The 71,169-nt window shown below is 45.6% G+C and overlaps 4 protein-coding genes across 5 annotated transcripts; 2 read left to right on the top strand and 2 right to left on the bottom strand.

The window, feature by feature from the left end:
* Window positions 1-16,931: 16,931 nt before the first annotated feature.
* LOC123444356 (ubiquitin-like-specific protease 1D) lies at window positions 16,932-28,544 on the top strand. 2 transcript variants are annotated; one of them, XM_045121047.1, is made up of 14 exons: window positions 16,932-17,404; window positions 18,406-18,466; window positions 23,261-23,334; window positions 23,436-23,710; window positions 24,551-24,614; window positions 25,093-25,163; window positions 25,278-25,307; window positions 25,382-25,477; window positions 26,049-26,136; window positions 27,058-27,152; window positions 27,345-27,467; window positions 27,650-27,761; window positions 27,939-28,078; window positions 28,159-28,544. In XM_045121047.1, exons 1-14 carry the CDS (start codon window positions 17,078-17,080, stop codon window positions 28,265-28,267), a joined length of 1,665 nt encoding a protein of 554 aa, XP_044976982.1. In that variant the 5' UTR covers window positions 16,932-17,077; the 3' UTR covers window positions 28,268-28,544. The 2 variants fall into 2 exon arrangements, with proteins under 2 accessions (XP_044976982.1, XP_044976981.1); XM_045121046.1 differs by having other exon boundaries at window positions 16,934-17,404; window positions 27,971-28,078.
* Window positions 28,545-29,805: 1,261 nt separating this feature from the next.
* On the bottom strand, window positions 29,806-37,760 carry LOC123444354 (protein NUCLEAR FUSION DEFECTIVE 6, mitochondrial). The gene is made up of 3 exons (XM_045121045.1): window positions 37,525-37,760; window positions 37,316-37,437; window positions 29,806-30,039 (listed from the first exon to the last, which is right to left on the bottom strand). Exons 1-3 carry the CDS (start codon window positions 37,686-37,688, stop codon window positions 30,020-30,022), a joined length of 306 nt encoding a protein of 101 aa, XP_044976980.1. The 5' UTR covers window positions 37,689-37,760; the 3' UTR covers window positions 29,806-30,019.
* On the top strand, window positions 30,046-33,035 carry LOC123444353. The gene is made up of 2 exons (XM_045121044.1): window positions 30,046-32,348; window positions 32,675-33,035. The coding sequence occupies exons 1-2, from the start codon at window positions 31,262-31,264 to the stop codon at window positions 32,716-32,718; spliced, it is 1,131 nt and encodes a 376-aa protein (XP_044976979.1). The 5' UTR covers window positions 30,046-31,261; the 3' UTR covers window positions 32,719-33,035.
* A 2,567-nt stretch (window positions 37,761-40,327) lies between the features above and the next one.
* Window positions 40,328-42,433, bottom strand: LOC123440232. The gene is made up of 5 exons (XM_045116801.1): window positions 42,285-42,433; window positions 41,191-41,846; window positions 40,777-40,871; window positions 40,646-40,705; window positions 40,328-40,546 (listed from the first exon to the last, which is right to left on the bottom strand). Exons 2-5 carry the CDS (start codon window positions 41,354-41,356, stop codon window positions 40,457-40,459), a joined length of 411 nt encoding a protein of 136 aa, XP_044972736.1. The 5' UTR covers window positions 41,357-41,846; window positions 42,285-42,433; the 3' UTR covers window positions 40,328-40,456.
* Between the last annotated feature and the right edge of the window lie 28,736 nt (window positions 42,434-71,169).

Here is a 71,169-nt window from a genome sequence, read left to right as displayed (position 1 = left end):
TGTGTTAGTAGGAGCAGTTTTGCCCTTCTTGGGGTTCCCATAGTCCACCTTGTTCTTGTTCACCTTCTGAGTCCCCTCACCCTCTTTGACAAAGATGTCCATGAGGGTGAGAGATCATTTGTTCTTGTTCTTCCTTTTACCTTTTGACTTGGAGGTAAGTCCAAGTCCTTCCTTTCCTACAACACCCTTTTGAGTGCTCAAGAGATCGTTCAGACTCTTCTCACCTTGTCTGCATGCCACAAGGCCCTTCTCAAGTTTCTCCTTTAACTTGACATTTTCCTCCATAAGACGAACATGCTCACAACAAGGGTTAGTTGCACAAGTATTATCAATTAACACAAAGGGAGGACAAGTAGAGATCTCCTTGGTAAGCTTTGCTTGGAGTTGATCATGAGACTCTTTCAGAGAGAAATGAACACCTTTCAAGGCTTTGTGGGCCTTGTCAAGTATGTCAAACTCTTCTTTGAGTCTGTCACGGCCAACTTCAAGAGCATACTTTTCAGATTTAAGCATGCGAGTAAGAACAACATCATGATCTAGTTTCTTTTGCATTTTAGCGCGGTCATCGTTATATGACTCCTCAAGAGCCAAACGAAGAGTGCACTCTTCTTCTAGAGTACTAGATAATTGAGCAATTTCATCGGCATAGTCACGGCTATGTCCCTGTAGCTCGGTGATAGTCTCCTCATGAGACTTAATGAGGTCGGTGGCCTCACCCAGTTGTTCCAAGAGAGCAACAAAGTGCTTCTTGGGTTCTCCCTTAATAGTGCATAGAAACTTATCAAGATCATGCTCATTAAGCTCTCCAACATCGCTACCTTCTACACAATTTAACAATGAAGGAGCAGAAGCAATGTTGGTCTTAATGATGGGAGTTACCTGATTGGTACCTTTTTTCATGAGGCACTTGGTGATGTGGTTCTCGTTGGGGGCGTTGAAGAGAGACACCTTCTGGGAAGGGGTAGTGGCGATAGCAACAGTTGCCGTTGCCACTGTATCATCCTCATCGCCATCATCATCAGAAGGATACTCCTCCAGAGCCACCATCCCTTTTGGGTGAGGTTTCTTCACAAAGTTGTTCTTGATTGGAAATGATTTGGTTTTGTCTTTGCGAATTAGCTTGCCTCCGTTGTCTTCCCTCTTCTCATAGGGACATTCTGCCACGAAGTGACTCACGTTGCCACAGTTATAACATGTCCTCACTCGTTGTTTGGGTTTGAATCCACTCGAGTTGTTCTTGTTGAAGGTGGGTCTTGAGTTCCTTTTATTTCCCCAGAATTGCCTTGATGCAAGAGCCATGTGCTCATGATAAGCATACCTTGTGTCTTCAGGGCAGCTCTCCTCTTCCTCCTCTTCTTCTTCTTCTTCAAGCATTGCTCTTGCTTTCAACGCAAGGTTGGGTGAAGTTGTTTTTGATCGGACACGAGCAAGTACATTGTCGGTTGTTTCGTTCATGATTGACATTGCAATGAACTCATCCAACACTTCACTGGAAGACAAGGAGTGGAAGTCTGGCCGCTGACGAATGACAGATGACATGGCTTTGTTGAAAGGCATGATGGCTTTGAGAAACTTGCGCTTGACCCATGTATCATCCACATCCTTACTCCCATGATCCTTTAGTGCCACAGCTATAGCAGTCATCCTCCGATAGAGATCACGAGGGTCCTCGTCTTCCTTCATCACAAACTCATCGGCCTTATAAAGTATCACTCCATAGTTGGATCGTTGAATACTTGAGCTTCCCTTGTACAGTACCATAATATGCTCCCAATAATCCTTGGCCAATGTGAAGGGACGCAAGTGGGGAAGATCTTCAGGTGGTACAGCAGACTGGAGAATAAACAACGCAGAGTGATTATATTGATTGTCTGCATCTTCTCTTGGAGTGAGGTTGCTTGGGTCATGGGGATAATATCCTTGCTCGATAATTCTCCACAAGTTTGTTGAGCTGTGATTCAAATGAGACTTAATAGAAAATACCCAGTTAGCAAAGTCACCTTTCACAAGTTTAGGAGGAGGACCAACAGGACTAAGACGAGGTGCGAGAACGGGTCCTCCATATGTCATGGGAGGTGGAACCGAAGCATATGTTCCAGTCCCATCCTTTTCGTGAGGTGAAGCAGGTTGCATACCTTTAGCCGCTTCCTTAGAGGAGTTGGCCTCCGAATCGGAAATGGTGGGTTTAACCACTAAAGCCGGTTCGGGTGAACTTTTAAGACCATCAATTAATTCTTTAAGCATGGTTTTGACTTCGCTCGTCAAGGACGTCTCGAGGGCGGCCATAGCCGTATTCAAGTTGTCCCTTGTGACCGAAGTCAAGTCCATGTCCTCGGGTTGCCCACGGTTAACTTCCTCTCCGCCTTCCATACTCTTCGGGTGGTTAAACCCATAATAAAGAGACGTGGCTCTGATACCAATTGAAAGGATCGATAAGGTTGGCTAGAGGGGGGGTGAATAGACAACGACCACTTCTTAATTAATCTTAACAAGTTAAGGTAAACACTATACGGGTTCACAAATGATATGACAAAAGAGGTGAACCCTATAGAAGATAACAACTAGAGCTATTAAGACAAGTAAGATATAGTCACAAGCATGAGGAAATACAAAGTAAAGGTTAGAGATAACCATGAGTGGAACCGATGGAGACGAGGATGTGTTACCGAAGTTCCTTCCCTTTGACAGGAAGTACGTCTCCGTTGGAGCGGTGTGGAGGCACAATGCTCCCCAAAAAGCCACTAAGGCCACCGTATTCTCCTCACGCCCTCGCACGATGCAAGGTACCGTGATTCCACTATAGGTGCCCTTGAAGGCGGCGACCGAACCTTTACAAACAAGGTTGGGGCAACTCCACACAAAGCTTGGAGGCTCCCAACTAAACCACGAAGCTTCACCACAATGGAATATGGCTTCGAGGTGACCTCAACCGTCTAGGATGCTCAAACACCCAAGAGTAACAAGATCCGCAAGGGATTGGTGCGGGAACCAACTTTTCTCTTGGTGGAAGTGTGGATCTAGGCCTTCTCAACCAATCCCTAAAGAATCAACAAGTTTGATTGGCTAGGGAGAGAGATCGGGCACTTTAGAGCTTGTGGAGCAACAATGGAGCTTAGAGAGGTAAGAGATAGGGTTCCTCAGCTAGAAGAACCCTTTATATAGTGGGGGGAAAATCAGACCGTTTCCCACTCTCCGCCCAAGAACCAGCGGTACTACCTCTGTGCCGGAGCGGTACTACCGCTGGGCCTCCAGCGGTACTACCGCTGACACCAGCGGTACTACCGCTGGGCCTCCAGCGGTACTACCGCTGACACCAGCGGTACTACCGCCGGCCCCTTGGTAGTGCACAAGCACTACTACCGCCGGGAAAGTCTTCGCAAAAGGGTCCGTCCACAAACTACCGCTAGGTAGGTGGAACAAAACACCTGGAGCGGTACTACCGCTGACCAGGGGCGGTACTACCGCTGGCCAGCGGTACTACCGCTGGAACCAGCGGTACTACCGCTGGGGACCATTTTGCAGAGATAAACGAGACGAATAGGCGAGGGCCGCTCCAAACGATAAGGAAAGGGAGAATGTGAAATGTGCGTGTGTAAAGATAGATTCCACCCAAACCTTTCCACTACGGATCCCCTCTTGATAGTACGGCTTTCCTATGACTCAAATAAAGAGAATCGTAGAGAGCGTCGTGCTCCCGTTCCAGAAGAGAGGCGACGTGTCGTCTTGTGCCGTTGACGAGTGTTACCTGAAACTTTGACACACACGGTTAGTCCTGTACGGTACTGTCATCAATCACCAAAATTACTTAGGCATAAACTATGCCCCAACAGAACTGGTGTGGTGCAGGTAAAGCTGCAATAGTTCATGAACTTCGCGATTTCGCAAAGAAATTTACCCCTACCCTACTATGCAATGTAGAAACTCAAGTTGAGGGTGATAAGGTAGCATTTTTGGCTAGCTCTATTGGTTTTGATAAGGCTTGTGCAGTTGATAGTAATGGTAGAATTGGTCTCTTTTGGAACAACTCTATAAAAGTATAAATTTTGGGTTATTTTGTTTATCACTTGGATGTTTCTGTAGAGGAGCACGGCCAAGATCTGTGGTGGCTAACTTGTGTGTATGGGGAAGCTCAGACACACTTGCGCCACCTAACATGGACAATCCTAAAAAACATCACGCTTTGAGCAGTCTGCCTTGGTTATGTATAGAGGATTTCAATGAAGTCCTACGCCCAGAAGAACACTGTGACAGCCTGAGACCGACGTTCCAGAAGATTCCCCTTCTATTCCGTTTTCGTCGTGTGACTTATTTTATTTGTCGCATCATCATCGCATCATGCGCATCATCAGCATTGCATCGGCATCCTATTGCCGCCAGTTTTTCAAAACATGCATCTGTTGTTAGTTGCCGGTTCTCGTCGTTGTCCGTTCTGAGCCCGACCACACTCGCACGCGCCCGCGGCATCATCAAACCTTGTTTTTAAAAGTGTGTATAAAACTTTCTCTGATTGGGTTGGAACATGTCGTGCGATCTTAATGTAATATAGGTAGGCCGGCTGCCAAATTTCGTCACAATCGAAGTCGTGTGGTACCCGAACGGTCGACCGTAGCGGCACCGTATTCGGTCTATCGTCGGACGTCTTTCGGTGTTTTAATCTCGTTGCCAGGCCGCCCGTTTTCCCTCTCGTCTCCAGATAACTACTCTACACGGCCACTTAACCATCCCCACGTTCGAGATTGTCCGATTCCGACCACGCGGTTGGATCCGGGACGAAATTCTGCTAAACCTAGCCCCCTTTGTCTATAAATAGACCCCCATGCTTAGTTTTAGACAGCCACCCAACTCCTCCTCGGGATCCGCGCCCGAGACCCTAACCCTAGCGCAGCCACCTCTCTCCTCCCCAACCTCCAGCCGCCGCGGGCCCGCCCAGGCCCATCTGGAGCCCGCCTGGGCCCGAACCAGCGCCGCCGCCTGCGCAAGCCCGATCTCCCTGCCCGGCGCTCGCTCCTCCCACGCCTCCAGCCAACAGCACCCGCAGGAGCCGGCTCAGCCTCTCGTCGCCGCTCGCCCACCGGAACCCACCGGAGCCGCTGCCGCCGGTGGCCCCGCTCGCCTGCCAGAGCCATGCCCGCCGCCAGGAGCTCGCTGCCTCTACCGCCTTGCCTCTCCGCCGCCAGGGGCCGACCGCCATGGGATTCGTCACCATGCCGCCTCCGGGCTCGCCGCCGCCGGGAATGAGCCCTTCCAGGCCGGATCCGGTGACCCCCCCCTCCTCAAATTCGGCGTCCCAATCGCCTTCGTACCTTCGCCGGAGTCCCTTCGTCGGGTCTCTGCCGCCGCCGCCAGGTGCTCCTGCAAGGAGAGCGACGAGGCCAACGCTCGGCCTCTCCCGCGTTGACCGCCCCGAGGCCCACCTCTCGCGCCAGCCCAGCTCCCCGACCGCGGCCCAGGTCCCGAGCCAGGTCAAGCCACCTCGCCCTCGGCCTCTCCCGCTTCGGCCCAGGCCTCGGCCTCCTCCCTCCAGGCCGGCCCAAGGTGAGCCACCCTCGGCCCTCTATTTTTTTCGCCTAGGCGCGTCTTAGCTAAATTGCGCCCTCAGGATTCGGCCCGCGCAGGTTTTTATAATTCATGTGATTTAATTCTTTTTCAGAGAATAGGCTATATTTCAAACGTCCGTAGTTTTTAATCTGCATGTCAGATCGGAGCGACTTGTATATGGATCTTGTGTAGATTTTTGTTTAGATTACGAATTTGTAACTTGCATGCATGTTTGACGTAGTTTGACCCTCCGAATGCCTAGTTTTGTGTGTTGTCTCAATAGGATAATTGCCCGTATTTATTTTCCGTGCGTGTCCGGATTGCTCAAACTCCATAGTTAAAATGTTCATGTTTTAGGAACCCTTTTGCCATGTATTTTAGAGTAGTCGTTGGTATTTTTGCATGTAGGATTCCGTAGCTAGTTTGTTATACCGTGTTTAGGACATATTCCCGCATATACGTGTGTCGTTGTTTTCATTTTGCAATCCCTCGTGTTATATATGTTTTCGGGGTAGAAAAATCCATGGAATTTAACTGTGTATTTAGTTTTAGCTTTTGAGCAAGTTAGTTCGCGTGATATTTTGCCGTGATGCCCCCTTCTTTATTTTGTGAGATTTATTCCGTGCTTGATATGATTAAGTTGTCAACTAGAGAGTTGCTCTTGGATGTTTAGTCTAGCCCCTGATAATTTTGGTTGCAATAGAAATCCATGTTTAGGTGTGGTTTGCTTGCTCTCAACTTGCTAGGAAATAGTGCTGATTTGGAGATGCTGAAATATTTCTAAGTCTGAAATCTGTTATATTTTGTTGATGTCTTTGCATGAGTTTATCTTGTGATATGTAGCTCTTTTGAGGTTGGTGCAATGGACTTAGTTATAGACTTTAGGATTCTCTAGCATGCTATCAATTTTCATGCCATTTGGAGTCCTGTAGATTATGGTTTTGCTGTTGTCAATATGCCTTCAGATCAAAAACTGCAGTTTCATAAACTGTTATTTTCACTAAGTCTAAAATTGTGTGTGAGAAGCCATTTTGTGACTTCTTTTCCTAGTGATCCATGCTTCCATGCTAGTTGTTGTTAGTTGTATGTTGTAGTGCTTCTTGCCCTCTATCGTGTCATGTCTTGGTTGAGTATATTGGAGTTGAGTAGCTCGTAGTTGTGGGGTGTAGAAAATGCTATGTGGTTGTTTTGGTCAAATTGTAGTGATTTCTTGTTTGGCTCGTAGTTGTTGAACCATTGCTCCGTTTTCGTCGTGTCCTATATGAAACTTGCTTAGAATCTCGTTTAGTTTTATATTACCTTGCTGGTTCTGTGTTTTGAATGTTGTGGATGCCATTTGCACACATATTGCATTCATGCCATCATATCTTGCGATGCTCGTATCTTTTGATCCGTAGCTCCGTTGGAGATGTTCTCTATGTGTAAATTGCTTGTAACGACGCGTAGAATCACGTGAACTTATTTGTTTTGCTGTTTAACAAACATTTAAACATGTTAGTTCAGATCTGGATAGAATTATAAATTAACATGTGAGGTCGCCTCAGAGGTGCTATATGTCATTTCCGACCTCATTTAAAATGCCTAGATAGGTAGTTTAATTACGCTTCACCTCTTGCCATGTTTAATGACATTTAATATTGCCGAGTACCTAATCGAGATAGAACTAAATAATTAAACATGGAGTTTCGTCAATATGCAACTCGTTGCATATTGAACTTCACTTAATGTGTAGTGTTTGATTGTGTGAATCACCGTGCCATGTCTTGCATATTCACCTGTTCATGCATCATATGTGGATTGCATCTTGTTGTGCATCGTGTGGTGAATATCGTGTGTTGATGCTTGTTTCCGGTTTCCTTCGTCTCGATAGAGTTCCGCAAGCGTGTCGGATTGTGAGGACCCGTTCGACTACATCGGTTCGTCTGCTTCACGGAGTCGTTCTTCTTCCAAGCGGGATCTCAGGCAAGATGACCATTTCCCCAGATACCATTACTATCATTGCCATGCTAGTATTATCATTTCTGTCGCTATGTCTCGTTGCCTACCACCTGTTAAATATCAGCCTCCCAACATTGCCATGAAAACCTTTAACCTGTTCACCACCTAGCAAACCACTGATTGGCTATGTTACTGCTTGCTTTACCATGTGTTAGCGTTGCTAGTTGCAGGTGTAGTTGCTTCCATGTGATAACATGGGTCCCTTGTCATATCACCATATTAATTGCTATTTAATTTAATGCACATATATACTTGGTAAAAGGTGGAAGGCTCGGCTTTCTAGCCTGGTGTTTTGTTCCACCTTTGCCCCCTTAGTTTCGGCTACCGGTGTTATGTTCCATAATTGAGCGATCCTAACATGATCGGGGTTGTTATGGGGACCCCCTTGATAATTCGTTTTAGATTAAAGCTGGTCTCGCAAGGCCCAACATTGGTACTACATTTGCCCAACATGATAATTTTGTTAATACTAAAAGCATAGGGCGTCATGAACCTGAGGAGTAATTTTACATAATACAGGGAGAGCCAGTGATGATGGTCCTGGTCCAAAATAGAGCAGCTTACTAACGCTACCCGGGGCAACTCGGCGTGTGGCGTGGTAACCATCGCTCATCCGTCGTGTCCTGAGAACGAGATACGCGGATCCTATCGGGATTGTCGACACGTCGAGCGACCTTGCTGGATTAGTTTTACCTTTGACGAATGTCTTGTGCATCGGAATTCCGGTGATGCTTTGGGTAATCTCAGAGTTGAGGTTTTTCACTAAGAAATCCGACGAGATCGCGAGTTTCGTGATCGAGGATTTCTATGCGGCTTGTGGTAATTTGTGATGGATTAGTTGGAGCACCCCTGCAGGGTTAAATCTTTCGGAAAGTCGTGCCCGCGGTTATGTGGCAACGTGGAAACTTTGTTTAACACTGGTTCTAGATAACTTGAAGTTAACTTAACTAAAATATGCCAACTGAGTGCGTAACCATGACTGTCTCTTTCGTGAGTTCCTTCTCCGATAGAGGACACGGTGGGATTATGTTTGACGTAAGTAAGTGTTCAGGATCATTCATTTGATCATCAGTAGTTCACGTCTGTTATGCGTAGATCTTCCCCCTCTTTATTCTTGTACTCGTAAGTTAGCCACCTCACATATGCTTAGCCGCTTGCTGCAGCCTCACCACTTAACCATGCCTCACCTATTAAGCTTTGCTAGTCTTGATACCTTTGGAAATGAGATTGCTGAGTCCCCTGTGGCTCACAGATTACTACAACACCAGTTGCAGGTACAGGTAAAGGTTATTTGACGCGAGCGCGTTGATTGTTCATTTGGAGTTGCTTCTTCTTCTTCTTCTTCGATCTAGGATGGGTTCCAGGCCGGCAACCTGGGATAGCAAGGATGGACATCGTTCTTCTTTTCTCACTTGTTTTCGTCCGTAGACGGACCCTGCTCTTCTTCGTGATAATTATGTATTGTACGGATGTGACTCTGATGTAGCTTGTGGCGAGTGTAAGCCAATTCTATATATCTCTTCTTTTTAGTACATGTACTTGTAACGATATCCATTCTTGCGAAACGACAAGATGCGCTTCTATCCCTGACGAGGCCCTCGCGCCAAATTAAGGATAGGGTCGCATCTTGGGCGTTTCAAACACGAGGGAGTGGGGCAGCACAGCAATGCTCAAATTCAAGCGTTTAGAGACATCGCTAATGTTTGTAGGTTGCTAGACATTGGCTACAAAGGCCGGTTCTGGACGTTTGAAAAGAAGGTGGCCGGCGGAAGCTACACGAGATGTAGGCTTGACAGGGCACTGGTTAGTGCGGATTGGTTAACAACGTTCCATCAACATCATTATCACACCTAACGGCTGCTACTTTGGATCACACCCCTTTGCTGCTGGACTTTGGAACCCACCAAAGGCCAAAATTTAAACGCACTTTTAATTATGAGCTTACGTGGGAGACACATGAGGGGCTCAAGGATCTAATCATGGAGGGATGGGACCCTGGCGCGCCTTGTGTTTCGGTGGCAGAGATGAGAACAAAACTTCAGAATATGTGTGTAAATCTGAGCAACTAGGGTAATAATACCTTCGGAAGTGTTCGAAAGGAGATTAAGATTTTGAAGCAGATGTTGGATGAACTTCGTAGTGATCCATTGAGGATGGGGCCGTCTCACGTTGAACCAAAAATCAATGAGAAGTTAGTGGAGATGTATCATCGCGAGGAGATCATGTGGCGGCAAAGGGCCCGAGTGGAATGGCTAACATCTGGGGATAAAAACACAAAATTCTTCCATCTCCGTGCTAGCCTCAGGAGAAAAAAGAACATGATCAAAGCCCTCCATAATTCACTCGAGGTTGAGATAAATGATCCGGGAGAATTGAAGTTGATGGCCAATTCTTTCTATCAGCAACTATATGAATCAGAGGGGGTCCGAAATATGGAGGATGTTCTTGTTTATGTACCGCGGAAAGTAACACAGGAGATGAATGTGTCGTTGTGCACCCCATACACCGGGGATGAGGTAAAAACTGCTTTATTCCAAATGTTTCCCACGAAGGCGTCGGGGCCGGATGGATTCCCAATGCATTTTTACCAGCGGCATTGGGACATTTGTGGTGAGGAGGTTACACAGATTGTATTGAGGACTGTCAGAGGGGAGGAGAGCCCTAAATGCATAAATGATACGATTTTGGTCCTTGTTCCTAAGTTAACGAACCCCACAAATCTATCTTAGTTTAGACCTATCAGTTTATGCAATGTTTTGTACAAGATTGCTTCGAAAGTTGTTGCTAATAGACTGAAAGTCATTTTACCCGACATCATCTCAGAAGAGCAATCCGCTTTCGTCCCTCCCAGATTGATTACAGATAATATCATCTCCTTATGAGTGCCTGCATTTTATGAAACGGACCAAATCAAAAGAAAACAAATTTTGTGCCCTAAAGCTAGACATGATGAAAGCCTATGACAGGCTAGAGTGGTCCTATCTAAAGGCTATGATGGTTAAGCTTGGTTTTGCAAGACAATGGAATCAAATTTTTATGAACATGGTTGCATCAGTTTCTTTCTCAGTGTTCTTCAACAGAAAGAAACTTGAATTTTTTAAGCCTTCCAGAGGGATCCGACAGGGAGACCCAATATCCCATTACTTGTTCTTGATTGTAGCACAGGGCCTTTCGTGCCTCCTGAAATCCAGTTCTCAGTCATATATCCTATCAGGTATTAAGGTGGCCCCTTCGACTCCCACCATTAATCACCTTCTTTTTGGAGATGGCAACATGTTTCTTTTCAAGGCCAATGTGGAGGAATCGGTGGCGGTAACCTATTGTAGAGATATTGTAGTGCATCGGGGCAAAGAGTAAATCATGCCAAATCTTCAATTTTCTTTAGCAAGGGACGCCCAGGCCCGGTGAGAGAAGCAGTGAAGAATTCTATACAAGTCCATAATGAAACCCTCAGTGAGTGCTATTTGGTAATTCCTACTGATGTTGGCCACTCCAAGAATGGTACTTTTAAATACCTTAGAGATCGTGTGTGGGAGAAGATCAAGGGGTGGATGGAGAAGTTACTGTCTGCTGCTAGGAAGGAAATCTTGACCAAATCTGTGGCACAAGCTATTCCAATGTTTTCCATGTCTCGTTTCAGGCTACCAAGGGGGTTATGTGAAAGCATCACTTCGATCATTTGTTAGTTTTGGTGGGGCTTAAAGCAAGGAAAAAAGAAAACCTTGTTGGGTGGCATGGGATATCATGACTCGGCCAAAGTAACTTGGTGGTTTGGGTTTTCATGATCTCGAGATCTTTGATCTAGCCCCACTTGCTAGACAAGCCTGACGCGTATTGACCAACGATACTTCTCTAAGCGCAAGGATTCTGAAGGTAGTGTATTTTCCTAACTATAACTTGTTAGAGGCAGAGTTGGGAGGCCAGCCCTGTCAGATTTGGCAAGCAATTCTGGACGACCGCGACATCCTTTCACACGGAGTTATTCGAAGGATTGGGGATGGGGCGAGCACGAGCATCTGGACCCATAACTGGATCCCGCGGGACAGTTTCAAACGACCGATCACCTATCTCGTGCCTAACCCCCCGGTTTTGGTTGCCCAACTCATAGACATCACTACTGCTTCCTTGAATGAGAACCTGGTTAGGAAGGTGTTTACACATTTTGATGCGGAGGAGATCCTCAAGATTCCATTGTGTACGAGAGTTGTTTCATATTTCTGGGCTTGGCATGCCGATAGCAAGGGAAAATTCTTTGTTCGATTGGAATATCGGATGATCATGCACACAAAACTTAGTAGAGAGGGCTGGATCGATGAGCAATCGGGTACATCGGTGAATGAATCTAATAATAATCAATGTACATATATTTGGCACATCAAATTTCCCTCAAAACTTCGGGTTTCCGTTTGAAGATTGGCAAGACAATCTATCCCATGTGGTGTTCTGCTGCAACACCGGAATATGGCGACAATGGACACATGTGCTCTCTGTGGTGCCCGAGATACTTGATGACATGCACTACTAACCTTCCCTATGGCAAGCAGTGTTTGGGTGCTATCACCTGAACAAATAGTGGAGGTAATGAGCAATCATATGGAGGACAACGCCAAGGATTGGATCTTTGCCTTACATGAAATATTGGTAGAAGATGATTTTGTCCGTCTCGTGGTGACTCTTTGGGCAATTTGGGGAGCTAGGAGGAAAGCAATTCATGAGGACATTTTTCAGTCGCCAGTAGCGGTCACGGCTTCATCAGCTCATATCTTGGGGAGTTGAGTGCGATCAAGCATAAACATGTTCCTTCTAGGACCAGCACTTCACCAATACAAATACCACAATGGATCCCTTCCGCACCTGGCTATGCAAAGTTTAATGCCGATGGAGCTGTCTCTAGACATGGCTTTGGGTCTATTGACGTGATCTCGAGGGATCAAGTAGGCACTTTCCTAGAGCTTCGATGTTTGTTTTCAGATTTATCTTAGACCCACCGACCCTCGAAACTTTGGCAATCACAGAAGCTCTCGGGCTGGCAAAGGATCTATACATTCAAAGCATCTAGATTGCCTCAGATTGTGAGGTAGCAGTGAATGATATCGTGAATCGTACCTCGGTCACTATGGTGCGATAGTTCAAGAAATTTTAGACATTTCACTTTCTTTTAATTCTTATAAGTTCGTTTACGATCGTAGACGTTCTAACTTTAAAGCTCACAATTTAGCGAAGCATGTTTTTTATCTGCGAGGTGCTCCTCATGTTTCGTTAGGTAAACCATGAAATCTGTCATCCGTCTTTGGGCCTGTTTGGGACTGCTCTGCTTCAGAAAAATCAGCTCTGCTCTCAAAATCGCAAGCCAAACGGGGCAACTCCACGATGTCCAGCTCCACGAAAAAACTCGAATCTGAGGGCCAGCTTCGTGTTTTCTGTGAAGCTCCTCAAGGGGTACTCCGAAAATTCAAGTTTGATAATTAGACGTGAAGTTGTGAGATAATTACCCACCACTGCCACCCATAAGTCATATCGTTTCGTTCTTTTTTTTTGTTTCAGCGACAGGACCTAATCGATCTGTTTCTTCCTCGTTCGTTGGCTGAGAACAAAACGAGGTGTTCCTCCAGCCGCCGCCGCCGCGACCTGGATCAGCCGGCTGGAGCACGACCGCGACGAGGAGACCACCGGAATTAGTCGATCTGATGGTCCTCCTCCGCCTCCCCTCAATTCCTCCGTCCATCCGCAGCAGTCAGGCCCTGTAATGGCGAGGACAGCCATGGCGCCCGTGATGAGGGTCGGCCTTTCCCGGCCCGATCCGTCCTCGACGACAGCAGGGATGGCCGGTGTGGCGTTCGCCTCTTCTGGGAGTACCCATTCCGCACCTGCTACTGCTGCTGCAAGGCAGGAGATAGCCGCCGGCATGGATTCGGTGCACACCACCTGCACGAACATCACCAAGAACGGCACGAACAACACGAAGAAACGTACAACCCCTAAGGAAGAGCAGGTATACCATTTTTCAGTTGTATTCGTTATAGATGACTAGATGAATTATATGGGTATGTACAGTAGAGATTGCCACAGTAGACATCCATGAGCGTGTATGGCAAATGTGAACACTGTCCGGAGGAATAATAGAGGAAAACTGAGAATACACAAAATTGATACATGAACACTGCAATGCAATTTGAGAATACACAAAATTGATGCAAAGTCATATTGAATCATACTATTATGTTCAGGGTGATTCAATGGAGTGGACCGACGAATACGTCCAAATCATTTGTTCCTTGATGGCCGAACAAGTGGAACAAGGGAATCGTCCCAACACTCATTTGAACCCTTCAGCTTATAATACAGTGTCAGAAAGGTTCTATCAGATGACTGGAATTAGTTTATCAAAGATGCAAATGAAGAACAAGTGGGATAAGTTAAAGGGTGATTGGTCTTGTTGGAATAAATTAATGAGGAAACAAACTGGAACAGGTTGGGACAGTTCGATGGGGGTTATTGTCATGGACAATGAGTGGTGGAAGAAGGCGAGAAAGGTGAGTGTTGTCAAATATTCCATTACGATGGTAATTCTAGTTCATACATGTTATGTTGATCATTTGTTTATATATATAAGACATTCCTGGATGTGGCAAGTTTAGAAAAAAGCCTCTTCAAAATCAGCTGCACCTTTCCAAAATGTTTGGTAATATTTTGAATGATGAACAAGATCTTTGGAATCCCATGAGTGACAACCCCATCATACCCCCAAGTCAAGAGAATTTGGTTGACGTTGATAATATTGTTGAAGTTGGAGAGGAAGAGCTTTATGAAATCCCTGAAGATGTTGGTAATGTGGTTGGAGGTGAGGAAGATGAGATCCAGGAGGTTTCTCCTTGCATTGCTAATGCAAAGAAGAGACCTCATGTGCTTGTTGAAAAAAATAAGAAACCAAAGTCAAGCACAACACTTGTCATCCAAGATAAAATTACAAAGATAGCTGAATGTGCCGCCTCTTTCACATCAATGAAACAAGGAGAGGTGACAATCAAGGAAGTCATGGATATGGTCTTGGAATGTGGGGCCGTGTATGGTTCCGATGAGCATGATATTGCCACACAGTTATTTGTGAAGAAGGAGCAACGGGAAATGTTCAAGACCCTTCCTAAAGAGTGTAGGTTTAATTGGCTTAAGAGGAGATACAACGACAAGTATGGAAATTGAAGTATTTGGTTTCTGTATGTCGGAGTGAACTATTTTACCGTTATATGTCATTTGAAGTATTTGGTTTATGTATGTCGGAGTGAACTATTTTAGCGTTATATGTCATTTGAACTATTTGGTTTATGTATGTCGGAGTGAACTATTTTACCGTTGTATGTCATTCGAACTAAAACATTTGCGCTACATATGTCAACTAATATTTGTCGGTTTTTGTTATTGTGCTATATGCAGATATCTGAAAGTGATAGTGATGATTCCGATGATGATAGTAACCAGTTTTTGAATCTTGTTTTGGGTGCTGCTACACTTGCACAAGTATATTGTGATCAATATCTTCATAAGAACCCACCGAGGACATCAATTCTAAGTGGTATGGGATGGTTGCAAGAGACTTTGAGGACTCCGGGCGAATGCCTTTCACAGCTTCGCATGAACACGGAAGTGTTCATGGACCTTCATGACTTGATGGTGCGAATGTACGGATTAGAACCATCCATGCATGTGAGCACATATGAAAGTCTTGCAATTTTCCTATTCACTTGTGGTGGCAATGAGTCCAACAGAAGAGGTCAAAATCGTTTCAAGCACTCGGGAGAAACCATTAGTAGGAAATTTGATGAGGTTCTCAACTGTTTGATGAAAATGGCAAAAGATTTCATTACACCTAAAAACCCCAACTTCCCCACTGTTCATAAGAGGATAAAAGATGATAGGCGGGCGTACCCACACTTCAAAGATTGCATTGGTGCACTTGATGGCACACATATTTCAGTGTCTCTCTCTCTCCCGAGGATAGTATCAGATATATTGAGAAATCAGGGATACCGACTCAAAATGTTCTTGCAATTTGTGACTTTGACATGCTATTCACTTATGTGTGTGTGGGGCAACCAGGAGCTATGCATAACACTAGTGTGTTATACAATGCAATAAGTGTTGATGAAAGGTTCTTCCCACACCCTCCAAAAGGTAACATTTTAGCGTATGATCATACAATTCACTAATTGTTTAAATATCAAATGTTTGTACAAGAAATAGATGATATCATTTCCTTCATTTATAGGCAAATATTATGTTGTTGATGCGGGATGCCCCAATCGTCCGAGATACCTAGCTCCTTATAAGGGTGAGAAGTATCATATGCCATAATGGCGTAGAGGTATGGAGCCAAAAACTACGACGGAAAAATTCAATCGAGTCCATTCATCTATCCGCAATGTCATTGAGCGATCATTTGGAGTGCTAAAAATGAAGTGGCAGATTCTATATATGATGCGGCCGTACCCGATGTTCAAGCAAAAAATGATCGTTGTTGCTACTATGGTCCTTCACAACTTTATTCGTGAGCATAACAGCGAAGACTTGGACTTTTCTCGGTTCGACCGTGATCCTGATTATGTGCCTACAATACCGAACAGGTATAACAAATTTGTTGTTGCCTCTGATAGATCTACAAAGGAACCGAATGCTCCGACCATAGATACATTCCGTAATGAGTTAGTCACCGCTATTGCCGATGGTTGGAACTAGATTTCTACTGTTAAAGATGGTCCGGATTTTATTTGCATTTTTTTCTTGGAGGGAGTAGAACAATGTATCGTTGGACATTCATGTGGATCTTTTTGATTATGTATCGCAATAGTTCACATCATTTTACAATAGTTCACTTAAATCTTATGTCATTTTTTTATGGTTGCCATTTATAGTTCAGTTAAATTTTATGATAGATCTACAAGACTTTAAAAAATATCTCAAGGCGCATAAATGTTGGGCCGTCAAAACATTATGCATAAAAAATAGGGGCAGAATAGACTATTTCCATCAAATACTATTGTTTTTAAAGTTGAAGCTAGCTGAAAGCCAAACAGTATAAAACTGCTTCAAGGTGGAGCTACAACTCCTTGATGGAACTGCTCTAAAGTAAAGTTGATGGAGAGGAGTAGTCCCAAACAGGCCCTTTATAAACATTGTGACGAATTGTTTTAAAAAAGTACTCCTTTCGTTCCAAAATAAGTGTCTTAACTTTGTACTAGCTCTAGTACAAATTTATACTAAGTTTGAGACAGTTATTTTGGGACGGAGAAAGTAGTTGCATGTATTGACAAAGGCATAAATTGGAGAGGCGCCACGTTAGTGGCAGACGGACACGTTAGTGCGTTAGGGGGCATATCAGTCGGAGTTTTTTCTCGGGGTTTCTCCGACTTTTCGAAATCTTCGTTTTCCCCTTCGTCTCCTCCTTTGCTCTGCTCCCGCACCGCAATCTCCCCTCGTATATGGAATAAGAAAACCCTCCTCCGCCAGTTACCCCCCGCCCGCCCGCCGCCGCCCGGCGGCACCAATCATGCCGAACGGCTCGATAATCATCGACCGGGCGCAAATGCCCCTAGACTCCCCGCCGGCGGAGGTGGAGATCATCCCCTCCTCCTCTCCGCCTGTGGCGCCGCAGCCTCCTACGGCGATGCAGACGGACCGCGACGGCGCTTCCGACGGTGGCGAGGGGGACCCGGATGAGTTCAAGAGATTCACTGATGAAAAACTCGAGGATCAGATCAAGCACTGGAGCCGTAAACAAACTTTACCCGTACCCGACGGCGGAGAGAAGATTCGTAGGTTCCTCTCCAAGATGAAGAGAGAGCTTGATCGCCGCCGCAATGCCCGGCTGATGAAGGTAAGCAAAATGTGGGCTTTGCACAATCGCTTTGTGGGTTATTCTCGGAACTGGGTGGTTTTGCCCCAATCCGGATTCGTGCACGCGAGGGTAATCGATGGTTATGTTGAAAAGGTTAAATCGCGGGTCACCAAAGGAAGTCTTTTAGCAGTTGATCTGCGCTCTGTCTCTTTTTGACAGGAGCTTTGTTTTGTTTCAGTAATGAGATTCTATGCTGGCTAGTAGTTTAGCCTTAGGTGGTGTCTGATTTATAATGTTGGGTAGCAGCGATTCAGGTGCCCTATTGTCAGTCAAGTAATTTCCTGTCAAAGATAGCTGTTTATTCGGTCTGAGAATGATATTAGGATTGATAATTCGGGTTTGTGTTTTACTACTTGACGCTCCATTTTCAATAGCCTCATTCTCTTGATTAACTGCAGATTTGTGCTCTTCCTACTTGTATTCAGTTAAGTAAAGTATATGTTTTCTTGTTTGTGAAAGTGGGATGCTGGAAGTTCCAAGCCATGGTTGTAGACTTGTACAATTAAATTGGCACATAAGCAGCTTATGCCAAACATCTTTTTTGATGGAAAGAGAAAACGGGACCAGAGGGGGAAGGACCCATCGGCCTTTTATTATAGAAAAAGTGATAATCTCGGTTGAAATATTCACTCCCTGTGCGGGATCGAACCTGGCTGGCTTGGAACGGTTAACAGTGCCCCTACAACTGAGTTAGTGCTCAGTGCACTATGCCAAACGATGTTTGATTTGTATCTTCAATGTGTTCGAAACATCACTTCTTTGATGTTATGGGCATGTGAATGAGATATTGTGTCTTCACTGTCACGACAAGAAACATGGAATTTAATAATCTTTCTGAACAATTTTCTTTTGCTATGTTCTATGGCAGCATCATTGGGCCATCCTAATATATTCCTATTTGTGAGCATACTTTTTATCGAATGGTTTGTCAGCATATTTCATCCATGCCCTTACATAGTGATTTTCATTAATTATTGTAGGTTGACACGGGTCGGAGACAGGTGGCGCAGATACCCAGTGGGGATGATCCCTACACATTTAGTAAGCTTTATTATTTCTGTTTTGTTATTTATGAAATGCACATCGGTAGTAATGTTCGTGAAAATTGAGCGTACAACTAGGCGCTTTGAGCGCTGAGTAGAGGCCTATCCTTCGTTTTTGAGGTAAGCTGTTATGACTGGGGCTACTTATAGCCGCCGCCGGCCCAACAGTAATTAGGGGCTTAGCCCAGTTATCGTATTTTTATTTAGCTATGAGATTATATATACTCATGTAAAGACCTATTTTCGAATTAAGAAGAAGCAAACTTATTTGCTCGGCTTCTGTCGGGAAACCCTAAACCCTAGCCGCCGTTGGCGGCCTTCTCCATCTCGCGATCACGGCGCCACAACGCCGTCGCTCGCGCCCACAACCTCGCCAAACCACCAGCCACCCATATAACCTACGCCTACGCCCTGGTAGGAGGCCAGCTCCTACCAATCTGGTATCAACTGTCTCAGGTCCGATCATGGCTGCCTCTCTGCCCACCGCCTCCCAGCTGCCACCCGTCACCACCATGCCGCCGGCCCTCTCGGGGCTGCTCGCCGCCGGGCCACCAACCGCCACTGCAACCATCGTCTTCACGCCGGAAGAGATGACGGCGGTGCTTCAGGAGCTCGAGCAGGCGGTCGCGGGCATTAGCACCTTCCTCTTGGGTCCCTATGCCTCGCCGTCGCCCGACACTTTCGTCGCCATCGTGGCGTATCAGCAGCAGCAGAGGCCGCCGCCACCCGTCTCGGCCGCCCCTCCCTCCCCGGGAGTCGCGACTGCCGGCTCGGGGGCGCTACCGGGACCGGGGATCCCCACCCACCAACTCTGGTTCCCCCCATCGCCGTCGCCATTGCGTCGTGGCTCGCCGGCTCCATCAGACCGGTCTACACGACGACCCTGATTCAGCCGCACCTCTGTCGGCCGCACTGTCACACTTGGCCACGCCGTATGACGGGCCCTCAGGCACCCTCGTGCCCTACGGCGGCGGCGACGGCCCCCTCTTCCAGGGCCGGCCCCTGCTGCCAGCCTTCTCGGCCACGACCTCCTCAGCAGCCGGTGTCGAGGGCGTGCTCCTGCACGCTTTTCACGCCACGCAGCCGCCGCGTTTCTCCAAGCTCGAGTTTGTGACCTACGACGGCACCTTCGACCCTCTGAACTGGCTCAACCAATGCGAGCAGTTTTTGCGGGGGCAACGCACCCTCGCGTCGCCTCCTACCACCTGCGGGGTGCGGCTCAGACATGGTACATAGCGCCCGCTATTCGCAATCGGTTACGCCTACCTGGCTCCGTAACAAATCCGCTATCCGCTATTTAAAACCTTGATGGTACTACGCCCTCGAACAGGACGAAGGCGGCATGCCACTGTGGGAGCGATTCCGTGAGCTCTGCATGTTGCGTTTCGGGCCTTCGGTCCGCGGCAGCCGCTTGGCCGAGTTGGGACGCCTGTCGTTCCTCTCAACGGTGCAGGACTCCGCCGTCCGCTTCCAAGCCCTGGCCTGCCACGCCCCCAGCGTCTCGAGTCGCTAGCCAGTTGAGTTGTTCGTGGGTGGTCTGCCCGACCACATCTGCGTCGATGTGGAGATGTGCGGGCCCCAAGACCTCCAGACGACCATGTACTACGCTTGCGCTTTCGAGCATCGCGCGACGGCCATGCAGCACGCGTCGACATCGTGGGCCCCTCGCTAGGTGCCTCCGCCACCACCTCCCGCGCCACATCGGGCCCCGGCTGCAGCAGCACCCACTGCCGCGGTTCCGACGTGCCCGTTCCGTTGGCTCACGCTGGCCGAGCAACTCGAGCGTCGTCGCCAAGGCCTCTGCTACAACTGCGACGAGCCCTATGTCCCCGGACTCGTGTGCCCACGACTCTTCTACCTCGAGGCAGCCGACTACATCGAGGACGCCACCGTCGCCGCCGCTCCCGGTGCCGTGGCCGCCCTGCCAGGCGGGGAAGACGCCGCCGAGGTCGCTCCGGCGAATGCATTCGTGGCTCCACGCGCTCGCGGGTATCCGGACGGAGAAAACCATGTTGCTCCCGGTCACCATCAAGGGCGAGCAACTCCTGGCGCTACTCGATACCGGCTCCACCCATAATTTTCTGTCCGGGGCCACCATGCACCGTCTCGCGTTTCATCCGACTGGAGGGGAGCACCTCTGGATCACGTTGGCCAAAGGTGACCGTCTTTCCTGCCAGGGCATTGCTCGCAATGTTCCTCTTGCCATCGGTGACGAGCAGTTCTCCATCACGTGCGCCGGCCTCGACTTGGGCTGCTTTGATGTCATCCTTGGCGTCGACTTCCTGCGCACCCTGGGTCCCGTTCTCTGGGATTTCGACGCGATGACCATGGTCTTTTGGCCCGTGAACCACCACGTTCGCTGGGAGGGTGTGCGGGGCGGTTCTGCCGCGAGTCCCCAACCCCAGTTGTCGGCCACCTCTGCCGACCCGGCCCAGCCCCTACTGGACCGTCTCCTGCAGCAATACAGCGACCTCTTCGAGACCCCCAGGGACTTCCTCCAGCCCGGGCCTACAACCATCGCATCCACTTGCTACCAGGCACACCTCCCGTGGCCGTCCGTCTGTATCGCTAGCCCCAGCTGCAGAAAGATGAACTTGAGAGGCAGTGCGCGGAGATGCTTGCCCAAGGCATCATACGGCCGACCACTTCACCATTCTCGGTGCCGGTACTCCTCGTCCGTAAGGCGGATGGCACGTGGCGCTTCTGCATTGACTATCGGGCTCTCAACATCAAAACCTCCAAGGATAAATTCCCTATTCCAGTTGTTGAGGAACTACTGGACGCGCAAGACGGGGCATGCTTTTTCACCAAGCTTGACCTCTGTTTTGGCTATCATCAGGTGCGAATGCACCCAGACGACATTGCGAAGACAACTTTTTGCACCGACTAATTCATCCCCAGTGACAGCGCGCTGTTGCGGGATTGGGTCCGGTCTTGCGTAACTTGTCAATGCAACAAGACCACCACGTTGCAGCCGGCAGGACTGCTGTAACCCCTTGAGGTTCTCTCACAGGTGTGGACGGACATCTCCATGGATTTCATCATCGAGGGTCTTCCCAAAGTGGGCGGCAAGTCCGTCATTCTCACGGTGGTAGACCGTTTCTCCAAGTACGCCCACTTCGTTGCACTGGGCCATCCCTACACCGCCACATCTGTCGCACACGCCTTCTTTGACGGAATAGTCCGTCTCCAGGATTCCCTTCGTCGATCGTCTGCGACCGAGATCCAGTGTTTACCATCCACACCTGGCGTGATCTTTTCAAGATGGCGGGTGTCAAGTTGCGTCTGAGCACAGCGTTCCATCCTCAGACCGACGGCCAGTCGGAGATTGTGAACAAGGTGATCGCAATGTACTTACGTTGTGCTACAGGTGATCGCCCACGTGCCTGGGTGGACGCTCGCAACACATCCTACCACTCCGTTCGAGGTCGTTTATGGCCGTCCTCACCGCCCATGCGTCCGTTCCAGGAAGGGGTGGCTCAGACCGAGGTGGCAAGCGAGCTTCTCCGCAGCAGGGATGAGGTTCTCGCGGAGGTGCGTCAACGTCTTCTCCAAGCGCAGCAGCTGTCCACGAAGTACTATGACGCCCATCATCGCGATGCAGAGTTTGCGGTAGGCGATTGGGTGTGGCTGCGCCTTCTCCATCGCACCACTCAGTCGCTTGACCCGTGCGCCAAGCGCAAGCTCGGGCCGCGTTACACCGGGCCGTTTCCGGTGGTGGAGCGCGTCGGCAGCGTGGCCTACCGGCTACAATTGCCATTGGGCGCTCGTATCCATGATGTCTTCCATGTGGGGCTGCTCAAGCCTTTCCGCGGTGAGCCACCGGCATCTTCGCCGGTCCTTCCGCCAGCTGCCAACGGTCGCCTACTTCCAGGTCCCCAGAAGGTGTTGAGGGCTCAGCTGAGCCGTGGAGTTTGGCGACTTCTGATTCAGTGGCAAGGCCTTTCCGAGGAGGACGCCACTTGGGAGCAGCTCGAGGAGTTCCGCCAGCAGTTTCCAGACTTCTAGCTCGAGGACGAGCTGTTTGCGTAGACGGGGAGAGATGTTATGACAGGGGCTACTTATAGCCGCCGCCGGCCCAACAGTAATTAGGAGCTTAGCCCAGTTATTATTGTATTTTTATTTAGCTATGAGATTATATATACTCATCATGTAAAGACCTATTTTGGCATTAAGAAGAAGCAAACTTATTTGCTCGCCTTCTGCCTGGAAACCCTAAACCCTAGCCGCCGCCGGCGGCCTTATCCATCTCGCGATCACGGCGCCACAGCGCCGTCGCTCGTGCCCATAGCCTCGCCAAACATAATGAAATCAGTCATCAATATACCTTTGCTGAATTTAGCTGAATTTAGAACATAGCTGAATTTAGATTTGGACTTTCTAGGAAGTTAGTATAATTGATAGTTGTGGTCAACTGATTTCATTATGTTATATACTTTTAGTGCTCATTCTACCAGAATTCCTTCATAGAAATAGGAGACGGATGTTTCCTTACATGGGAGAGAGCATAGATGCTTCAGGCTCTGGACAGTCTGTTTACAAGGTCAACAAACAACATATGGATATTTTTCTTGATATAAAAAATGCACGTCCCTTTTGGACATTTTGATGGCGTAATGCACCTGATCTGTATGCATTAGGATTCATATTAGGTCTTCCTTTTCGTGGTTTTCAATGAAGGTGTTTTCATGCTGGCCAATCTAAGACCTTCCTTCTTCATACCTTCAACTGTCTGATGGGTGACGCTTATGTTTTATCAGTCATCAATATACCTTTGCCATTTCTTTTGCAGAGCAAAGTGACGAGATCAACTGCACCACAAGCTTTTATGATAAATGTCATCCACCTACAAAGAGCTATGGCAAGGTGCGCATTTTAGTGCCTTCACTCCTAGTTTTTGTATGTTACAATACTTTTGTGGTTAGTATTTAGAAATGTTTTGACAACTTTCCTGGTTATATATGTAGGGTGATGGAGCAGCATTCACTCTTGAACTAGAGTACTTTAACTTAGGCAAACGTGCTTCCCAAGTGAAAGATCGGAAAAGAGCACCGATCACAGTGAATCATCAACCAAAAAGGCGTACCGGTTGTCAAAATATTGCTGACAAGAAACATTTAGATACAATTGGTAAGAAGTTAGGTAGGAAGATCTGTACAGAAGATCAACAGAATAACTCTGTCAAGCCAAAGGGCATGTCCAGTAAACTACAAACAGAAGATCTCACTTTTGGGACCAAGAGGTATTCACTCCTAGTTGCTGATCCAATTCATCTGTTCTTTTACTTTTAGTAGTTCTATGAGCTGTGTTTTCTCTTCTTTAGCTGTTGTCTGTTTTGCTTATGCATCTGAAACTTTTCAATTTGTTCTTGCTGTACAACATTGATGCCTTGTTGTGATATTTTGATTGTGTGTGTCTCCATTTGTTCATTTTTTTTCTGTTTCCACTCTGTAGCAACAAGACACTTTTGTGTTCCATTTATAAACAAATTTCAATATAAATAATTCTGGTATTTTTTCTGATCTGGTAGACACTGATATCTTTGTTTTGTTTGTGTCTACGGAGGGCTTGTTATCATCATTAGAGACTTTAAAGGTTATATGTCTTGTTACTGTAGCAATGGCGTGCTCATTTATCTTCAATGCTATATCTTCTTCATATAGTCCATAACGTCACCATTAGCTGTTAGTGGAATTTAATGAAATAATGAAAAAGTGGTCTTATGACCTTGCATATACGACACATAGTGCCCTCATAGCCAGCTATTTGGATTAACCTAATGAAGTCACCATGTGGGAAAAATTTGCCTTATCTTTTCTAGTTTATAAGAGGAACATAGTTGCATCTGTATAGTTCTTATAAGTGATATTCGTCTTTAAAACCACCATATGTGGTATAAACCCTGGACCCTGACTGTATATTGTAGTTGTGTTGGATGGGAAGCCAAGGCTTGTAGCCATGGCGTCCCAGAGCTCGTGGGTGTTAGGGTAGGAGAACAGATTTCCTGTGGGCTTGGGCTCCTGTTGGTATGTGGTACCCCACATAACATTTTGTTTCTCTGATAAATTGTTCTGATGTGCAGGTGGGACCATTCCAAGAATCATGCCTACCAATATGGGAGGTTAAATAGACGAAACGAGAAGAAGGTGAATATGCTGACAACTGGTTCGCCTTTTTCTTTGACTGTCATGTGGTATTCTTTTTTACATTCCCTCCTTATGAAAATGAAATTTGTTATCAGAACTAAAATTGCTATATGCATCTAGCGTTGTACTTATCATGGTGTAACATTATGGGTACAAATACAAACGTTGTTTCTGTTATTTCATCCATCACATTTTCTGAATAATAAATCTATTTTTAGCATAAACAGTAGGGCTCCTACTCTGGATAATAAATCTATTGAGCTAAAACCTAGATCTGCCAAATACAAATATTGGTCATCAAATGATGGATGGTGTTTGGATTTGATTCACTGAGAAGATCATCATTGATGCTTCTATACTTCATCATTCATTGATGATTCAATACTTCATCATTAATTTCATTAATCTTAGCTGCAAATGTTTGACATGAACTAAAATTTCTACATATGTATTCCAATCATGCTCTTATCTTTGTCAGGAAGTAGTTCTCTTGGATGACGAGGATATAGAACCTTCTACATCAGTTGATGTTGAGATGGCTAATATATGGTAAATTGTTAACATAATAAGTGATAATGTTTCTTCCTGTTAACATTTCATTACTTTATATTGTAAATTAGTGACCAATTATTTTGTTCAATTAATCAAATCGGACTTCTGTAGGGACATATCACAGATCTACTATCCATCAAGGTGAGAATCATGTATTGTTAGAGGTATTGACAGAGGGATTCTCCTCCCATACTAATGTCTACTACTGTCTACAGGACTGATCCAGAAACTGTTGAGCTGACATATTCTGACATAAAATGTCTTGACCCTGAAGTTTTTTTAAAATCACCTGTCATAAACTTTTACATCCAGTAAGTAATATATTTCTTTAATGCTTGTGACCTTATTTTCCTCTTTCTTCTGTTAGTAAGTTCAACGTTCAAGTGCTCTCATGCAGCTGTTGGAAAGTCTGCATGGGTATGACTAACTGCATTTATTTATAGATGCCTTATTATTATTATTATTGTTATTATTATTATTATTATTATTATGTGTAGTTCTTACCTTAGATGCCACTTAAGGACTATCAAATGTTATGTAGAATTAGAGAAGTATGTTTTGTCATGTACTCACTCTATCACTGAGCTACTATAGGGAATAATCAGTACCAACACACTGGTTAATGAATGCCGTTGTTAAAAAACTTTTATGGTGTGTATAAACTATAAAGGACTAGGTGCAAAAGTTTATCCAGTCGAATGATCAGGAATTTTCAAAATATCTTACATTTACTGTGATAATGCTCCCTTGAAGATGGAAATGTTGGTGCTGTATTTGTTTTTCTAGTTTGGAGCGTTTAGCTGAATACACATCAGAATTCAATAATATGCTTTCTAGTTTTTAGTACATGTTGTCTGTCCGTTCTGACTATGGCAATGTCAGGTACCTAAAAAAATCCAGGCCTTGTGATGACTTGTACATCTTCAATACGTATTTCTATAGCAAACTTGAAGAAGCGTTATCCAGGACGGTATGCTCTTTGATCTTACTTTGTTGTATTTAGTTAATTATATGATGTTCAATATTACATGCCCTTCCAAATCCATGGTTTGAATTTAATTGGTACATGAGTTGTTAAGTGGAAGCTTCATTGTTTCCATACAGCGATGCACACTAACACTTGTGATTTTCTGCTGTAGTGCACTGCATTCTCTCATTGCAAAGTTAACACCCTGGTGTCATTCAATCCACATTATTATTTTTTGTACTAATTTTTCCATGTTCTATTTATTTTCCGAAGCTTCTTTTCACCTTGTTGATAAGGTTAGTAAAATATGGGGCGGAAATGTGCATGTAAATTTAATAGTTATATTTCTTTGTACTTTTTCTTGAGACAGTTATTTGAATTGCAAAGGTATATTCCCACTTTACGTTCCAGGAAATTGTACAAAACCATGGCGTTTATTTGGATGTTTAATGTGTACTCCCTCCATTCCTAAATATAAGTCTTTTTAGAGATTCCACTACAAACTACATACGGATGTATACAGACATACTTTAAAATGTAGGTTCACTCATTTTGCTCTGTATGTAGTCCGTAATAAAATCTCGTATGTAGTCCGTAATAAAATCTCTAAAAAAGACTTATACCCCCTTTGTACCAACTTTGTACTAAAGTTAGTATAAAATTGAGTCACTTATTTTGGGACGGAGGGAGTATTTAGGAACAGAGGGAGTAAATTGCTGCAATATGCATGGGTTTTCGGTTTTCAACACGATATGTTCCAGAAAGCTGGTTCATAGATGTTTATCCGGAAACTATCGTACTTCGCCATTACACTTCCATTTTGTAAATTTCCATTTGTTTATTACCTTTTGCATGTTGGGACTCTTCTTGACCCCCTCAAAGCTAACATTTGAAAGTGCTGACTGACTTGTGGATTTGTTCTAGGGTGAGTGTGACTCGCAGTTCAGCAAGTTAAGGCGATGGTGGAAAAATATTGATATTTTTAGGATACCATACCTCCTTTTGCCAATTCATGGACAGTAAGTTTCTTATTCGTTGGATGATACTGCAAGTTAAAACCGGACGTGCTTATCTGCTACTCCCAAGAATATGTGATTAGTTTGGTTGATATCTGACATGAGGGTGTGTTTGTTGGTCAACAGATAACGTTCTAGTGTATCTAGTTATCATATACTTATAAGATGGTGATTGCCTCATGTTCTGTAAATTAGGATGCATTGGAGCTTGGTCATTATCTTCATGCCTGCAAAAGAGATAAAATGCGGGCCAAGAGTGTTTCACTTGGACTCTCTAGGAATACATTGCAGTGACAAGGTTTTTGGTGTGATTGAGAGGTATGTTTCATGATACTATGTGAAAAATAGGTCTTGATCCCAACCATTTACAATCCATATGATTTATTCAGGACTGGAGGGTGCTGTAGTGCTGTGTACTGTCCCTGTAGGGGAATCTGTCATGCTGAACATGCCTTCTTTTAGTGTTCTGTCCATGCTGTTGAAATTGTATGTTTTCGCAGCTACCTCGTAGAAGAATGGCGCCATCTACAGAAGGATTCTTCTTATGATATTCCCTTTTCAGGCAAAATATGGAGAAATCTTTCAAGAAATATAAATAAGGAAAAAGTCGAGGTAAGAACCGTAGTGTTTTCAGTGATGTTCAAAGGGGCTGATATTTTTATTTATTTTTTCGGGTGCAAAAGTGGCTGATTACTTAAGAATATATGAACTTCTAATCATCGTGAATTTAATTACAATGAACTTGCTGGCTTTACAGTACCTATTCCTTCGCTGTGTTTTTTGTGCCAGTTTTCTGAAGCTACCCTTTGTTCACTTGCAAGGTTCCACAGCAGCAAAACGACTTTGACTGTGGTGTCTTTATGCTTTACTACATCGACAAGTTTATTCAAGAGGAACCAGATAGTTCGACAGGAGTGCGGCCTTTCAAGGTGTATATTTAACTGCTTCATTATTTTTATCCAGTATAAAAATCAGGAGTCTTGACTTTTGTGCTCTTGCTGGTTTTTAGTTTGGACGCAAGTGGTTCAGCCCTGAAGAAGCTTCGGCGCTGCGGAAGCGAATACGAGTTCTCCTGTTTGAGATATTTCAGAATGCTCCACGGAATGATCGAAATTTAGAGTCACATGACGATGATCACTCGGAAGATGAAGAAGATAAGGTTAGGGATACAATCATGATCGTTTGAATGTAACGGTGAATGAATGAAGTCAAGCAATGGAAAGATCACGGTGCAGTTTTGCATCAGAACACTGTCTCTGATGGCTGTAGATGCGCTAAGGGTCCCAATTTTGTGTATATGCTGTTTTGTGGACAAAGTTTGAAAGCTATAACGATGCAGCAAAGCTGACCGATATATCTTATATTTTCGGTATGCACAAAATGATTCTTGTTGCACTCTTTTTGACTTGCCCGTGGAAATTACTCTCTTTGTTTCAAAATACTCCCTCTTTAATATAAGGCGCATTGGTTTTTAAAAGGTCAAACGTGTGCATGTTTGACCAAGTTTTAAGGAAAATACTACCTCCGTCCTAAAATAAGTGACTCAATTTTGTACTCCTTTTGTCTCAAAATTCTTGTCTTAAGTTTATTTAGAAATTAATGTTTCTAAATATTAAAACGTGACTAGATACATTCATATCTAGTCAAATCTAAGACAAGAATTTTGGGTCGAAGGGAGTATTAACTTTAGTAAAGTTGAGTCACTTATTTTGAGATTGAGGAGTATATCAATAGCTACAGTATCAAATTAGTTTTGTATTCTTTAGAAAATGCATTTCCATACTACATATATTTGATAGCGTAGATCTTGGTACATTTTTCTGTAGACTTGGCGAAACTTTGAACAAAACCTAAACTTTAATTAATTTGGAATGGAGCTATACATCTTGTGTTGTCTGGAAGGATGAAGAACAATGTGTAGGCACAAAATGTGCCCATACATAGTAAGGCCCTGCTTGGATTAGCGTTTTCATCCATATTAGGCTGGTTTATACACGCCTGGACGGGTCGTTTTGTTTCCAGTAGGAAAATCAGCAATGTTGGGTAATTTACACCTGTAAAACAAGTACAAGTACATAAATTTATGAACTTACATGAGCTGACTATTAAATTCATAGTTTATCCAGCTTTTGTATACAATTTCACTTTGTCCACTAGATTTACTTTCAGAAGATGTGTCAAATGTCAAACTCAGACTTGTAAACATTGCCACAATAAAAAAATGCTACTTTAGAAGTGAAAGAGACAATTCCCCCTGGCCTTCCGGTATTTCAAGATTTAATTCACCATCAGTTAAAACTAAATATAAGCCATGCGATGTAGAAAGTTATATCATTGTACAACCCAGATTTTTTTAGTACAAACTAAATGGTATAAAACTTTCTGGCATGTAACCCACATTTAATTGGTGGGCACATTATCAGCTGGGACAGAGTTGATGCAGATTTTTTTAATACAAAAACATTGAATTTGAAATAAAGGATATCTAGCTTATACCATTCGGCAGACTGTGACTGGCATATCCAATGGAAATTGAATCGGTCGTTGTACGTTGAAAGACCGTCTGTATTCGTTGAAATGATGTGGTGAGTCACTTTCCATGATGCATTCAGAGCGAAGAATTATAAAGTGCATTAGATAAACGGCAACTGGTATCTCAAAATAAGGTTACTTCAAATTTGCCATGAATATCGTCACAGGGCAATAAGATGACTGGCACAGGATGTCATCAAAAGTTTTAAGCAGTGGAACTACAGATTGCATCAGCTAAAATCAAATGGTATAGTCCACAAGGCATGTAGCTAGTGTTATTGGAATCTGCCAGGGGAAGGCTAAACTGAAGGCTCTTGTATGGTGACCCACCATTCTTGTTATAGAGGTGTTGCAAAACCTGAAATTGCAAACCAGAGCAAAAATGGGTCAGAACAAGAATGCTATCACAAGACAAAGATAACTGGTGGAAGTCCCACCATCACGCCTATCTATATGAGTTGTGGAGATCCAACAAATCTGACCCGTTCAACCGCATCTATCCAACGGTCTACGTCGCTCCGGTGTTTAAACTTGAACATGTTTAGCACCCTCCACTAACAAATATCATGCCTAATGTCAATAGCAGCATTAACCAAGTTATTATATCCTACCTAATATTAACATATAATTTATATATTGCCTTTTATTAATGTGCAATACAATTAATAGCTTGTCTAATATTAACGTCCATTACACGTACACAATTACTAGTTACAGAAGGCCATCCAACTACCAAAGTGTTGAACCGGTATGGCCCAGCCCATACAAGTTATCTCTTAGGGCCTAGGCCCAAGTAGTGAGACTAACCTAAAAGGAGGCTCCCAGCCATCTCCCGTTCCTGAGACAGCCGCCACACACAAAACACTTGTGCTGGAGGTACTCCTCTCTCCCTCCCGTACTCCTCTCTCCCCCCGTTCCTACATGGTATCAGAGGCCAGCGAAGGCGGGGCCTGAGAAGACGACGGCGACGTCCGGCGAGGTGGCGGCAGATCTGGGCGGCGTCCGGCAAGGCAGCGGCGGATCTGGGAGGCGCGGCGTGGCTGCGCAGGAGGTGTGGCTCGTTGGAGAGGAAGGAGAGGTGGAGCTGCTGTGCTGCGCGGCAGAGGAAGAAGGAGAGGTGGAGCTGCTGTGCTGCGCGGCAGGAGGAGGAAGCTGAGGAGCGGCTTGGTCTCCAACGGGCTGTGGTGCTGCGGGAGGAGAAGAGGAGAAGGGTAGTGGAGAAGGGCAGCTCCTTGTTGTGCTGCTGTGTGTGCGTGTGTCTGCAGGGGACCGGGAGCTGGAGAACTGCTGCGGGGGTTGGCTGCTGTTGGAGGCCAAGATCCTCTGGAACTGCTGCTGTTTGCAGAGGAAGGAGGAAGAGAACTGCTGCTGTTTGCAGAGGAAGGAGGAAGAGAAGTGCTGCTGTTTGCAGAGGAAGAAGGGAGAGAACTGCTGCTGGAGGAAGAGGCTGTGGTTGCTGCTTGCACTTGGAGCTGCTGAGTTGCTGGGTGCTGCTGCTAGCCAGGGGGCGTAAAGGGACCAACCGTGCAGCTGTAGGGCTGTGCTGCTGAGGGCTGCTGCTGCTGTTTACCGGATCGGAGATGACTGAACCAAATGCGCTTGCTGAGGCTTTCGAGAAGCTCGCTAAGATCCTCGCGGAGTCCAACTCCAACTCTGGGGCCATCGTTCCTCGACAGGAAGTGGCTCAGAAGCTCGAAATGTCACCCCTGGACATGAAGCTAGAGGGGGCCACAAATTATTTGAGCTGGTCCAGAAGGGCATTGCTGGCTGTGGAACAGAAGGAACTTGATGGGCACTTATTGGGTGCGGTTGATGAACCCGGAGACAAGACTACCGCGGAGGGAAAGCGGTGGAAGGTCATAAACTCTGTGCTTGTTGGCTGGTTGTTGAACTCAGTGGTGCCCTCCATTGGTGGCTCTGTGGAGGGACTATCCACGTCCGCCGAGATATGGAAGACTCTATCCACCCAATACTCAGGCAAGGGTAATTTCATGCTAATTGCTCAGATTGAGGGGAAGATCAGTCGGCTGCGCCAAGGCGATGACATGTCAGTGATGGCATATGTAGCAGAGCTGCGGGCTTTGTGGGCAGAGCAGGATAACTGTGATCCTCTGGAACTCTATGATGCGGCGTGCATCGAGTCAGGGCGCAAGTGGATTGCACGCAGGCGCGTGCTGAAACTGTTGGAAGGCCTCAGAGGTTGCTTTCATGGCAGGGGGGCTTCCCTGTTGCACCAACCTCTCTTACCAACTATTGAGGAGACTATTGCAACAATGTCTCAAGAGGAGGTGAGGCTATCTCTTGCGCATGCAAACGTGAAGTTTGTGCCGGCTTCGACATTTGCAGTCACTGAGCGCATGGAGTGGGGAGATCCCAATAGATGTCATATTTGTGGGGAGGTAGGTCATTGGAAGAGGGAATGTCCAACTCGTGGTAGAGGCAGGGGATACAACAGAGGGGGCACTGGCAGAGGAAGGTATGCTCGAGGCAGAGGTGGATACCCATGGAACTCAGGGGGTCAACTTTCTAGGGGCAGAGGTGGCTACTCAGGAAACTCAGGGGACAGGGCGCATATGGTAGTTGAAGAGGACACTGGGACGTCACAGGGCAAGGGAGTTGATGAGGCTGCCTATGGAGACTTTGCTCACTGGGCCTCCACTGATGAAGGTAATTCGATGAAGGCATGTCTTCCTCCTAATGAGAGTGCTTTAGAGTGGGTCTTAGACTCTGGAGCATCTAAGCATGTTGCGGGTAATTCCTGTGTGTTTGAGTCTTACCATAAGCATGCTCCTACTCACAAGGGCACTATACAAACTGCCGATGGTACCAATCAGCCTGTCGTAGGGGTTGGCACAGTCAAATGCACTTCAGCCATCTCATTATCGTCAGTTTTGCATGTGCCAGCTTTTTCTGTCAATTTGGTCTCTTTCAGTGCTCTCATTGATCAAATAGACTGTCGTGTGATCCTTGACAAGTTCGGTTGCTTGATTCAGGAGCGACAGACGAGCCAGACGGTTGGGACTGGCACCAGGCGTAGGGGGCTCTGGTACATGGACCAGGAGGTGCAACCGGACTTGGTGTGTGCTGCGACCATGGAGGACAAGGAGAAGCAGGCGATGATCCATCATTGTAGAATGGGTCATGTATCTTTTGATAAGATGAGTAGAATCTTTCCGGATGTTATGTGTGGAATAGGCAAGGGCAAGTTGACATGTGATGCTTGCGAATATGCAAAACACACACGAGCCTCATATGTGAGTAAGGGGCTTAGGAGCATATCTCCTTTTATGCTCATTCATTCGGATGTATGGACTAGCCCAGTAGTGTCAATGAATGGAAAGAAGTATTTTGTTACCTTTATTGACTGCTATTCTCGTATGACTTGGATTTACTTGATGTGTCAGAAGGATGAGGTGTTTAGCTGTTTTCAGAACTTCCATGCTCTTGTAAAGAACCAGTTTCAGGTGCAGGTCAACGTGCTCAGGACTGACAATGGTACAGAGTATGTGAACAATATTTTTGGGGATTTCATGGCTAACCAAGGGATTCTTCATCAAACTTCATGTCCGGACACCCCACCTCAGAATGGAGTGGCCGAAAGGAAGAATCGTCATATTCTTGAGGTTGCTCGGTCATTAATGTTTACCATGAATGTGCCTAAGTTCTTATGGGATGAAGCAGTTATGACAGCCATGTACCTGATCAACCGGACACCTTCCAGGATATTAGGTATGAAATCTCCGTCTGAGTTGCTCATTGGAGATAATAAGTTTGTTGTTTCCCCAAAGTTGTTTGGCAATACTTGCTTTGTTCGTGATCACCGACCATCTGTTGGAAAGCTTGATCCTCGGGCAGTGAAGTGTGTCTTCCTGGGATACTCTTCTAGTCAGCAGGGGTATAAATGTTGGTCTCCCTCTGAAAAACGCAGGTTCGTGAGTATGGATGTTACCTTCAGGGAGTCCGAGCCATTCTATGGTACGCCGACTGATCTCAGTCTGCTATTTGCAGAGCTTGACCACCTACATCATGTGCACGATGGTCAAGAGGGGGAGAAGGATGTGTCTCATACTCAGGGTGATTCTGTGGGCAATAACACTGCTAAGGATGTGCAAGTTCAGGTCCAACCAATAGTGGGAACAATTCCGGTTAGTACTCTCACTGATGATGATGTGCAGGTTCCTGTCGAGCCAACCGTCGATACACTTAAGATTGGTGCTCTTCGGGTTCCTGTTCGGGATCGATAGCAGACGAACACCCTAGTGTACTCTCGACGGCAACCACACGTGCAAGGGGAGCAGCAAGGCAGTGAGGCAAAAGTGCAGGGGGAGCAACAAGGCAATGAGGCAAGAGTGCAGGGGGAGCAGCAAGATAGTGAGACGAGCTCATCTGACACAGTGGAGCTGCCCATTGCATTGCGAAAGGCTACACGTGAAGCGACAAGAAAGGGTGAAGTAGCAAGGAAGGCTCTACCGAAGGATGATGCTTGTGATGATCTTGATATTGGCAATTTTGTGTCTTATAAGGCTTTGTCACCCACATATAAGGCGTTTGTTGCCTCCCTTCAAACTGTGTCAATTCCAAAGGATTGGAAGGCTGCAAAGCAAGATCCGAGGTGGCGTGAAGCGATGATAGAAGAGTTGGAAGCACTAAGGAAAAACAAGACATGGGTGCTAACCACATTGCCGGCAGAAAAGAAAGCAGTGAGTTGTAAGTGGATCTATACAGTGAAGCAGAATCCTGAAGGGAAGGTGGAACGGTATAAGGCCAGATTGGTCGCCAGAGGATATAGTCAAACTTATGGAATTGACTATGATGAGACGTTTGCTCCCGTGGCAAAGATGAACACAGTAAAGATATTGGTCTCCTGTGCTGCAAACTTTGGGTGGAAGTTGCATCAATTAGATGTCAAGAATGCCTTCTTGCATGGTGAGTTGCAAGAAGAAGTGTACATGGAAATACCACCAGGTTTTGGTACTTCAGAGACTACGGGGAAGGTATGCAGGCTGAAGAAATCCTTGTATGGACTAAAGCAATCACCAAGGGCCTGGTTTGATAGGTTCAGACGTGCTGTCCGTGGTATGGGGTATTGTCAGTGTAACGGTGACCATACGATGTTCTACAAGCACTCTGATCGGAAGATCACCATTCTTGTTGTTTATGTGGATGACATTATCATCACTGGAGATGATGAGGAGGAAATAGAGAGATTGAAGGGTTGTTTGAGCAAGGAGTTTGAGGTAAAGGATTTGGGTAACCTAAAATACTTTCTTGGCATTGAAGTGGCTCGGACAGAGAAGGGAATCTCTTTGTGCCAACGAAAATACACCTTGGATCTCTTGAGTGACGTGGGCATGATGGGATGTCGTACTGCCCCTACTCCGATTGAACAAAATCACCAAGTGACAGCACAATCAGGAGAGCTAGTGAATAAGGAAGAGTATCAGAAACTGGTTGGAAGGTTGTTGTACTTGTGTCATACCAGGCCTGACATTACGTATGCTACGGGGGTGGTGAGCAGATACATGCATGAACCAAGGAGTGGGCATCTTGATATTGTGCACAGAATCCTGAGATACTTGAAGGGGACTCCGGGTAAAGGGTTGTGGTTTGGGAAGAGTGGACATTTTGAGGTGGATGGCTATAGTGACTCTGACTGGGCCAGTTGTCAAGATGATAGAAGATCAACTTCTGGTTACTCGTGTTTGTGGGAGGAAATTTGGTATCATGGAGAAGCAAGAAACAACCGGTTGTGTCTAGATCAACAGCAGAAGCTGAGTATAGAGCATTATCTCAAGGGTTGTGTGAGATGCTCTGGGTGAAGTACCTACTGAGCGAGTTGAAACTTCTGAGGAAGGGGCCCTTGAAGGTGTGGTGTGACAATCAGTCAGCTATAGCCATCGCTAATAACCCAGTTCAACATGATAGGACAAAGCATGTGGAAATTGATCGGTTCTTCATTAAGGAGAAGCTTGATGCCGGGGTCATCAGCCTTACTCATGTCAGTTCTGGGCAGCAGTTTGCAGATTGTTTGACAAAGGGTTTGGGAACAAAGGATTGTAACTTGGCATGTGACAAGATGGGAATGATAGATATCTACCACCCATCTTGAGGGGGAGTGTTGAACCGGTATGGCCCAGCCCATACAAGTTATCTCTTAGGGCCCAGGCCCATGTAGTGGGACTAACCTAAAAGGAGGCTCCCAGCCATCTCCCGTTCCTGAGACAGCCGCCACACACAAAACACTTGTGCTGGAGGTACTCCTCTCTCCCTCCCGTACTCCTCTCTCCCCCAGTTCCTACACAAAGTATAGTGGTAAAGGATGGCTTTTAGTGAAAGGCGAGGTTTTCGAGTCGACAAGTCGTTCTGGGGTAGCGACTCTTGACAAGTCGACCCTGCAGTTGCGAGTCATCGACCAGTCAACATGGTGATTCGACCTTGCAGTTGCGACTCGTAGACTAGTCGTTCGACTAAAAAACAGTGGTGAAAGGTATTGGCAGGTGTACAAGCAACATAAAATTCGTGAATGTTTCAGCAGCAGAGATAGTATCAAGATGCTCCATACGATATCATGTATCAATAGAATATGCCAGTATATCCATTTGGTAAGGACATAAATTCTTCAAGTGATCAAGTGAACCAAAATAAGCAAGATGCAACATTATTGAGAGTCTATAACAAATTAAGCTAGCTTGCAAAACGATCTTATATTATTGGGACGGAGGGAGTATTTTGGTACAAGGGCTACATACACCTTGCCTACAACATTTGGTTGTATATGCCATTACCGTCTTTTGGGTTGTCAGTTTGTATACACTATATGCCCCATAACTATGTGCCTTGCCATGGTACTGTAAAGTACATTAATGGATGATCAAGCTATTTGACCTGATCCGAATTATAATAAAAGATGAAATCAACGAAGCAAGAGGAACACATAACATTTTTCCAAAAGGAAAAAAGCAGTTAACAAAATGCTTACAGACAGAAAATGGACAGGCCATACTATAGTTGTGCTTGCTAAGAGTAAGGAGCTCAAGTAAGGAATATAACAATTAGATACTTTCAAGGTTTGTACAGTACTTCATTAAATGTTGTTGATAGGAAGCCAAAAAAGCAAAGCCCAACACAAACAATAAAATTCAGTTAAGGACTTAAGGTACATACTACATAGGGACATCCGGACATGCATTCTGTGTTGGGTCACTTTGATTATCCTAATCACGAAAGCAAGCAAGAACAACAATAAAGTAGTGAATGCCATCCATTAACCGCAAAACAGGACAAACCAAACAATATTAGATTGAAACTGAGGCACACACTAGCCACTAGCTTCCCACTACAACCATTCTACCTCAGGCATTGCTATGTTCATATTTGAAGTGCACCTGATTTTCAGTCTGGTCTTGAATAGCCGCCATCTCAATCATGGGAATGCAGATATACCAAAAAGTTCAAAACTAACAAAGCACTATTGTGTTTAAAGATACATCAAACTTCAAACCTAATAGAAAGGAGAACAAAAATCTAAATCTGACATAATTCACTAGATGACTATAGTTCATTTTTTGAACTTTTAACATTTCCACGCCTTATCCATGTAAGGAGACCCAGCAAGCCAAATTAAGCCATTTTACCTTCGGAGAGCCAGCCCCAAGACCCGGGCTTAAGACCGAGCATGGAGGTGAGCAGCGCTGATGCCGTCGCGCTGTGCAGCGGCATCAGCCCCTGCACGCCGCCTAGAGCCGCCACCGGCACCCTGCACAACGAAGGCCGCGCCAAATCTGAGCAAACCATACTGCCCAAGTACGGCCAATCCGAGGAAAAGAAACACCGAGGTGCCTACCTCGAGATCGCGAGGCGCCGGCGCGGGGCGCGCGGCAGAGCGGAGGCCCCCAGCTCCGGGGACTGGGCAACTGCCGGCCTGGAAAACGCCCTGGAGAGAGTAGATGGAGAAGCGGAGCGCAGCCCCGCGAGAGCTCGCCGCGCGCCGCCAGCCGCCGTCGCCATGGCTGGAGTGGGTTTGGGCTCTAAAACCCTGGTCGTTGCCCTTTTGGGCTTCTTTTACCGTTTGGACGCCGAGGGCCTGCGAGACCTGAGTCGCCGAGGGCTCAGGTACGGTGGACGTTTCTCAACAAAATAAAAAAGGTACGGTGGACGGGGTCTATACGACTGAGCTGTGCCACGTTTGGTGGACTAGCTTTTTGTTTTTAAACACGGTATACAATCAAAGTTGTTCACCTACGCAAGCATACATTTCTTTTTATAATCGTACACACATATTTGGTTGACATATTCTCAAGATCGATCAAGGTGTCACATATGACATCATAGAAACATGTACTCGGCTGACATATTCTCAAGATTGATCAAGCTGTCACATACTACATCATAGAAACGTCTTTTCCATTGAACACACATCGTTATAAGGTTTGAAATAAATCCATAAAAATGTGAACATCAATGTAAGTATGAGGCTTGAATTCTGGTGGACTGAGCATTGTCCTCCTAACTTTCCAACCACAGGTTGGTTTACATCAGTTTTTTCTTTCGAAAACATTACAAAAATAACTTTGGATTTTTAGGCACGACAAATCTGATGTTTTTCATGACAATTTATATTAACATGATGATGATAAATTTAGTTTGCAAGTATGATAATTTTCTGACAAAAATACACTGAGACGGATTTGCCATACTTTCTAACTGAACTTGCCATCCTCGAAGAATATACATAATTTGCCATGGAAAATGTTCAATTTTGCCATGGTCAAAAATTTGACGAGCGAAGTACTTTTGTAAGAAAATGCCCTTGGGCGCTCTTTATTAACTTCAAATAACATTTACATCAAAAAAGATGTATGGAATAGTAAAACTAGGTGAGTCATCATCCACTAGTAGAAAACAAGGCTTTGGTCCACGTGAGAAAAGAGCTTCAATCCCGGTTCTATTACAAACCGGGACCAATGGGTGCACGAGTCCCGGTTCGTGAGCCCAGGACACCAGCTGGGCCAGGGTCTCGGTTCGTCTGACCGCTTTGGTCCCGGTTCCACATACGAACCGATACCAATGGTCCTGCCCCCTGGCGCAGCACCTTTAGTCCCGGTTCGTGTCTAGAACCGGGATAAAAGGTGAGTCTTATGTCCCGGTTCAATTTCAGGGTCATTTAGCTCAAAGTAATAAGTAAATTCATGAAAAATACCTAATGAAGTCACAAAGGATTGAAAATTGATGATGTGGCTTTGAATGGTGCATGTTGAACGCACAAAAAGTGTGGAGTTGAAATAAGTTCAAGAACATGAAATCCCTTTTGTAACAGATGAGTTTTCGTTTGAAACCGTGATACTTCGAAATATATTGTCCATTTTGTACACGAAGTGCATCCAGTTTTTGTCGTAACCCTCTCAACTTTTTAGCACATGCTATATGGGTGAAATGATTATACCATGCCAACTTTCAACCTATTTAGAGTTCATCTGTAGTGTTTTTCAATTTCAGGGTCTTTTAGCTCAAAATAACCGATAAATGCATGAAAAATACCTAATGAAGTCAGAAAGGGTTGAAAATTGATGATGTGACTTTGAATGATGCATGTTGAACGCGCAAAAATTGTAGAGTTGAAATAAGTTCAAAACATGAAATCCCTTTGTAACACATGAGTTTTCGTCCGAACCCCTCATACTTCAAAAGTGATTGGCCATTTTGTACACAAAGTGCATCCAGCTTTTATTGTAACCCTCTTGACTTTTTAACACATGCTATATGGGTAAAATGATGATACCATGCCAACTTTCAACATATTCAGAGTTTATTTGTAGTGGTTTTCAATTTCAGAGTCATTCACCTCAAAATAATCAGTAAATGCATAAAAAATACCTAATGAAGTCAGAAAGGGTTAAAAATTGATGATGTGGCTTTGAATGGTGCATGTTGAACGCACAAAAAGTCTGGAGTTGAAATAAGTTCAAAAACATAAAATCCCATTATAACAGATTAATTTTCGTCCAAAACCGTGATACTTCGAAAGAGATTGTCCATTTTATACACGAAGTGCATCCAGGTTTTGCCGTAACCCTCTCAAATTTTTAGCGCATGCTATGTGGATGAAATTAGGGCTGGACACGAGCCGAGCTTGATCCGAGCCTGGCTTTGGCTTGCTCTAGAGCGGCTCGGCTTGGCTCGCTCAACCAACGAGCCTACTTCACGCGACTCGACTCGTTTGGGGTATGGCTCGGCTGAGACCGAGCCGACTCGTTAGCCATTCGCCCACAAAACCTTTTTACTTACAGAACCTATGTACGTATATAGTCAACAGTTTGTATTTTTTACAGCAATTAAACCCATATTTTTGAAAATAAACAGTTTCTATTGCTAAAAATGAAACATCCAGTAGTCTACTGTTTTGAAAAATGGTCATAGTAATGAAAAACAAGCTTTATTCCACGAATTCTTCTACGAAAATTGTAACAATATAACGATATGAGAGAGAATTGGGCAGCATTTTTATTGAATTTTGTGCTGCACTTCCTTTGAACTTTTCACATCAAGGCATCAACTATTGACAGCCAAACAAAGAAATTTTGCATAGCATAACACTTACCACTTTAATATAAAAGATGAGAAAATGTTGATAGCCAAACAATGACTAGTGAAAACCACATAATACAAAGTTCATAGTTCATTACAAGTTCACAACAACATCATTTAAGGTACATAGTTCATCACAACAAACACATAATTCGAAGTTCATCACAACATCATTTAAGGTACATAGTTCATCACAACAAACACATAATTCGAAGTTCATCACAACAAAGGAAATGGCACGACACGATCACATTGACCTCAACAATCCACCTCACGAATGTCTACATGTAACAAATATTTGTAAACATATTAGGATCATGTAAAGATATGAAAGTTGAAACATGTCGAAAGAATAGTTAACATTTGTTGTTATCCCCCACATCAACAATCTTGGGCAACTTGATATTTTCAACATCATCCTCCTCATCTTCATCCCTCTCCTAATTATTTGGAGGTTAGCCACATACGATAAATAGACAGAAACCATAGAAGAAAAAGATAGGAACCATACCACCAGATTGAAATCCTTGTGAGAACCTTTGTTATAACTAGCACCGCGCACCAAGGCTTCCACCATTTCTGGTTTCAAAGAACCCATGTAGTCATCTAAAACCACACAAGTAGACATATCTAAGTTCAAGGATAGGTTGCCAAGTTCACAAGTTAGCATCAAAGTAACAAGTAGACATACATAAAACTCTTCCATCCATGCTAAACGTTGAATCCAAGGACATAGAGGTAGTCGGGACAGTCAAGAACCTCGTTGCCATCATTGCCAATACGGGGTATCTAGGTGCATTCACCATCCACCAATCAAGAAGATTGAACTTAGGATCCATTGCCTCATTCAAGTCATCTAGATAGTTTCTAAGCTCATTTTTTTATGGTGTTGATTAAGTGGCTGATAAGAAGGACTGAAACTCACAATCCATAAGTGGCATTGAGGTACTTCCATTGCAATTGTTCTTGGCTGATGATCCACTAGCTCTTCCTTCAGCTTGCTTATTTTTGGCAACAAACTTCTCATACAATGTGTCCAACTCTGCGCGCACAATATCCTTCTCGGTATTTTCTTTCCCCACATCATACATTTGGTGATAGCACCACTCAATCTACCTCATCTTGTACCTTGGATCCAAGATCGTAGCAAGCACCATTACATTGTTTGGCTCATCCCAGTACTTATCAAATTTATCCATCACCGCATCACCCATTTTCTTGTAGCATTCATCATCATGAGCCATGGCTTTTCTCAGAGCAATCTTGATGCTCACAATGTGTGGGTAGAATATGTTGGAGGTGGGATATAATTGCCCTGAAAACGCAGTGGTCACACGAGACATTGAGGCGGGGGTTTCTCTTTAGCCTATATAACAACTCAGCGATTGGGACATTGCTGGAATCATTTGCCAGCTTCCTTGGCAGCCGCATAGTAACTGCTGCATTGCCCTTCCCCTTCCCCTTTTGCATCCCTGAGACCGACAACTTAGTCTTCATAATAGAGTCCAAGGTCCTCTCTTTCTCCTTCTCCTTCCCATTCGTCTTTCCCTTTTCCTTGTCCATTGTTGTGACGATAGGACTCTGCACACATCAGCAAACAACAAACGGTCAATCATCAACATGGTAAACTAATTACACATGAAATCAATGTAATTTTCCCAACAAGTAGATTTTTTCAAGCTGCTATGCTACATCAAGTAGATCAACGACAGCAGAAAATTTATTACACATGGAATCAATGAAATTTTTGATCTATACATCCATTCTGCTCTACAACTCCATCCATCCATACGGCTCTGCTACATCTAGCACTAGCTACAATACATCCATCCATGATCCATCCATCTAGACCTACATGTACATGACCTCATCCATCGATCCAACCATCCATCCATCAGATGCGTCCTAGTTAGACACCTAGGGCTAGCGTCAACACATGCAGCAATCCATCCATCCATTGATCCAACACATACGTACTAGTTCAGAGAGCTGCGATAGGATTGGGAAGGAAGGATGTACCTGCTCCTGCTCATCACGTTCGGCGAGGAACCACGGAAGGCGCGTCCGTCTGTGTCCGGTGCGGCGAGGAAAGATGGCGTCACCGGTAGATGTCGGTGTGGCGAGGAAACGCCACGTCACTCGTTGTCGTCGATCCAGTTTTGTGGCGTCGTGAGGGCATGTACAATGCATAGCCTCAGGGTGGTTCCTCGTATGCCATGTAGGATCGGATGTCGGAAAAAGTAGGTTCGGATGAGGAAGCGGGATCCTTTGTAGGAGGCGGGTGCTTGAAGAGAAAAAGTGTGGTCCGGTGTAAAAAGCTGAAAAAGTTGGAGTGAAAAGTAGAGATGCATGTGTATTAGTCTTTATTTTCTATTTTTTTATGAGGCCCACTAATGATAGCTTGTATTGGAAAGAAAAAATCAATATAGATGCCTCAAGTTACTTTTTGTCATGGGGCATCTGTATCCATATGCCACCATTGTACATGCCCTGAGAGAGGGGCGAGGGCGTGGAGGCGCAGAGCAGGTAAACTGGGAAAGGGATAGACTGGCGGCCGGTGTGGCTCTCGTTCGCGAAACGTGACCTAATTCCCTCGCGATTGGGATGAAAGATGAATTGGGCTGGGCCACAAGCGAGTCACCGAGCTGGACTGGCCCAAACTCGGCTTGGCTCGGTCGCGAATCGGGCCTCTTTTCAGAACTCGGCCCGCTCAATTATTCTACCGAGCCGGGTTGTATCGGGCCGAGCTGCAACAAGGTTCGGGCCGAGCTGAAAAGCTCGTTCGTACATCCAGTCCTAGGTGAAATGATGATATCATACCAATTTTCAACCTATTTAGAATTCATTTGTAGTGTTTTTCAATTTCAAAGTTATTTAGCTCAAAATAATCAGTAAATGCATGAAAAATACCTAATGAAGTCAGAAAGGGTTGAAAATTGATGATGTGGCTTTGAATGGTGCATGTTGAACGCACAAAAAGTCTGGAGTTGAAATAAGTTTAGAAAAATGAAATCCCTTTGTAACACATGAGTTTTCGTCCGAAATCGTGATACTTCGAAAGAGATTGTCCATTTTGTACACGAAGTGCATCTAGTTTTTGTTGTCACCTTAACAACTTTTTGGCACATGCTATGTGGGTGAAATGATGATACCGTGCCAACTTTCAACCTATTTAGAGTTCATTTGTAGTGCTTTTCAATTTCAAGGTCATTTAGCTCAAAATAATCAGTAAATTCATGAAAAATACCTAATGAAGTCAAAAAGGGTTGAAAATTGATGATGTGGCTTTGAATGATGCATGTTTAACTCACAAAAAGTCTGGAGTTGAAATAAGTTAAAAAACATGAAATCCCTTTGTAAGAGATGAGTTTTCGTCCCAAACCATGATACTTCGAAAGAGATTGTTCATTTTGTATATGAAGTGCATCCAGTTTTTGTCGTAACCCTCTTAACTTTTTAGAACATGCTGTGTGGGTGAAATGATGATACCATGCCACCTTTCAACCTATTGAGAGTTAATTTCTAGTACTTTTCAATTTCACGGTCATTTAGCACAAAATAATCAGTAAATGCATGGAAAATACCTAACGAAGTCAGAAGGGTTGAAAATTGATGATGTGGCTTTAAATGGTGCATGTTGAATGCACAAAAAGTCTGGAGTTAAAATAAGTTCAAAAACATGAAATCCCTTTGTAACACATGAGTTTTCGTGCGAAACCGTGATATTCTAAAAGAGATTGTCCATTTTGTACACGAAGTGCATTCAGTTATTGTCGTAATCCCTCTCAACTTTTTAACACATGCTATGTGGGTGAAATGGTGATACCATACCAACTTTCAACCTATTCAGAGTTCATTTTTAGTGTTTTTTAATTTCATGGTCATTTAGCTCAAAATAATTACTAAATGCATGAAAAATACCTAATGAAGTTAGAAATGGTTGAAAATTGATGATCTGGCTTTTAATGTTGCATGTTGAATGCACAAAAAGTCTGGAGTTGAAATCAGTAAAAAACATAAAATCCCTTTGTAACAGATGAGTTTTCGTGTGAAACCTTGATACTTCGAAAGAGATTGTCCATTTTATACACGAAGTGCATCCAACTTTTGTCGTAACTTTCTCAATTTTTTAGCACATGCTATGTGGGTTAAATGAAGATATCATGCCAACTTTCAACCTATTGATAGTTTATTTGTAGTGCTTTTCAATTTCAGGCTCATTTAGCTTAAAATAATCAGTAAATGCATGAAAAATATCAAATGAAGTCATAAAGGGTTGAACTAAAAAGAATGAACTAAAAAAATCAAAAAAAATATTAAGTAAAATTATGAAAGTATTTATTTGTTAAAAAGAATGAACTAAAAAGAATCATTAAAATATTAACTAAAAAGAATCAACTAAAACATTAACTCAAAAGAATGAACTAAAAAGAATCAACTAAAATATTAACTAAAATTATGAAAGTATTTATTTGTTAAAAAGAATGAACTAAAAAGAATCAAGTAAAGCATTAACTAAAAAGAACCAAAAATATTAACTAAAATTATCAAAGTATTTATTTGTTAAAAAGAATGAACTAAAAAGAATCAACTAAAAAGAATCAACTAAAAAGAATGAACTAAAACATTAACTAAAAAGAATCAACTAAAATATTAACTAAAATTATCAAAGTATTTATTTGTTAAAAAGAATGAACTAAAAAGAATCAAGTAAACCATTAGCTAAAAAGAATGAACTAAAAAGAATTAAAAATTCAACTAAAAAGAATTTTCATAAAGTTTTTTTTGTTAAAATCTTTAATAGCAAACTTAAATAACAGAAAAATGCCTCCTAATGGGCCACCACGGCGTGCATACGACTAGAAACCCTACACGCTAGTTGGGCCAGGATGCAGACCCGCAACAGGCCCAGTAGGCCCACACGCAGAGAGAGTGCTTTTAGGCCCGTTGACCTGCATAAGAGAGGAGCTCAAGAGGGCTCGCGAAGCCGCGCTTATAAACCACCGTGGATGCTTCTCACCTAGCGAGGTGGGACTAAACATCCACGCGCCCGACGCCATGCCAGCCGCAGGAGTTTAGTCCCATTTGGTGGCCTCAACGGGGACTAAATGCCCCATTTAGTCTCGGTTGTAGCCACCAACCTGAACTAAAGGCCTGCGGTTCCCGCCCTTTGCGCTCCTGAGAACGAGCTTTAGTCCTGGTTGGTGGCTGCAAGCGGGACTAAAGGGACTAAAGGTGGGGCTATATAAGCGGGACTTTGAAGTTGTCCCAAATCCACTCCCGCTTTCTTCGATCTCCTCCTCTCCCCCGACGGCGTTGAGATGACATCGACGCCGCGAGGCTACCAGACCTTGTCGTCACCTCCCCGAGGCCTGCCCCGATGTCGTCCCCCGCTACCCTCGCTGGGCCCGCCCTACCCCGATGCCGCCGTCGTTGTGTGCCCTGACATAGCCGTCGTCGTGCCCTGCCCCAACGTCGTCGTCGCCGCGCCCTGCCCCGATGTCGCCCCGTGCGCTCCCCTCATCGTCGACCGGCCCCTCCATCTCCATCGCTCGCCGGCCCCAATGAGCTCCTCCATCTCCATCGCTCCCTGCGGGCTTTCCTCAATGCCTTGTAGGACTTTAAATAGTTGTAGAAATTGTTCTCGATGTCGACGATGCCCGTCACGCATCCTCGTCGTCGACTCGGTGGTGACAACCTACTTGAGAGGCGTCAGCATGTCCGGGACTGGGCTCCGTCGGGCTGGCACTGGGAGGTGCTACCTTCTAGGGCACGCATCTTAGTGAGGAACGAGGCTCCCGTCGTCGACCAGAGCTTATTTGGTGGCGGTCGCGTGGGACACTTTCATTACGGAGGCAGCCGGCCTCCTAGGAGGAGGTACTTCGCCGTGTTAGGGAGGAGGACGAGCACGTCCGTTGCTACTTGGTTGCATTGGACGCCAGGTTCTCCAATACCTGGCAGGTTCTTCAGGGATCTCACCCGAGCTATTATCCTGTGATGGTTCCTTCTTTGTGGATGTTCACCTCCCGCGCCTCAGTACAACGACAACTCTTTGGGTGATCAGTTTGATGAGGAACCATGAGTGAACTAGATTATACTACCAGAGATGTATTCGAGATTATATTCGATAATATTCGAGATGTATTAAGTTGATTATTGGTTTTAACTCAAAGATAATCTTTTTGCCTCTTGAGATATATTGCACACAAGCGCTTTTGACTTTGTTGCTAGAAAAAATTAAGCTTTTTAGTGTCGGCAGGTCCATCACTGCATGATTTTTGTCTTTTTGTTGTTGTAGCCTTTAGGATAGGTTTTTATTTGTCCAATGTCCGTGATTTTTAATCTTATATAGAATTATGAACATAGGAAATGACGTGGTCCGATGATGATAAGATCCCTGCATGCCATTTGTGCTGGGATGATAGGGGTATATGTGATCGTTATCCTCACCTATATAATGATATGCCCTTTACCGTCAAGCTGACGGATGACTTCCCGATTATTACGGTATGTATAGACGACATGTATTTTTTGTTAGTCAAGTATGACGTGTTTTTTTTTGCTTTAGTTAACCTTTAATTTTGTTTTGTACAATTCGACTAGTGCATTCCGTGCTATGCAAGATTTGTTGTCTTGGACAAGTTTCATTTTAAAGAGAAGGACAATACAAAGCCTAAGATAGCTCACATAAGAACAAAGCATTTCACTTTTGTTGTCAAGGTAAAAAATGATGAAGATCACACATATTTTGGTTGTTCTAATTGGAGAGCATTTTGCAAGGCATATGGGTTGAATGAGGACATGAACATTACCTTCGATCTTGGTAATGATGATGTTCGTGATAATAATATAGAAATTTGGGTGCATGCGAAGGATGACTTGATTCCAGTTCTATCTCCACGTGAGTTTTGTCAACAGATTTGTTAGGTAATTTATATTGATTATTGAAAAGTATCTTGTACTCATCCCGATTAAATTTCTTTATTTTCAATTATTAGCTTAATTCCATGCTACAACAACTACATGGGAGATAGTAGATCGGACCTACTACAATTATGGCTCCAACCTTACTTGGTTGGAGAAAAATCATCTCATCTCATTTATTCATGATGTTGACAATCATGCTAAAAATTACATGACTCGCAACGTTTATCATGAATATGTGCCACTAGTGCACCAGTTGAGCCCTTATAACATCACTTCAGACAACTTTCAAAAAAAAATATACCATTGCGTCACTAATCCATCTTTTTTATACATTGTTCTTAAGCAAAACTAGTTTGCTAACTATATTATTACTACAAACAGGTACTCCCGCCAGAGATCGTGCCTAAATGTATGTTTACCACCGTTGATTTAGAAATGGTTAGCTTATGGCCAACCCCGATTAATTACCGTGGTAAATACAGGATAGCTCAAAGTGAAGACATTCTGAAAATCAAAGGATGGAGAAATGCAATACAAGCATCCATGATACCATTTGGAGAGCAATCCTTGTGCATCCCACAAGTTGGAGATATTTTAATCTGTGCTCTTCAATACGGAGATGTCAGAGTTCGCCTTTATTTTGCTTTTTTACGTTGGAGAGGGTAGTAGTTAGTGTTTCAACCTTGTGATAACTTTGTCATTTTCCACTATAATAACAACCAGAATGATGAGGAGTTCATCTTTTTATGCTATTTTACCTAGAATGATGAATAGTTTTTTAACTAGTATGTACAATGATGAGGAGTAATATACGATGTCATGTAATGCTTTATGTACGTACTAGCTAGCGTCTAGTTGACATCGACCGAAAACACCAACAAGCATAAGGAACCAAAGATGATGGACACAAAAATAAAAAGGGGAAACACAATATGAAACCCCTAATAAAACCCTCCAAAACCCCTAACCCCCCTTCCTTTAAAAAAAATGCAACGCGTGGCTGCCTTTGGATCCCGGTTGGTATTACCAACCGGGACTAAAGGTCCTCCTGCCCGCAGCGGCCACGTGGAGCTCATTTGGGTCTGGTTCGTAAGCCCATCGGGACTAAAGGTTTGGGCCTTTAGTCCCAATGGCTTTGTCCCGGTTGAAGAACCAGGACTAAATGCCTTGTGAAACTGGGACTAATGGCCCTTTTCCTACTAGTGGTCCCAACCGGTAACTAAGTTTGAATCATAGACTCATCTAGAAAGATGGTTCCTGCCAAGGTGATGTGGTATGCTCCTATAATACCATAGTTGAAACGTTTGTTCAGAAACAAAAAAGCATGCCGAGTTGATGCAATGGCACATAAAAGACCGTAAGAAAGACGGGAAGTTGAGAGCACCCGTTGACGGGTCATAGTGGAGAAAGATCGAGAGGAAGTGGAGCGACTTTACACGTTACCCAAGGAACGTATGGTTTGGTTTAAGTGCAGATGGCGTTAATCCTTTTGGGGAGCAGAGCAGCAAGCATAGCACATGGCCTGTGACTCTATGTATGTATAACCTTCCTCCTTGGTTGTGCATGAAGCAGAAGTTCATTATGATGCCAGTGCTCATCCAAGGCCCTAGGCAACCCGACAATGACATTGATGTGTACCTAAGGCCATTAGTTGATGAACTTTTATAGCTATGGAATGGAAATGGTGTACGTTTGTGGGATGAGAACGAACAGGAGGAATTTGACCTACATGTGTTGCTGTTTGTAACCATCAACTATTGGCCTGCTCTCAGTAACATTTCAGGACTGACAAACAAGGGATAAAACACATGCACACACTGTTTAGATGACACCGACAGTATATATTTGGACAAATGCAGGAAGAACGTGTACATGGGGCATCGTCGATTTCTTTCGACCAACCATCAATGTCGAAAGAAAGGAAAGCATTTCAAAGGTGAGGCAGATCACTCGAAGAAGCCCACCCTCTGTACCGGTGATCACATACTTGATATGGTCAATGATTTACAAGTAATCTTTGGAAAGGGTCCTGGCGGACTATGTGTTCCGAATGACGATGCGGGACACGCACCCATGTGGAAGAAGAAATCTATATTTTGGGACCTACCCTATTGGAAAGACCTAGAGGTCCGCTCGAGCTTGACCACCCTACAGGTGAAGATGAGAATAAGTTGGTTCATGCTTTGAGGAGTACATGTTTATGGCCGAAGGAGTACATCAAGCTTCCAAACTGGACGCCTCCTCCTCCTCCGACGACGAATGATTAGGGCACTCCTCATCCTCCTCCGGTGACTGATCAGGGCACTCCTCATCCTCCTCCGGCGAATGATCCGGGCACTACGGCCCCTCCGACGCATGAGGGCACTCCGCCTTCTTCTTCGGCTCCTCCTCCGGCACGTGATGGCACTCTGCCTCCTCCTTCGACTCCTCCTCCGATGCGTCGGAGCAGTCCGCCTCCTTCTTCCGCTCCTCCTCCGGCGCGTGAGGGCACTCCGCCTCCTTCTTCGACTCCTCCTCCGGCGCGTCGGAGCAGTCCGCCTCCTACTTCGTCTCCTCCTCCGGCGCGTCGGAGCACTCCGCCTCCTTCTTCGGCTCCTCCTCCAGCGCGTCGGAGCAGTCCTCCTCCTTTGGCTCCTCCTCAGGCGCGTCATAGCAGTCCTCCTCCTTCGGCTCCTCCTCAGGGGTGTCGAAGCAGTCCTCCTCCTTTGGCTCCTCCTGAGGCGCGTCGGAGCAGTCCGCCTCCTCCGCAACAGCGGAAGACAGACGTCGTCGCCTCTCCGCCGAAAATTACACAAGTAAGAAAGATGCCGCCTCCTCCTGCTTCTCTCAAGCGGAAGACAGACTCCGCCGCCACTCTGGCGGCTAGCAGTGATGCAATGTTAGCAAAACAAAGAAGTGGGAAAACAATTCCCCAGCTCGGCCAACAAAAGAAGTAATCGTGCCCCCCGGTCAAGGTGTCTAGCTATATCGTCATCGCTAATGATTCGGGGTTGCTGCCCGGTGCCAATCCTGGTGATTACGTGAACGATTCAGTAATTTTTGAGACAACTGAGGTAACAAATAAAGAAACATATGAATACGTGCTCGGGAAGCCTCTCGTCAAACCTGATCATCCTCCTCTAACACCGAGGATGCACGAATTACATGAGTGGTACATGAACATCTTCAGGGAGACTAGGAAAGACTCTATCCATACGAGAGTGAAAAAAGATCACGATTTCATTGGAACTTCAGTGCTGCTTGTTCAATTTGAGGAGTTATTTCAGTTATACGATCAACTGGCCCTCGACAAACAACTCCTGACTTCCTACTGTTTGTAAGTATTACTTCTATAGTTAAGTCTCTAGATCAACTCGTTCATTGCATGTATCTATAATTATCCTCACTATATATATTATGCAGATTGAAGATCGTCGAATTAAAAAAAGCAGGAATCTTCGACGTTGGGTTCATTAGCCAAGAATCGGTAAATGTATTGTCGGTATGAAATGAAACCAAAGAGACTGAGGTTAAGTTGCTAAAGTCGTTGCTTGCAAATCAAAACAAAAGGGAAATGCTCTTTCCTTACAAATTCAAGTGAGTGTTGTTGTCTTCTCTGTATACTCGGTTTCGCTTACTGGAGGTTAAGTAAATGTACTTGATGAGTTATATATGCATGCACAATTACCACTTTATTCTGCTATCCATTAAGCTTGACGGGGCAAAAGTAACTGTCTTAGACTCGAGACATAAAGATCCCGAGGATTATGCGGACATGATTGCAATGCTCAAGAAGTAAGTTTAGTCAATAACGGTACCATACCAGCATGCAACTTTCATTAATTTCCTGATATAAAGTAATCATTTTCTTTGCCTGGCAGGGTTTGGAAGAAGTTCACCAAAAAGGCTCCCGGTCTAAACAAAGAGTTGCAATTTACGCAACCCCCAGTAAGTAGTACTAGCTAGTTCCGCGCATCTCTAATTGATTCAAATTTTCATCAATATATCATTACCATGCTTGCTTATCAGTTTGATTGAACTCTATTCTCGTAAAGTGCTTGTACCAGGTAGCTGGGACTGAAAATTGTGCATACTACATATGCGAGTTCATTCACCTCTCGACCTCTAGGTGGGTCATCTCTAACGAACAATTTGAAGTACATAAATAATATTCACAATTTTATTTTATATATTACCATCAATTGTGTTGAGTTTTATTCATATATATGCATGTATTGACCCCCTTCTTTAAATTAGATCTGGAAGAAGCGGGATGAACCCCTATCAGATGATGGCATACGAGCAATTCAAGAGGAATTGGTGTGATTCTTTCTTGACCACGCCATACCTAAAGACGGAGAATACCATGTGAGCTATTTGTGATTGGATTTTAGGTAGCTTATGTTAGGATTTGTAAAAGATGTTATATTGTAAAAGATGTTAAGGATTGTAAATGGTTTCCTTCATTTTCTTATTAGCTAGCTTTATGTTCTCTCTATATGTATATTAACTAGCGTCGACCAAGCACGGAGAAAGAGAGGACACTTCTCTCTATTAGCTAGCTAACACAATATGAAACCACTAAATTAACCCTCCACCCCCCCTTCAAAAAAACAAAAACCCCAGCTCCGGCCAGATGCTGACGCGTGGATGCCATGTTATCCCTGTTGGTGTGACCAACCGGGACTAAAGGCCCTCCTGCCCAGGCTCCCCGCAGCGGCCATGTGGAGACCATTCGGCCCCGGTTCGTAAGCGAACCGGGACTAAAAGTTTCGCGCTTTAGTTCCGACCATTTAGTTCTGGTTCAAGAACCGGGGCTAATGGGCCTCTGGAACCGGAACAAATGGGTCATTTTCTACTAGTGATCAGCCGAGAGTCTGCCATACTTCTCTTGATCTTTCATAACGTAGGATTATATGTTTAATATATTCTCTTCCTTTTTCACATACCAGACATTATGACGAGACCTTGATGTGTGTGCACCAAGGCTGCATGCACAGGCACCGTGCCATGTAAGGTTTTCCAAGCAAATATTTTCACCTTTCTAGGCACCCTAACTAAGATTCCATAATGTCCCATAGAAGGTTGGTGGTTGATGCCCCTTGACCATTACTTCCCCTTAATTTTTTCCCAAATTGGTGGATTCATTCACAATAATAAGCTGACTGTGTTGTAAAAGAACAAGACTAGGTGAGGTTCCATGCCACAAAGTCTTCCATCGCATTGACATTTAGTTAAATCTACACGATAATCTCGGCATCCACTAGAGAGAAAATATGTGTAATTAACATTTTATCCCATTGCCCCGAATAGGGGTCAATCAACTCTTCAACCTTAGTATTTCTCTTCCCTCACACACCCCGCAAAGTTAATCTAGCAACAAGAAGTATCACCTTAATGGTGGACGTAGGTAGTTAGAGTTCTCTAGAAACCCTAGAAGCTGGTAACTAATATTTTTCAAAACAATTAGAGGACGTCTAGCTTGTTTTTGTAGGATGCATGTGATATGGTATAGCCTTTGTCATGTTTATGAGTTAATTTATGAGATGATTATATGATGTAACATTAAGTGACATGCGCTGTCACGCCCAAGATGCGACCCTATCCTCAATTTGGCACGAGGGTCTCGTCAGGGATAGAAGCGCATCTCGTCGTGTCGCAAGAATGGATATCGTTACAAGTACACGTACTGAAAAGAAGAGATATATAATAGAATTGGCTTACACTCGCCACAAGCTACATCAGAGCCACATCAGTACATTACATAATCATCAAGAGTAAGAGCAGGGTCCGTCTATAGACAAAAACAAACGAGAAAATAAGAACGACGTCCATCCTTGCTATCCCAGGTTGCCGGCCTGGAACCCATCCTAGATCGATGAAGAAGAAGAAGAAGAAGCAACTCCAAATGAACAATCAACGCGCTCGCTTCGAGTAACCTTTACCTGGACCTGCAACTGGTGTTGTAGTAATCTATGAGCCACATGGGACTCAACAATCTCATTTACAAAGGTATCAAGACTAGCAAAGCTTAATGGGTGAGGCATGGTTAAGTAGTGAGGTTGCAGCAGCGGCTAAGCATATATTTGGTGGCTAAACTTACGAGTACAAGAAATAAGAGGGGGAAGATCTACGCATAGCGGACGTGAACTACGATTGATCAAACGAATGATCCTGAACACCTACCTATGTCAGACATAACTCCACCGTGTCCTCGGTCGGAGAAAGAGCTCACGAAAGAGACATTTACGCACACAGTTGCATATTTTAATTAAGTTAACTTCAAGTTATCTAGAACCAGTGTTAAACAAAGTTTCCATGTTGCCACATAACCGCGGGCACGACTTTCCGAAAAGATTTAACCCTGCAGGGGTGCTCCAACTAGTCCATCACAAATTACCACAAGCCGCATAGAAATCCTCAATCACGAAGCTCACGATCTCGTCGGATTCCCTAGTGGAAAACCTCAACTCTTAGAATACCCAAAGCATCACCGGAATCCCGATGCACAAGATATTCCGTCAAAGATAAAACTAATCCAGCAAGGCCGCCCGACGTGTCGACGAACCCGATAGGAGCATCGTATCTCGTTCTCAGGACACGACGGATGAGCGATGGTTACCACGCCAAACGCCGAGTTGCCCCGGGTAGCGTTAATAAGCTCCTTTGTTTTGGACCAACACTCATGAGGAGCACTGGCCCGGGGGTTGATTAAATTATCCTCGGGTTAATTACTCCCTATGCAGTTCATTAGTTATTAGGAAAATGTAGTACCAAAGTTGGGCCTTGCCAGACCAGCTTTAATCTAAAACAAATTATCAAGGGGGTCCCCATAACAACCCCGAACGTGTTAGGAGCGCTCAATTATGGAACATAACACCGGTAGCCGAAAACTAAGGGGGCAAAGGTGGAACAAAACACCAGGCTAGAAAGGCCGAGCCTTCCACCTTTTACCAAGTATATAGGTGCATTAAATTAAATAGCATTTAATATGGTGATATAACAAGGAAGCCATGTTATCACATGGAAGCAACTGCACGTGCAACTAGCAACGCTAACAACATGGTTAAGCAAGCAGTAACATAGCCAAACAGTGGTTTGCTAGGTTGAACAGGTTGAAGGTTTTCATGGAATTGTTGAGAGGCTAATATTTAACATGTGGTAGGCAACGAGACATAAACGGTAGCAACGGTAAAACTAGCATGGCAATGATAGTAATGATATCTGGGGAAATGGTCATCTTGCCTGAGATCCCGCTTGGAAGAAGAACAACTCCGAGAAGTCGGCGAACCAACGTAGTCAAACGGGTCCTCACATTCCGACACGCTTGCGGAACTCTATTGAGACGGAGCAAACCGAAAACAAACATCAACACAGATATTCACCACACGATGCACAACATGATGCACAACCTAATATGATGCATGAACAGATCAATGATGCAAGGCATGGCATGGCAATTCACCTCACTCAAACACTACACATTAAGTGAAGCTCGATATGCAACGGGTTGCATATCGACGAAACTCCACGATAGATTATTTAGTTTACTCCCGTTAATTTACACGGCAATATTAAATGTTTTTAACATGGCAAGGGGTGAAGCGGTGATCCTACATGTCATCCTAGTCGGTTAACACGCGGAGCATAGATCAGAGCTACATTACAAGAGACATGCAACACATGATATCATGCCATGAATGCGTCATGCATGCAAGTTACAACACCACGGGCAAGAAGAGAAAGAAACATATGTCGCCACAGCGAGCAAGAGGGAACCATGGCGGCAAGACGGAAACGAAGCCACGGCAACGTTTCTATCCCGATAACTTGTCGAGATAACGTGTCAACGTATAGGAAGCGTGTGCGGGAATGCTAAATAAAGGATGGGGTGATCCCGGTTACCGGGTTCCCATGTGTCGAGGGCGCGACGAAAGAGAGACAACGTCCAATGGGCAACATGTGGCGCAAACATACATTCATCTCATACATCACAAGCATTCGGTACACGACACGCTACATCGGTATACCTTCGAAGCGTGCATATCGGAGCGGTTCGGATCGGTGAAGGAGAACAACATTCGTCGTGGGTCGTCGTGGAAGTCATGGACGTCGAGGTACTCGGGTCTTCGGCATCGGTAGTCGAACACGTTTCCGGAGTTGTCCGGTGGTCGTCGAGGACGTCGTGGACTCGGCGAACTTGTCGACGACCCATGGTGGCGGGGATGGTGCGCGCGGCGACGGCAAGTGGCAGCACGAGCAAAGGCGAGCGGAGGCCACGGCTACTAGCGGCAGCAACTAACATCTAGCCACTAGCATGCCTCAGCAAGCAACCTACATCTAATTGGCGGCTACAGCTAGCCACTAGCAACAAGCTAGCAAGGCAAGCAAGCATCTACAACAAGCAACTACTACAGCTAGCACTAACAATAGCAGCACTCAGCAACAAGCAAGCACAGCAAGCAGCATAACGCAACAGCTAGCAGAGCAGGCAGCGAGCAAGCAACAGCTAGCTGGCAGCAAGGCACGGCAAGAGCAACAACACAGCTCGGCCGCAGCAACACATCAACAACAACATCTGCATCGGCAGCAAGCTTGGCAAGGCATCTGCCACGGCATCTACAGCAGTAGCACGCGGCAACAAGCAGGCCAACAAGAGCAGTAGCTTCGCGGCGACAGCAACCAGCATACAACAGCAGCACATCAGCGACAACACCACCAGCAGTCTTCAGCTAGAGCAACAGAACGGCAACAACACACGGCATGAACTGCTCAAGGGAACGACGACGAGGTTGAGACCAAGGCACGGCGCTGCGGCGGACCGGCCATCGGGATAGGGCAGGGAGGCGATGCAGCGAGCTGGTGGCGGTGCAGGGGACGGCCAGGGCGGCGGAGGAGGGCCATGGCGAGCACGTCGGGCAGGGAGAGGAGAGGCGAGGCCAGGGCGGCTCGGGCACCGGTGAGCGAGGGATGAGGGCGCCGGCGGCTGCGGCACAGGGGACCTCGCGGGAGGCGGCGGCCATGGCGCGGGGAACGGCGGCGCAGCCCGAGGGGGGAGCTGCTGCGCTGGTGCGGGGCTGCTCGGGCCATGGCGGCGCGCGGGGAGGGCAAGGGAGATATGGGAGGAAGAGGGGAATCGGGAGGAACGGGGAGAGCTGCGCGCACGGGGGAAGGAGACGCTGGGGGAGCGGGGGCTCGGGATGACGAGGGAACACTAGGGTTGAGGGGTTGCTCGGCCTGGGCCGGCTCCCTCTTCCTTTGCCTTTCTCTTTTTTTTAAACAGCAAACACCAAAATAAAAGGAAAAGGAATAAACAAAATAGGACAAAAAAATACGTTTGGCTCCTTTAAAAACCACACCCCAACTATAAGAAATAGTTGGGCATTTTTTCTAAACGAATAAAACTAAAACCTTTTGAAGAAATAAATAAGCCCTTTTCTTACAAAAGAATAAAACCAAACCTCTTTAAAAGATAAAAGACAATGAGACTGTTTTACAATAAAACAAGAGGAGAAATAAAATAAAAACCCAAGGGTTGCCCCCACATTTAATAAAAGGGTTTTTATTTAAAAGAAGACGAATTTTTATAAAGGGGTTAAAACCGAAATCAATCGCAGCCACAAAATTAGAATAGAGGGGAGAGAAGGGTTTTAGGTCCATGGTGTAACAGGGTTTGAAGCGGCTCTGTTGCACCCACTCTCATCACGCCAACGAACAACGCCACACTCACAAAGCACTCACAAGCAATAACACCCAACAACACGGAGCAACAAGCAACACCAACAAAACACAGTTGACATGATGCCATGCATGATGCGATGATGCAAACTACATGATGATGCCACAAAATAAAATAACCACATGACGGAAACGGAATAAAGGGGAATCTTCTGGAACGTCGGTCTCGGGCTGTCACATGCGCGCCACAATACGGCATGATGGATGGAGCCAAAGGATTGTCACTTTAATGACCTCCATGTCAACCTCGTTATTTTATTGATGGAAGTGACTGGCGTGCTATGGAGGACCCCGGAGCAAGGTGGCTTCACGAGGCGCAGGAGATCATGATGGTGGCTACGACATCGCCTTAGAGTACTTTCATGAAGACTTTGGAGGATCATGAAGACATCCCTGGTGCCAAGGGCTATACCATATCATGCTATTATGAATTGGGTGAGATGTTTATCCCTTCGTTGTTTGCACCCTTTTGATTATGCAATAGACAATTATTAGGGTGATCTCTCACTGAAAATATCAACTTGTTAGTGCTCCTCCTAGTGTAGCAACCTTCTATAACACATAGTTTTTCGAGGTACGTCATGTCCACATGAGTACGAATGAATCATGAGGTGTAAGGCGGGTGTCGTGGAATGACCCTGACAATAGTACCTAGGGGTACGAATAAGGGGGTGAAGTCTAACTAGGCGCGGTGGATGCACTCGGATGTACGAGTTCAGGCCCCACTCGGAAGTGATAACAACCCTACGTCTCGAGCCCTGGGGCTGATGTTTTCTTATGGGGTGTGAAAGATTACAAAGTGTTGAACCCTTAAACTGGAGCCCAGGAGTGGCTTATATAGTGCATGCCATGACCGGCCGAGCTACATTAGTAGGCAATTAATGCTAATAAACGGGGAAGTTACTAGAAACAACACCTTTAACCATCGGCGTTACTGGCAACACGAGTCTTCACTGCATTTCATGTGATGGGTTAAGTCCTTAGCCGTTGCAGCCTCTTCGGTGCCTTCTCCTCGCTGTAGCCCGAGTGCCAATATGTACTCGACTAGCGCGAGGTGATCTGAGTGACTCCAGAAAGACCGAGTGACGGTTACTGAACCGAGTGAGGTCGAGGGTGCACTGGTGACTTCAAGGACACTGATGTCTATAAGGGGTCCTAGGTAGGCCTAAGGAAGCATGTCCGTAGGCCTACCCCTAATGTACAACCCCATCAGTAGCCCCCAAATCTGTTGAGGTTTTGCAGACCGAGTGGATGACTTCCTTCAATGTCTTTGGAGATTCTTGGGCTGCGGCTCGGGGCCGCGTCATTCGGACTCTTGGAAAACCTCCACGGATTCAAGAGTGGCGAATTCAGACTGTCCAGTCATACAAGTATGTCAGCAGTTGGTAGTGATGGACCATCTTTTGGGAAGATAGATTCCATGAGCTTGGTGAACGAGATCTCTAAACTTCGCGTGCTCAATCGGTGAGTTGGGACAAATCGTTACTCGCCTTGAGGTAAGGACGATCAAGTCATCCTCATTGATTTCTCGATTGATCGAGATCATATAGGGGGTCGTGGGAAAAGATCATTCAGCACACCTCGTCACACGCCGTGGATATGGAATCCATTCGAGATATGAGGTAGGATGGATTTTTCACAACTTTTGAAATTGAGGGAGCGCGCGGGCGGGCGGCGGTTATGGCGGAGATGCGGGTAGTGGAAGTAGTGGGGCGACGCCCCGATTTCCGCACGTGTGATGTCGCTGTCATGCTACAGTGCGTAATCCTCGGGATACTGTAGATCTTCCTCGGGCCGGCGGTGTGCTCGATGGGGAATCTTGCCATTGGGTATTTAAGGCGTGAGGCAGAGGAGAGAGAGAATCACACCTCAGAATCGGGTTCTCCACATCTCTGTTTCCTCCTCTCACCACCAAAAGCAGGAACCGTTGGCCGTCTCCATCGGCCTCCGGCCCCGACCTCTCCATCGTCCACCATGGTGAAGGGGACAACATCGAGAGCCGAGCGGGCTAAGAAGGGGTCGCGTGGATCCTCCTCGAGTGCTAGAGTGCCCCGCAAGGATGGATCCAGGGTGACTGGATGCCGTCCCGAGTCTCGGAGGGGCGACTGCTGGAGCTGGAGTGCGAAGGCTTGATCGCCCGTGGGAGCTGGCGATTGCCTGGGGACGGCGAGGTTGAGCCGACGCCCCAGAACGACGAGTGAGTGCTCCATGTCACCCACACTGACAGAGGTTTTTCTCTGCCTCCACACCCCTTTACCCGAGCATTTCTTGCTTTCTTCGGGGCTCAGCTCCATCATCTGCCTCCCAATGTTGTCTCGTATCTAGCCGCATTCGTGTCTCTGTGTGAGAATTTTCTTGGGTGTCATCTACATTGTGGCTTATTCAAGCATCTGTTCACGTGTCCAGTGATGACTGTGAAGAAGTGTTCCTCCTCGGGAGGAAGAACCAACGTAGCGCAGCTTTGTGGTGGCTTAGGCATTCAACTGAGGGGCAATAGTAGCTTCCTCCAGATGAGTTTCTCGGACTCGGTGAAGAACTGGCAGGATTCTTGGTTATATTGCCGAGACATCCCAGTCGGCGAGGGTCACTCGGGCCTCCCTCCCTATACTATCGATAGGATCCACACGGCCTCCACCATGACCTTGTCCAAGGAGGAGAAGAACGACGCAGACATCTTGATGATACCGGTGGTTTCCTTGATCCGGAAGGGTGTGAATGGGATGGACCTCCTCCAGGTCTTCTTCGAGCGTAGGATCCAGCCTCTTCAGGCTAGAGTCCACCCAATGTGGCAATACCAAGGGCCGGATGATCCGACTCGAGTCCATACCGAGGAGCTCGGGGAAGAGGCGATGGAGAACAAACTCAAGGCCACTACCCCAGCGTGAGATAACCCCAGGGGCTCCAGGCAGGTGGTTCCTTTCGCGGCTATCATCAGCCGAATGAGGTAAGTCATCGAGCATCTGTACCGAGTGATTTTTTTCGTTTTTTTGACTCCCACTTGTGACTTTGCTTTCTTCATTCGGCAGGCTTTGACAGGGCTGGTCAGTTCCATACCGACGGTAGACCGCTCGCCCATTGACGTGGAGAGTGATACTGAAAACCAGGACACCGAGCTCCCTAAGGGCTCGGAGGACGATGAAGACAATGAAGGCGACGATGAGGAGACAGAGGAGAGCGAGGATGATCATGGAGACGAGGCGAAGTTTTCTCCGTCCGACGAAGTCCAGGTCGAGACCCGTTCCAAGGCGCGCCAGGACCCTGGAGTCCATGCAGGCACCCTGAAGACTCCGTCGATGGTGAAGCCGAGTGCAACGACAATGCCGACTCGTAGCTCCAAGCGTGGCCGGAGTGAGCCCGAGGCGCTGCCAGAGCAGGCCGCCAAGCAACCAAAGGTCTCGAGCTCCAAGCCTCGCAAGGCCGTTCCGCTGCGCATCAAGGTCTACATGCATGTGGCTTTGGCGTAAGTATCTCCACTGAGTGATTTGTCCCAGTTTGAATAATGTCTTCCGACTGATGATTGGGCTTTATTGTTTCTGTTGTAGGCCTGATACTTTGACTGCTTCACTAGATCCCAAGACCTGTGACAAAGGTAAAGCTGACATTGATGTCGCTTCATCAAAAGGTAACCCCTGAGCTTTTCCAGCAATTCATTTGAAGTTCAGGCTTTGGACATTCAAGTGGTCTTTGGACTGTCTTGTGGACACTTGCAGAGCCGCAGGACGAGATCGAACTCAACGCTGATGTCCCTGTTGGAATTATGCCCTAGAGGCAATAATAAATGTATAGTTATTATTATAATTCCTGTATCAAGATAATAGTTTATTATCCATGCTATAATTGTATTGAATGAAGACTCATTTACATGTGTGGATACATAGACAAAACACCGTCCCTAGCATGCCTCTAGTTGGCTAGTCAGTTGATCGATGATAATCAGTGTCTTCTGATTATGAACAAGGTGTTGTTGCTTGATAACTGGATCACGTCATTGGGAGAATCACGTGATGGACTAAGACCCAAACTGATAGACGTAGCATGTTGATCGTGTCATTTTGTTGCTACTGTTTTCTGCGTGTCAAGTATTTATTCCTATGACCATGAGATCATATAAACTCACTGACACCGGAGGAATGCTTTGTGTGTATCAAACGTCGCAACGTAACTGGGTGACTATAAAGATGCTCTACAGGTATCTCCGAAGGTGTTAGTTGAGTTAGTATGGATCAAGACTGGGATTTGTCACTCCGTGTGACGGAGAGGTATCTCGGGGCCCACTCGGTAATACAACATCACACACAAGCCTTGCAAGCAATGTAACTTAGTGTAAGTTGCGGGATCTTGTATTACGGAACGAGTAAAGAGACTTGCCGGTAAACGAGATTGAAATAGGTATGCGGATACTGACGATCGAATCTCGGGCAAGTAACATACCGAAGGACAAAGGGAATGACATATGGGATTATACGAATCCTTGGCACTGAGGTTCAAACGATAAGATCTTCGTAGAATATGTAGGATCCAATATGGGCATCCAGGTCCCGCTATTGGATATTGACCGAGGAGTCTCTCGGGTCATGTCTACATAGTTCTCGAACCCGCAGGGTCTGCACACTTAAGGTTCGACGTTGTTTTATGCGTATTTGAGTTATATGGTTGGTTACCGAATGTTGTTCGGAGTCTCGGATGAGATCACGGACGTCACGAGGGTTTCCGGAATGGTCCGGAAACGAAGATTGATATATAGGATGACCTCATTTGATTACCGGAAGGTTTTCGGAGTTACCGGGAATGTACCGGGAATGACGAATGGGTTCCGGGGGTTCACCGGAGGGGGCAACCCACTCCGGGGAAGCCCATAGGTATTTGGGGGGGTCACACCAGCCCTTAGTGGGCTGGTGGGACAGCCCACCAAGTCCTATGCGCCAAGGAATAAAAATCAAAGGAAGAAAGGGAAAAAAAAGGGGAAGTGGGAAGGGGGAAGGACTCCCTCCCACCAAACCAAGTAGGACTCGGTTTGGGGGGGGGAGAGTCCTCCCCCCTGGCTCGGCCGACCCCTTGGGGTTCTCTTGGACCCCAAGGCAAGGTCCCCCTCCCTCCTCCTATATATATGGGGCTTTTAGGGCAGATTTGAGACGACTTTCTCACGGCTGCCCGACCACATACCTCCATAGTTTTTCCTCTAGATCGTGTTTCTGCGGAGCTCGGGCGGAGCCCTGCTGAGACAAGATCATCACCAACCTCCGGAGCGCCGTCATGCTGCCGGAGAACTCTTCTACCTCTCCGTCTCTCTTGCTGGATCAAGAAGGCCGAGATCATCGTCGAGCTGTACGTGTGCTGAACGCGGAGGTGCCGTCCGTTCGGTACTAGATCGTGGGACTGATCGCGGGATTGTTCGCGGGGCGGATCGAGGGACGTGAGGACGTTCCACTACATCAACCGCGATCTCACATCGCTTCTGCTGTACGATCTACAAGGGTACGTAGATCACTCATCCCCTCTCGTAGATGGATATCACCATGATAGGTCTTCGTGCGCGTAGGAAAATTTTGTTTCCCATGCGACGTTCCCCAACAGTGGTATCAGAGCTAGGTTCATGCGTAGATGTCTTCTCGAGTAGAACACAAAAGGTTTTGTGGGCGGTGATGTGCGTTTTGCTGCCCTCCTTAGTCTTTTCTTGATTCCGCGGTATTGTTGGATTGAAGCGGCTTGGACCGACATTACTCGTACGCTTACGAGAGACTGGTTTCATCGTTACGAGTAACCCCCTTTGCTCAAAGATGACTGGCAAGTGACGGTTTCTCCAACTTTAGTTGAATCGGATTTGACCGAGGAGGTCCTTGGATGAGGTTAAATAGCAACTCATATATCTCCGTTGTGGTGTTTGCGTAAGTAAGATGCGATCCTACTAGATACCCTTGGTCACCACGTAAAACATGCAACAACAAAATTAGAGGACGTCTAACTTGTTTTTGCAGGGTATGATTGTGATGTGATATGGCCAATGATGTGATGTGATATATTGGATGTATGAGATGATCATGTTGTAATAGAAATATCGACTTGCATGTCGATGGTACGGCAACCGGCAGGAGCCATAGGGTTGTCTTTATACTAACATATGTGCTTGCAGATGCGTTTACTATTTTGCTAGGATGTAGCTTTAGTAGTGATAGCATAAGTAGCACGACAACCCCGATGGCGACACGTTGATGGAGATCATGATGATGTAGATCATGGTGTGGCGCCGGTGACAAGAAGATCGTGCCGGTGCTTTGGTGATGGAGATCAAGAAGCATGTGATGATGGCCATATCATGTCACTTATGAATTGCATGTGATGTTAATCCTTTTATGCACCTTATTTTGCTTAGAACGACGGTAGCATTATGAGGTGATCTCTCACTAAAATTTCAAGACGAAATTGTGTTCTCCCCGACTGTGCACCGTTGCTACAGTTCGTCGTTTCGAGACACCACGTGATGATCGGGTGTGATAGACTCAACGTTCACATACAACGGGTGCAAAACAGTTGCGCACGCGGAACACTCGGGTTAAGCTTGACGAGCCTAGCGTGTGCAGACATGGCCTCGAAACACATGAGACCGAAAGGTCGATCATGAATCATATAGTTGATATGATTAGCATAGGGATGCTTACCACTGAAACTACTCTCGACTCACGTGATGATCGGACTTGGGATAGTGTAAGTGGATCATGAACCACTCAAATGACTAGAGAGATGTACTTTTTGAGTGGGAGTTTAGCATATAATTTGATTAAGTTAAACTCTAATTATCTTGAACATAGTCTAAGTCCACTTTGAATATATTTGTGTTGTAGATCATGGCTCACGCAAGTGTCATCCTGAATTTTAATACGTTCCTAGAGAAAGCTAAGTTGAAAGATGATGGAAGCAACTTTGTAGACTGGGCTCGTAATCTTAAGCTAATCTTACAAGCTGGAAAGAAGGATTATGTCCTTAATGCTGCGCTAGGAGATGAACCACCCGCTACGGCTGATCAGGATGTTAAGAACGCTTGGCTAGCACGTAAGGAGGACTACTCAATAGTTCAATGTGCAGTCTTGTATGGCTTAGAGCCGGGACTTCAACGTCGCTTTGAGCGTCATGGAGCATTTGAGATGTTCCAGGAGTTGAAGTTTATCTTTCAGAAGAACGCCCGGATCGAGAGGTATGAGACCTCCGATAAATTCTATGCTTGCAAGATGGAGGAAAGCTCGTCTGTCAGTGAACATGTGCTCAAGATGTCTGGGTACTCAAACCGTCTAGCTGAACTAGGGATTGAACTCCCGCAAGAAGCTATCACTGACAGAATCCTCCAATCACTGCCGCCAAGCTATAAAGGCTTTGTGTTGAACTACAACATGCAAGGGATGAACAAGTCTCCCGGCGAGTTGTTTGCGATGCTGAAAGTCGCAGAGTCTGAACTCCGTAAAGAGCATCAAGTGTTGATGGTGAGCAAGACCACTAGTTTCAAGAGAAACGGCAAAGGCAAGAAGGGCATTTCGAAGAAGAGCGGCAAGCCAGTTGCCAATCCGTCGAAGAAACCCAAGGCTGGACCTAAGCCTGAAACAGAGTGCTTCTATTGCAAGGGTATGGGTCACTGGAAGCGCAATTGCCCCAAGTATCTGGCAGATAAGAAGGCGGGCAAAGAAAAATCAGGTATATTTGATATACATGTTGTTGATGTGTACTTAACCGGCTCTCGTAGTAGTGTCTGGGTATTCGATACCGGTTCTGTTGCTCACATTTGCAACTCGAAACAGGAACTGCGGAATAGACGGAGGCTGGCGAAAGACGAAGTGACGATGCGTGTAGGAAACGGTTCCAAGGTTGATGCAATCGCCGTCGGCACCGTGTCACTTCAACTACCATCGGGATTAGTGATGAACTTAAATCATTGTTATTTAGTGCCTGCGTTGAGCATGAACATTATAACTGGATCTTGTTTATTGCGAGACGGTTACTCTTTTAAGTCTGAGAATAATGGTTGTTCTATTTCTTTGAGTAACATCTTTTATGGTCATGCACCGAATGTGAGAGGATTGTTCATATTGAATCTTGATAGAGATACGCATATACATAACATTGAGACCAAAAGAGTTAGAGTAAACAATGATAGCGCCATATTTTTGTGGCACTGCCGCTTGGGTCATATTGGTGTAAAGCGCATGAAGAAACTCCATGCTGATGGACTTTTGGAGTCACTTGACTTTGATTCACTTGACACGTGCGAACCAAGCCTCATGGGCAAGATGACTAAAACTCCGTTCTCCGGAACAATGGAGCGTGCAAGTGACTTGTTGGAAATCATACATACCGATGTGTGTGGTCCGATGAGCGTGGAGGCACGCGGCGGATATCGTTATTTTCTCACCTTCACTGACGATTTAAGTAGATATGGTTATGTCTACTTGATGAAGCACAAGTCTGAAACATTTGAAAAGTTCAAGCAATTTCAGAGTGAAGTGGAAAATCATCGTAACAAGAAGATCAAGTTCCTACGGTCTGATCGTGAGGGTGAGTATCTGAGTTTCGAGTTTGGTACTCACTTAAGACAATGTGGAATTTTTTCGCAGTTAACACCGCCTGGAACACCACAGCGTAATGGTGTGTCCGAACGTCGTAATCGTACTTTGTTAGAAATGGTGCGATCTATGATGTCTCTTACTGATTTGTCGTTATCGTTTTGGGGTTATGCATTAGAAACAGCTGCATTCACTTTAAATAGGGCACCATCAAAATCCGTTGAGACGACACCATACGAACTGTGGTATGGCAAAAGACCAAAGTTGTCGTTTCTTAAAGTTTGGGGATGTGATGCTTATGTCAAAAAGCTTCAGCCTGAGAAGCTGGAACCCAAAGCGGAAAAGTGCGTCTTCATAGGTGACCCAAAAGAGACAGTTGGGTACACCTTCTATCTCAAATCCGAGGGCAAAGTGTTTGTTGCTAAGAACGGAACTTTTCTCGAGAAGGAGTTTCTCTCGAGAGAATTGAGTGGGAGGAAGATAGAACTTGACGAGGTTGTCGAACCTCTCATCCCTCTGGATGGTGGCGCAGGGCAAGGGGAAACCCCTGTGATTGCGACGCCGGTTGAGGAGGAAGTTAATGATGATGATCATGAAACTCCAGTTCAAGTTTCTGTTGAACCACGCAGGTCGACGAGATCACGCGCTGCTCCAGAGTGGTACGGTAATCCCGTCTTGACAATCATGTTGTTAGACAACAATGAACCTGCAAATTATGAAGAAGCAATGGTGGGCCCAGATTCCAACAAATGGCTAGAAGCCATGAAATCCGAGATAGGATCCATGTATGAGAACAAAGTATGGACTTTGGAGATACTACCTGAGGGCCGCAAGGCTATTCAGAACAAATGGATCTTTAAGAAGAAGACGGACGCTGACGGTAATGTGACCGTTTATAAAGCTCAACTTGTGGCAAAGGGTTTTTCACAAGTTCCAGGAATTGACTACGATGAGACTTTCTCTCCCGTAGCGATGCTTAAGTCCGTCAGAATCATGTTAGCGATAGCTGCATTTTTCGATTATGAAATTTGGCAGATGGATGTCAAAACGGCGTTCCTTAACGGTTTTCTTAAGGAAGAGTTGTATATGATGCAACCCGAAGGTTTTGTCGATCCTAAAAATGCTGACAAGGTGTGCAAGCTCCAGCGATCCATTTATGGGCTGGTGCAAGCATCTCGGAGTTGGAACAAACGCTTTGATGAGGTGATCAAAGCATTTGGGTTTATACAAGTGGTTGGAGAATCTTGTATTTACAAGAAAGTGAGTGGGAGCTCTGTGGCGTTTCTAATATTATATGTGGATGACATATTACTGATTGGAAACAACGTAGAGTTTTTGGAGAGCATAAAAGGTTACTTGAATAAAAGTTTCTCTATGAAGGACCTAGGAGAAGCTGCTTACATTCTGGGCATTAAGATCTATAGGGATAGATCAAAACGCCTGATAGGACTTTCACAAAGCACATACCTTGATAAAGTTTTGAAGAGGTTCAAAATGGAACAGTCCAAGAAGGGGTTCTTGCCAGTGTTACAAGGTACGAGATTGAGTAAGACTCAGTGCCCAGCAACTGATGAAGATAGAGAGCATATGCGCTCCGTCCCCTATGCTTCAGCCATAGGCTCTATCATGTATGTAATGCTGTGCACTAGACCGGACGTTAGCCTGGCCATAAGTATGGCAGGCAGGTTCCAGAGTAATCCAGGAGTGGATCACTGGACAGCGGTCAAGAATATCCTGGAGTACCTGAAAAGGACTAAGGAGATGTTTCTCGTGTATGGAGGTGACGAAGAGCTCGCCGTAAAAGGTTACGTCGACGCAAGCTTTGACACAGATCCGGACGACTCTAAGTCGCAAACCGGATACGTATTTATTCTTAATGGGGGTGCAGTAAGCTGGTGCAGTTCCAAGCAAAGCGTCGTAGCAGATTCTACATGTGAAGCGGAGTACATGGCTGCCTCGGAGGCGGCTAAGGAGGGTGTCTGGATGAAGCAGTTCATGACGGATCTTGGAGTGGTGCCAAGTGCACTGGATCCAATAACCTTGTTCTGTGACAACACTGGTGCCATTGCCTTAGCAAAGGAACCAAGGTTTCACAAGAAGACCAGACACATCAAACGACGCTTCAACCTCATCCGCGACTACATCGAGGAGGAGGACGTAAATATATGCAAAGTGCACACGGATCTGAATGTAGCAGACCCGCTGACTAAACCTCTTCCACGGCCAAAACATGATCGACACCAGAACTGTATGGGTGTTAGATTTATTACAGTGTAATTCACATGGTGATGTGAGGGCTAGATTATTGACTCTAGTGCAAGTGGGAGACTGTTGGAATTATGCCCTAGAGGCAATAATAAATGTATAGTTATTATTATAATTCCTGTATCAAGATAATAGTTTATTATCCATGCTATAATTGTATTGAATGAAGACTCATTTACATGTGTGGATACATAGACAAAACACCGTCCCTAGCATGCCTCTAGTTGGCTAGTCAGTTGATCGATGATAATCAGTGTCTTCTGATTATGAACAAGGTGTTGTTGCTTGATAACTGGATCACGTCATTGGGAGAATCACGTGATGGACTAAGACCCAAACTGATAGACGTAGCATGTTGATCGTGTCATTTTGTTGCTACTGTTTTCTGCGTGTCAAGTATTTATTCCTATGACCATGAGATCATATAAACTCACTGACACCGGAGGAATGCTTTGTGTGTATCAAACGTCGCAACGTAACTGGGTGACTATAAAGATGCTCTACAGGTATCTCCGAAGGTGTTAGTTGAGTTAGTATGGATCAAGACTGGGATTTGTCACTCCGTGTGACGGAGAGGTATCTCGGGGCCCACTCGGTAATACAACATCACACACAAGCCTTGCAAGCAATGTAACTTAGTGTAAGTTGCGGGATCTTGTATTACGGAACGAGTAAAGAGACTTGCCGGTAAACGAGATTGAAATAGGTATGCGGATACTGACGATCGAATCTCGGGCAAGTAACATACCGAAGGACAAAGGGAATGACATACGGGATTATACGAATCCTTGGCACTGAGGTTCAAACGATAAGATCTTCGTAGAATATGTAGGATCCAATATGGGCATCCAGGTCCCGCTATTGGATATTGACCGAGGAGTCTCTCGGGTCATGTCTACATAGTTCTCGAACCCGCAGGGTCTGCACACTTAAGGTTCGACGTTGTTTTATGCGTATTTGAGTTATATGGTTGGTTACCGAATGTTGTTCGGAGTCCCGGATGAGATCACGGACGTCACGAGGGTTTCTGGAATGGTCCGGAAACGAAGATTGATATATAGGATGACCTCATTTGATTACCGGAAGGTTTTCGGAGTTACCGGGAATGTACCGGGAATGACGAATGGGTTCCGGGGGTTCACCGGAGGGGGCAACCCACTCCGGGGAAGCCCATAGGTATTTGGGGGGGTCACACCAGCCCTTAGTGGGCTGGTGGGACAGCCCACCAAGTCCTATGCGCCAAGGAATAAAAATCAAAGGAAGAAAGGGAAAAAAAAAGGGGAAGTGGGAAGGGGGAAGGACTCCCTCCCACCAAACCAAGTAGGACTCGGTTTGGGGGGGGGGAGAGTCCTCCCCCTGGCTCGGCCGACCCCTTGGGGTTCTCTTGGACCCCAAGGAAAGGTCCCCCTCCCTCCTCCTATATATATGGGGCTTTTAGGGCAGATTTGAGACGACTTTCTCACGGCTGCCCGACCACATACCTCCATAGTTTTTCCTCTAGATCGTGTTTCTGCGGAGCTCGGGCGGAGCCCTGCTGAGACAAGATCATCACCAACCTCCGGAGCGCCGTCACGCTGCCGGAGAACTCTTCTACCTCTCCGTCTCTCTTGCTGGATCAAGAAGGCCGAGATCATCGTCGAGCTGTACGTGTGCTGAACGCGGAGGTGCCGTCCGTTCGGTACTAGATCGTGGGACTGATCGCAGGATTGTTCGCGGGGCGGATCGAGGGACGTGAGGACGTTCCACTACATCAACCGCGATCTCACATCGCTTCTGCTGTACGATCTACAAGGGTACGTAGATCACTCATCCCCTCTCATAGATGGACATCACCATGATAGGTCTTCGTGCGCGTAGGAAAATTTTGTTTCCCATGCGACGTTCCCCAACAGTCCCTTCTACAACTGGAGAAGTGCTAAAGCAGGCTCCGACTCCCAGCCGAGTGAGAATCAAGGCCAAGACTCTTGTGGTGCAGGAGGTCGCTTCGGCTGGGGTGACACTCGGACAGTATCCGTTGACCACTTCGTCGTGTGACCCAAGGATCGCAACATCTTCTAGCTCCACCTTTCCCCAGAAGACTAGGAGGGGGCGCGCAAGGAGGCCTTGGCTCAGCTGGATGTGATGGTTGGGTGATTGAAGGAGGTGTAGGATGCGAGTGAAACCGTGGCAAAGAACGTTCGGATAAGTCCTTTACGCACAAATTTGTTTTTGAATCTGGTCCTTAGTAGGAATCCCGAGTAGGCATGCCTAGAGGCACACCCACTCGGTGTTTGTGGGGGCACGCTGAGCGCACCCACTGGGTGTAGTCCCCGAGGCTGCCGCCGACCGTGTCAGTCGGCGGTAGTCTTTTTTCTATGTATGTTTGACAGAATCCAGTAGGGCGGAGCGCTTTTATTTCTTCCATCTTTCTAGTGGGGGCACGCTGAGCGCACCCACTGGGTGTAGTCCCCGAGGCTAATGTCGACTGGAGCAGTCGGTAGTAGTCCTAGTTTCTTTGTTTTGATTGATAGAGTCTAGTCAAGTACGGATCCCTTATCCTCTATCATTCCAGTGGGGGCGTGCTGAGCGCACCCGCTGGGTGTAATCCCAAAGGCCTCCGTCGACTGAGGCAGTCGACGGTAGTCTTAGAGTCACGACATAATGTTATGCCTTTCTTGTATTTGTTGATTGCAGACTTCTTGTGGGCCCGTGGGCCACGATGACGCCATGGAAAAAGAGTTACGGGAACCCCGTCTGAGCCTCGATGCGGAGAAGGCGAAGAGCAAGCGACTAAGCCTCGACGCAACCAAGGGGGAGGAGGTGGAATCCTAATCCCCTTCCTTCCCTTCCATACAAAGGTGGACTTTCCACCTTTCCCAACTGCATGGGCCTTGAGAGACTTGTCCGCTTGGCCCAATAAGGCCACGACGTCTCCCCTCAGCCCATGCAAATCCTTGGGACGTGGTGGAACCCTTGGTGGACTTCCGGACTCCTCCGGAAGTTTCCAGAACCTTCTAGAAGCTTCTCGGTACAATACCAAAAAAAACCCAAACTTTTCTGGTAGCCAAAATATGACTTCCCATATATAAATCTTTACCTCCGGACCATTCCGAAGCTCCTCAGGATGTCCGGGATCTCATCCGGGACTCCGAACAACTTTCAGTTACTACCACACATAACTCACTAATACCAAATCGTCACCAAACCTTAAGTATGCAGACCCCGCAGGTTCGAGAACTATGCAGACATGACCGAGACACTCTCCGTCCAATAACCAATAGCGGGATCTGGATGTCCATATTGTCTACTACATATTCTACGAAAATATTTATCGATCGAACCACGATGTCAAGGATTTAATCAATCCCGTATACTATTCCCTTTGTCTATCGGTGATACTTGCCTGAGATTTGATCATTGGTATCTGTATACCTAGTTCAATCTTATTACTCGCAAGTCTCTTCACTCCT

The sequence above is a fragment of the Hordeum vulgare genome, chromosome 3H (assembly GCF_904849725.1).
Source record: "Hordeum vulgare subsp. vulgare chromosome 3H, MorexV3_pseudomolecules_assembly, whole genome shotgun sequence".
Classification (NCBI taxonomy): Eukaryota; Viridiplantae; Streptophyta; class Magnoliopsida; order Poales; family Poaceae; genus Hordeum; species Hordeum vulgare.
This window is presented reverse-complemented; position numbering and strand designations above follow the sequence as displayed.

Excerpts from the sequence above, each read along its gene's own strand:
- LOC123444353 (XM_045121044.1), top strand. The coding sequence starts at position 31,262 with ATGACTGAACCAAATGCGCTTGCTGAGGCTTTCGAGAAGCTCGCTAAG. Across the intron at positions 32,349-32,674 it reads CTGGGCCTCCACTGATGAAG|GAGCGACAGACGAGCCAGAC; the intron begins GTAATTCGATGA and ends TGCTTGATTCAG.
- LOC123440232 (XM_045116801.1), bottom strand. The coding sequence starts at position 41,356 with ATGTATGATGTGGGGAAAGAAAATACCGAGAAGGATATTGTGCGCGCA. Across the intron at positions 40,872-41,190 it reads CTCAATGCCACTTATGGATT|ATGACTACATGGGTTCTTTG; the intron begins GTGAGTTTCAGT and ends GTGTGGTTTTAG. Across the intron at positions 40,547-40,645 it reads AGTTGCCCAAGATTGTTGAT|ACATTCGTGAGGTGGATTGT; the intron begins GTGGGGGATAAC and ends TGTTACATGTAG.
- LOC123444354 (XM_045121045.1), bottom strand. The coding sequence starts at position 37,688 with ATGGCGACGGCGGCTGGCGGCGCGCGGCGAGCTCTCGCGGGGCTGCGC. Across the intron at positions 37,438-37,524 it reads CGGCGCCTCGCGATCTCGAG|GGTGCCGGTGGCGGCTCTAG; the intron begins GTAGGCACCTCG and ends TTCGTTGTGCAG. Across the intron at positions 30,040-37,315 it reads TTGGGGCTGGCTCTCCGAAG|GTTTTGCAACACCTCTATAA; the intron begins GTAAAATGGCTT and ends TTGCAATTTCAG.
- LOC123444356 (XM_045121046.1), top strand. The coding sequence starts at position 17,078 with ATGCCGAACGGCTCGATAATCATCGACCGGGCGCAAATGCCCCTAGAC. Across the intron at positions 17,405-18,405 it reads GCAATGCCCGGCTGATGAAG|GTTGACACGGGTCGGAGACA; the intron begins GTAAGCAAAATG and ends TAATTATTGTAG. Across the intron at positions 27,153-27,344 it reads CTTTTGCCAATTCATGGACA|GATGCATTGGAGCTTGGTCA; the intron begins GTAAGTTTCTTA and ends TCTGTAAATTAG.